This window comes from Lactuca serriola, chromosome 5, assembly GCF_051521515.1.
Source record: "Lactuca serriola cultivar US96UC23 chromosome 5, Lser_US96UC23_V15, whole genome shotgun sequence".
In the NCBI taxonomy this organism is placed as follows: Eukaryota; Viridiplantae; Streptophyta; class Magnoliopsida; order Asterales; family Asteraceae; genus Lactuca; species Lactuca serriola.
In genome coordinates this window covers 314,161,550-314,233,638 of record NC_136412.1, presented here as the reverse complement: position 1 = coordinate 314,233,638, position 72,089 = coordinate 314,161,550, and the positions used below count along the sequence as shown (strand labels likewise).

General features: G+C 36.7%; 3 protein-coding genes across 3 annotated transcripts; 1 reads left to right on the top strand and 2 right to left on the bottom strand.

Moving 5' to 3' along the window:
* Positions 1–40,323: 40,323 nt before the first annotated feature.
* Positions 40,324–42,748, bottom strand: CRB (chloroplast RNA binding protein). The gene is made up of 10 exons (XM_079003273.1): positions 42,531–42,748; positions 42,114–42,248; positions 41,870–41,956; positions 41,700–41,790; positions 41,537–41,591; positions 41,405–41,465; positions 41,091–41,312; positions 40,894–41,010; positions 40,723–40,812; positions 40,324–40,613 (listed from the first exon to the last, which is right to left on the bottom strand). Exons 1-10 carry the CDS (start codon positions 42,642–42,644, stop codon positions 40,437–40,439), a joined length of 1,149 nt encoding a protein of 382 aa, XP_078859399.1. The 5' UTR covers positions 42,645–42,748; the 3' UTR covers positions 40,324–40,436.
* A 1,405-nt stretch (positions 42,749–44,153) lies between these two features.
* Positions 44,154–47,106, top strand: LOC145054991 (pentatricopeptide repeat-containing protein At1g80270, mitochondrial-like). The gene is made up of 3 exons (XM_079003272.1): positions 44,154–44,257; positions 45,083–45,611; positions 45,721–47,106. Exons 1-3 carry the CDS (start codon positions 44,220–44,222, stop codon positions 46,972–46,974), a joined length of 1,821 nt encoding a protein of 606 aa, XP_078859398.1. The 5' UTR covers positions 44,154–44,219; the 3' UTR covers positions 46,975–47,106.
* Positions 47,107–61,301: 14,195 nt separating this feature from the next.
* On the bottom strand, positions 61,302–62,399 carry LOC145050857 (uncharacterized). The gene has a single exon (XM_078999049.1). It carries the CDS (start codon positions 62,397–62,399, stop codon positions 61,302–61,304), a length of 1,098 nt encoding a protein of 365 aa, XP_078855175.1.
* Positions 62,400–72,089: the final 9,690 nt, after the last annotated feature.

Genomic DNA, 72,089 nt, shown 5'->3' with positions numbered 1-72,089 from the left:
AATTTATGATACTCTTTTTAATTATTATTTTCACAAAAACAATAATTATTTCCTAATTAAATATAAGAGTTGATTTTATTTATTAATGATCATATTCAAAATAAATATTCAAAATGTGTCAACTTGATAAAGGTGTGACCCTATATGATCATATGTTATTAACAATATCATTCAACAATGATTGTTGAGCATATATATCCAACATAAACTGTAATATGCCAAAGTGAAAAATTAATAAAAAAGGCAAATCTTCATAAAATTTTTGTGGTTTTTTAGAATATCAAGTTTAGTCTTTAATTCTTTTGGTCGCATTCATATAATGTCTCTATGTTTTCAATTTCTATCATGGTTGGTCACTCGTTCATATAAAAAGACTTTTGTATATATTTTAGGGTTAAGTGGTTAAAAAAATTAGCAAAATCAAATAAATATCATCCTACCCCTTCCACTCATCTCCCACTCTAGTGTCAGCCACCACAACAACCGTCGTTGTCCTGACAGACGTTGCCAACGCCGAAACCACCACTACTTTAGATGCAAACTTCAACCTTAATAATGTTTTCTCCTTCCTTAATGTCTCTTCTTTTTCTAGCACCCACATACTTCAAACCTAACCTTCGTCTTTCTCCCCTATAGGTGGCGACTAGGGTTTCAACAAATGAAGTTATGGTGAGATGTTATGGGGGTTTGTTGCACACCCTTTAGTAGTTCTAGTAGTGGTGTCAGTTTTGAAATTGGGTGGCCAAAAGTAGATAACAAAGGTGACAATGATGGAGGCATAAGGGTGGTCATCTAAGGTAGCTCCGACAGTTGTTCGAGGTTAGGGTTGGTTGGGATTTTGTTTACACACCGAACGAAGTCCAATGAATGTGTTTAAGCAAAACTGATGGATGAAATGGGTGGTATGCAATTTTTGATGACCTTGGAGGTGGCATCGCATGATGGTTAACGATAGGGAAATGTGAATCAAGAGGTGTGATTTTGATCGGACCATGTAGGGGTTCGATTAGTGGTGGTTTTGTGAAAATCAGACTGCGAGTTAGGTTGTGGTTGATTGTATTTGTTTTCTTTCAGGCGAGATGGATTTAAGGGAGTTTGTGTCAAAGTAGAGAGGACGAGATGGAGGGTAAAAATGGGGGAAGAATGGGAATGAGGGAGGTGGGGGGTATTATTGTGATTTTTTTTCAATACTTTTAATTAAAGAAACATGTAAAAGAAATAAAAAGATATAAAAAACTTTTTAGGGACCAACTATTATAGAAATTAATATAATAGACTTTTTATATGAGACTAAAGAAAATTAAAGGACTAAACTTACATTATAATCAGGGTCGGCCCAAGGTAACACACAATTGAGGGGCAGGAATTTCAGTTTAAGTGCATGTATAATCTTATCGGTCCAAGCCCATTCTCCATATTCATTCCAAATCAACACGATGCAGACAGTAACCTATGGCGGTAATGGTAAATCGGAAATCAAATAACAACAGATAAAGGCTAGTACTAGGTTACTAGCGTAGGAGACGAGGAGGCAATTGATTTTATCGATAATCATGCCTCAACTGTGTTGGAAGATTCAGATCTCCAAGATGATTTCAATTGGATTTTGGTTCACTTTGTTGCTTGATCTATATTTATGTTAAGTTTTTTTTTGTGTATTCACACAATCTTTTAATATGGATCGTTTTCTTTCAGATTTCAGATCGTAGATATCTTGGATGGAGAAATTTGTACAAAAGAGAAATTAAATAATGGAACCACTTCCCATGGATTCTCCAAGAATCGCTAGTCTAGGGCGGCTTTGGGGTTCTATCATCAAAATAGTATACTTCACGATCAAATGTATGTAATTTAAATATTGTTGTTCTTCACTGTTTTCCCTTTGTTAGCCAACCAGAAAGGTATTCACTTTACTCTTTATATATTAAAAAAACTGTAATGTCCCAAAAATACGAGCCAAAAATTTCGTTTTTTTTTTTAAACATGTACTTAGCAAAACATTTAGAAATTCAACAACCATTTCATTTCACAAAGATGTTGCATGTCAGAAAACATTGTCATAATCACAAAATGTCAGAGTACAATCTCCCAGGTAGATGTCATAATGCGGAATATAAGCAGGTGTGTGTGTGTGATGTACCGCTACCGCGCCAGCTCCTTCCCCTTCGACGAAGAGGTACCTGAAACCAAAACTGAAAACTGTAAGCACGAAGCTTAGTGAGTTCCCCCATAATACCTCATACCATGAAAGCATACAACATACAGCTAGGAGATACGGGCCTTGCCCACACTCATGAAGATACGGGACTTGCCCACACTCCGCTAGCCGAGAGATACGGGCCTCGCCCACACTCCACTATTTGGGAGGTACGGGCCTCGCCCACACTCCACTCTCGGAGAGATACGGGCCTTGCCCACACTCATCCGCTAACCCATAATATACAAGTATCACACATACAACAAGTATAGACCACTCTATCATACTGGCACATATCATAATCAACTCAACCAAGAGATACGGGCTCGACCCACACTCTAGTACTAACATCTTGTCGATACGGGCCGGCCTTGGTGCCTTAGACCCGTTCCTATTGAAAGGAAACTCACCTCAAAGTAACTGTCGATCTGCGTGGGAACTGACTGCCTGCTGCTACTGCCGCTCCGGAGATCTTCTGGCTATAATTCCCATAAAACCCTTAGTCAAATACCGCTAACCGATTTCAGGGTAAATTAACCATTTACCCTTTCAAATCAAGAGTCAATTCACAGTCAACTGTCAGTTGACCAGACTCGCCGAGTTGACTAGCCAACTCGCCGAGTCCCTTTCCCTTAGCCTGACCATAAGTCCGTCTCTACTCGTCGAGTTAAGCGTAGACTCGACGAGTTTTCCTTCTATACCCAAGGCCAATAGTCCTTCATCCTACTTGCCGAGTTGTATGAGCAACTCTCTGAGTTCATCTTCATCCGAAGAACACTCTAAGATGTGACTCGCCGAATTGTTTTTGAGACAAGAAGATTGCCATGAACTCGCCGAGTCATGGCATTGACTCGCCGAGTGACTTCATGAGTGAGTCTGGCTTCCGACCCACTGAGTCATACCCTATGACTCACTTGTAACGACCCAAAAATCACGACTAAAAATTTCTTTTAAAACATTACTAAAACTAGATTTATAAAAACGTATCATAAGTCAAACATAACTTTCGAGTATTAAATTCAAAACATAATATCGTTATCAGAGTCAAACATTCCCAGGCTAACTGACTATGGTGTGTGCTCTGCAATCTTCCCAAGCTCCTCCTTTGAAAACCGAGTACCTGAAACCAAAACTGAAAACCGTAAGCACGAAGCTTAGTGAGCTCCCCCAATCTACCACATACCACACAATAACATATAAAGCACATACTGGGCCTTGCCCACTGCATCGGACCGAAGTCCGGACTAACTGGGGCCTTGCCCCTACATCGGACCGAAGTCCGAAGCTGACTGGGACCTTGTCCCCTACATCGAACCGAAGTCCGAAGCTGACTGGGACCTTGTCCCCTACATCGAACCGAAGTTCGAAGCTGACATCGGACCGAAGTCTGAAGCTGACTGGGACCTTGTCCCCTACATCGAACCGAAGTCCGAAGCTGACATCGGACCGAAATCCGAAGCTTACTGGGACCTTGTCCCCTACATCGGACCGAAGTCCGAAGCTGACTGAACATAGCATAAACATATCAACTAGCATAAACACGTAAACCCTGTCTGAGCCACGAAGGCATCAAACATACTAACTACTACATCGGACCGAAGTCCGAAGCTGACTGGGACTTTCGTCCCCTACATCGGACCGAAGTCCGAAAACTACTGCTAGCTAAACGGGCCGACATTGTGGCCTTAGACCCGTTCCTACTGAAGGGAAACTCACCTGAACTGCTGAGCTCTGCTGAAAAACCTCTGGCTGCTACTCGACAATCCCCTGAACCGCTGCTCCTCTAGCTCTCCGAGCTATCAATATACATATAACACTTACTCTGACAGTCAACTAAGTCAACTCTGGTCAAAGTCAAAATCCTGGTCAAAGTCAACCTTCCAGGTCAACCCTACTCGCCGAGTCCTCCTAATGACTCGCCGAGTTCATAAGCTCAGGGTCTTTCTATTCGCGACTCGACTCGCCGAGTCATTCTATGACTCGCCGAATCCAACTAGTTCCAAGTCCTGTCATGTCCAACTCGCTGAGTCACCACCCGACTCACTGATTCGAGTCTCAACTCGAAGGGTTTGAGGTTCGCGACCTGACTCGCCGAGTCCACTAATAGACTCGTCGAGTCCATGGCAATCTTCAACCAACTCGTCGAGTTGTTCTTCCAACTCGCTGATTTCATGCTTAACTTCATCCGACTCGACGAGCTGTTCATCTCACTCGTCGAGTTCCTCCTCATCTTCAAGCTACTCGCCGAGTCCACTCGAAGGACTCGCCGAGTCTATTCAGATCTTCATACATGCAGAGGACTTTTGAGTCATGCATGGACTCCATACTGCAGATCTACCCTTCCCAAGCCTATTCCCCACGTAAAGTTGCAAACTTTACGTGTAGAGAAGGAGATCTAGGCACCATACACCATAAACTTAGGGTTTGAGACAAAGGGACTCAACAATCAACCCATAGACTGATGCTTTATGATTCTCTAGGCCAAGATACATATAGATCTGAAGTAGCAACTTCAGATCTGGGCTTCTAACTCGAAATGGCTCAAGAACTTGCCCTAAAAGCCCCAAATCCTATGATAAAGGTTGATCTATATGCAAAAGAGGGAAGGTAACGACTCATTACCTTCAAATGCTCTGGAAGACCTCACAAACTTTGGATCTACTGCCAATTCTTGAATCCCCAATGTGTGCCTTCTTCCTTCTTCCTTCAAATCACCCAAAATGGCAAGAAAGCTTGAATGAGCAACAATGGAGGCTTAGGGTTTCTAGTTCTGGACTATAGAGTCGCAACCGAGCCCTAGGAAAGAGAGTGAGATGCTTAAATAGGGTACCAAGCCCCAAAATTAGGGTTTCCAAACCCAGACCTGACTCGCCGAGTCCACTTGCCGACTCGCCGAGTCGGTCAATTGCTTTACATCCGGATCCCGCTCCGACTCGCCGAGTTTCTCCCTGGACTCGTCGAGTCAACCCTCTTCAACTTAGGGTTTTTCCTTTCCTTTCTTGACCTTTCTGATTTCGGGTGTTACATCACCACTCCAACTCGCAACACAAAAAGGGGGAACAACCCGGGGACTCGCGACCCGACTCGCCGAGTCTGCCTCATGCAAAAACTATACACACAATTTTGCTTGAATCCAGTCCATGCCATTCATAGATCTGGGTTCCTAGGGCCTGTTTTACACGTAAAGTTTCCAACTTTACGTGTAGATAATCACCAATGAAGGTTTTAGGGCTCAAAGTGCACCAAAAGGGGTAGATCTAGGACTTTCATGCAATAAGACTCCATAAAGGCAGTAGATCCAAGCTCCAGGGACTAAATCATGCCTAGATCTAAAGGCTAACAACTTATTACAACCCACCAAGCACAAACAAGCTTGAAGTATGGCTCAAAAAGGACTTTCATGAAGCTATTAGGGACTACAAGCTTGAAAACAGAGGGGAAAACGAACTATACCTCAAGGAAAACGTTGAGATGACACAAAAATGCTTGGCCTCCTTCTCCTCTTCTTGATCTACTCTTCTTTCTCCTCAAAAAACTTCAAGAACACACAAAAACACTTTAATCTCACAAGCAATAAGGGTAGCACGAGGTTGGGAGCTCTGAGGGTGAATGGGGGCGAGGTTGGGGCGGAAATGAGTGTTTAAATAGGGTGCAAACCCTTGAATTTTAGGGTTTCAACAGACAGCGGTGACTCGCTGAGTCCAGAATATGAACTCGCCGAGTCGCCAACTTAAACGTACCCCCGGACCGCGTCCCTACTCGGCGAGTCGGACCTACAACTCGCCGAGTGCAAGGCCAAAATGACAAATACTTAGATGAATTTTACGTACCAGGAACCAGATGCTACAAAAACAATCATTAATATTAGGTAGATTCCTCATCCCCCTTCTCCCCTCCCTATTTTGCATGTCTTTTTTTGATCTCTGACTCACTGTCTTATCTGATATTAGTTCATTTGGCAAGGTAAAAAAAAAAATTAGATATTAAACTGAAGTATTACAAAAATGTAGTTTTTTTTATGTCTATTTTATCACCGCAGGTTAATGGAGGAGCCTGCATTCTATGGTAAATTAGGGCTGGCCAATCTTTTGGAGTTGATGGAAGAATGCTTTAGAGAATGTCATTTTCAATGTGTGCTTTTGATTCATATAAACTAAAACATTAAAAACTTTACATTTTTTTTATGTATTTATCCAAAATATTTTGTCCCACTATTGTTTGGAAATCTCACTGAAGATCCATAGTCTGCTTTCGACTCATATATTGTTGATGTTGTCAATTTAAGATTAATCATGGAAGATCCAAAGTTGATGTTTGGTTGTGTTGTCTGGTTGTCGTGTGTAACCAGGATATGTTGTTTGTTGCTATTTCTTGAAGATTTAGGTTTAATTATTATGGTTATTTATCTCATTTTATCATCCTATATCTTTGTATTATTTGATCTGCTTATATATCTATTGTACTTAGGTTCTCATTTAGGCTGTGTTTGGCGCGCCATAGCTAGCTGATAAGCTAGCTTATTTTTCGATCTTTTTTATGTTGTCGTGTTTGGTAAACCAAAAAGTAGCTTATAAGCTAGCTTTTTGAAAAGCTACTTAGACTAGCTTTTTAGGAGCTTTTTTATAATTTTCCAAATACACCCCTTAATTAATTATAGAAACACATACTCTTACATGTCCTTTTATATAATTTTATATATTTCAGCTAGTTTTACCAAACGTTATTTTTTATCAGCTAGCTTTTCAGCTATCAACTAGCTTTTTATTTAACAGCTAACTTTTCAGCTATCAGCTAGCTTTTCAGCTAGTACGCCAAACATAGCTTTAGTGGTTTTTATTTAATAAAATTTTATTTTCTTTCAAAAGAATTTTGAATATGCTTATCCTAGTAATATACTCATATGTCTATTGCTAAAACTTCTTAATAGTTGCTGTTAACAAATTGCTAAAACTTCTTAATAGTTGCTGTTAACAAGCATAAAGCTCTAGTCAATTGGGCACATTTTTTACAATCTGGTTATATTTTTGAATTGAAGTGCTTAACTTTTTGACATTGCTATAAACATAGGGGCATATTTAAATCTCTTTGTCCGGCGCAAAAAAAATCATTGGACCGGCCCTGATTATAATAAACCGCACAACTGATTATGAAGATTTGTCTGATAGAGGTTGACTTTAATTTTATTTATAGTTAAGATTTAATTTTGATTTATTTTTAAAAACGCATGTAAGAATAAGTCCATGAATATTAAAATTGGAAAGATTTCAACAGTGTTAAATCTCTCTATTTGACAGCAAATTATGTTAGTGAATATAATTTTGAATTCAATAAATGATTGATTGGAGACTGTACAAATAGCATTTGTCATGGGTCGTTATAGAAATAAATATCTTGTCGTTTAAAAAAATCGGTCACCCATAAGACATTTAATGCATCTTATGTAGGAGTGTCAGTTAATGCGCGAGCAAATGCGGTGCCGGCCCTAAGTAGATGTGGGTGAAGAACATATAGGCCCATGATCATGAATGGGATCCGGAAAAAAAAATTATACATAAAGGTTTTTTTTTTTTTTTTTTTTTACATATTAACTTATATTTAATAAATTTATATAATACAATATTTAAATTTATAAATTGTTGTATGTAGATAAAAACTATTGTGTACGAATCAAATATAAAACTTTGTTTACAAACTACAAACACATGAGTTAGTTACGGAAATCAATGGAAATTTGTCGCTAAAGGCCGCTTTATTAATTATCCGTTAACCTTTTGGAAATAGTTTAATTAATTTGGGACTTTTATAATGACTTTGTAAGGGTTGAAACAAATTAGAAACACCCTCATTAATCCCTTGAAAAGTTTTAGTTTCAACCAAGTCAAAACACAACCATTTAATCGGGTGCGACCAAAAGTCTCGTTTAACGTCAGTATCGGGTAGATTTCCACCGAGCCACAGACTCAAACCCTATATAAGGGTGAATAGAGTTCATTTGATACTTTTCACTCTCTCTCTACAACTTGCTTTCGATCCAAAAACGCTCATTTCGAGCCCCAAACTAGTAAGTAATCTATCCTAACCTGTTGTATAGCTTAGTTAACATGATAATTCGTGTTTAAGACATCAAATAGGGGGCAATTCATGTGTTAACGGCCCAAGAACACTCTTGGACCGTGAACACCCATAAGTGGGGTTTTGAAGCCCCAAAACCCCTCTAAATCACTCCTAGGGCTTAGATATGACTTGTGGACTTACACATACGAGCTTAGGACACCAAAACCTTGCATTTTGGAGAGTAAACATGAGTTTACGGCCCAAGAACACTCTTGGACCGTAAACCCCTCTTCAAGGGCCGTGAACACCTTATAAGGTGTTAGAATTGCCCTAAAACACCTCCTAAGGCTTGGGTAAATGTCTAGAATCAACCACAATTGAAGTAGGGGCTTTAAACATTAAAGAAACTATGGACATAGGAGTTTAAGGCCGTAAACCCCCCTAGGATTGGTCCATGGGCCGTAAACTCCATAGAATGGCCAAATGATGCCCTAAACTCCCCTATATGGCTTGGAAAAATGCATAGAACTTAATACCCATCCATTTAAGACCTTAATACACATAAGGAATGGGAATGTAAGAGTTTACGGCCGTAAACTCCTAGTTTACCGTCGTAAACTCCTCAAATGGTCCTTATGTTGTTCCAATGTCATTCCAATGCCTTAAAACTAAGTCTAGAATCACTTCTCAAGAGTTTAAGACCATTAATTAAGCATCCTAGAACACCCCCACCATGAGTTTACAGCCGTAAACTCATGGGGAGTTGGTCATTTGGGCCGTAAACTCTATAAAGAGTTTACTCTTGTAAACTCCCTAACTAGGCCATACACTCCCTTAGATGTTACCCGGGGCACTCCTAGCACTTGACTAAAGTATTTTCTGCTCATTAGGATGCGTTTACGTGTTTAATTAGTATTATAATTACTAATTGTATGTAAACATATGCCATCATATGTTAATAGGTCACTAAGTGTGTTCAAGTCTTTAATTGACACCGAGCACCCAACCGGCACCTCCATCCGATCCACTTACAGCAGGTGAGTTCATACCCCTAAATTAACCTTTTAAATGTTTTTACATGCTTTTATGGGGGGGGGGGGGAATACAAGTTAAAACATGCTAGTTATCATATCAATCATATGTGATTAATAACCCGCATGAACAAGGATTATCACACTTTCAACTATTTTACCAAGTATGATACTATAGATGGTTTTCCAAAACGTCTTTACTTGTTTAAGTCTTTTCTCAAATTGTCTCTCGCGCTGTATGTTTTACTTCTAAACCAATTACAGCAAAGTTTTAAACAAAGATTTTCTTTACTCATTTTGGGTTATCAAATTATATTCAAAACGTGTTTATGAACGGTTTTCAAAACTTGTTTTACATAAAGATATCAAGTCGTAAATTCTTATTCTTAAAGGTTTCCAAAGGTTTTACCAAAGTTTCTTCTATACTTTTATGCTTCCACTTCGTTAAATGCATGCCTGTACTTGTATAGTTATATAAATAATGTTTAAAAGACTTAGGAAGGCTAGTTCGCCCTATTTCCTTTTCCTCGTTGGGATGTGGTCTGGTGGGTATCGGATATCCGTCCGAAGTTCGTTTAAACATTAGTTATATATCATGTATACACGTATAGACATAAAGGTTTACATTGACCAGTTCATTTCCCTTGGGTAGCAAGGGCATCCGTCCATTCATCACTCATAGATCAGAGACACTAGTAACTATTATAGTAATAGTTAGGAGGTTCTATTCACTCTTTCTAGTACGAGAATTCCAAAGGAGTCAGTTCATTCGCGAGTCTATATCATTTCTCCAGCGCCTCTAATAAAATTCAGAATACGAGATGCATCTTTAGGACATGGATCTCCCCGTCGTCAAGTTGGTAACCAGAGTCTCCTGGAGGGAGAGTGGGCATTATGTGTATAGATCTATACGGGACTGACACTCCCGCACCCTGATTGCTAGCTACAGTCCACGGCCTACCAAGCCAAGGGGTGACAAATGTCACATTTATTCCAACGCTTGTAGGGTGTCAAGTACTCTAGTGTCAATCAGTATGGTTACGAGTATCTCCATGTTTACCTTATAATTCATGGCCTTAAGGTAACGAGAATTTAACACTGTATTCTTGAAACAACACTCTTAGGATTACCCTTTGTTTGAGACCTTGCTAGCTGTATCATTCATTTGATACTGTCTGGGGTCTGTGTTTCTCTGTTTTAGACCCTGCTAGCTGTATCGTTCATTTGATACTGTCTGGGGTCTGTGTCTCTCTGTTTTAGACCTTGCTAGCTGTATCGGTCATTTGATACAGTCTGGGGTCTGTGTTTCTTTGTTTTAGACCTTGCTAGCCGTATCGTACATTTGATATCATCTGGGGTCTGTGTTTCCTTTTGTTAGACTGAGCCAGGCGTATCATTCATTCGATACTCTCATGGAGTCTATGATTTCTTTTGCCTTAGTCAACAGTATTTTCTGCTGAGGCATATGTTATTTTCCCCTAGTATTTACTAGTGATATTCTCCTACTTTCTTTAAAGTCAAATACCGTATTTTGGTAATGATAGCATTTCAGGGAAAATTTCACATTAAAACATAACACTGTCGAGTCTTGGTAGAAGACTGCTCTTAATTAGAAAATATAGAATTTTCTGGAAAAGGACTCTCATACACTGTAGATTCTAAACTACTATTTTTTATAAAGTTATTTTGAATAAAATGCTTACTTACACAAATGACACTAAATACTTATGAACCCACCAGCATTTATAAAAATCTGATACTCGCTTTCAAAATAACTTGTATTCTCAGGTCAGCAATAGACAGGTACACCCGGAAACTTTTGTGAAGCTAGTCTAGCACCGAGCTGCATCTATACTAGTTTCTGTATTACTTTGATGTCTCTATAAAATGTAACTTATGTAAAACTATTACTATTAATGCAATGGTTGTTGTACTTTGATTACTATACTGCATATGTTGTGATACTTGACATGACATCATCCACCCCAGAACGTTTCCGTCGTTCCGGTTTTGGGGTGTGACAGAGAGAGATAGAGAGAGAGAGGTAGGTTTAAATGTAGATGAACAAATATTGTGTGGATGTAGGGATTTATATGGGCCAAGTATTATTTAATTTTAATAATAATTAATTAAATCATATACCCTTTAATTTAGGCAAATTACATTATTTAAAACCCTATTGCCTCATCAATCGACACCCACAAAATCGTATCCTCCTGCTTGCATCGACCTTTGGCCCCATCAGACGACCTTGATTCATCATCGCCTTCAACCATTAGAATTAGGGTATAAAATCACCGCCATTATCATCTTTATCGTCGTGTTCGTAACACCAAGGAAGAACCGGTGAGCAATAGTGGTTGCTAGGTTTGCTTTCTGGCGAGTTGTACCAACCATCAAATCAGAGGTTTCTCCACGAAGTCCATCTTCGTCATCGCTTCACCTTCAATCCGTCTTCGGTCGCCGTAAGCCCTTGAGTCCGTCGTCGATCCTCACTACAGTGTTCATCGTCGACTCTTTAGTCGTCGACCCTTTCTACCCCTTCACCTATTCATCAGCAACACAAGGATTCCGTGTAGAGTTGGGAAAACCCAAAATTTGCTTCATCTCCTTCCGTGTTGGAATCAAGAACCCCGCCCCTTTCCCAAAATTTGCTTCATCTCCTTTCGTGTTGGAATCAACACTCTTCGTTTATGCTCAAAATGTTGACTTTCAAGTGTTTCAAGGCTCAAACCAAGTCCAACTAAGAGATAGAGGGCCAAAACTCTCACTTTGGAGGGTTTTTGAGGTATGTACGGCCACCTTATGATGGTGTGCGACCGTACACCTTCAATTGATGAAGAACACGAAAAACATGAAGAGTTTTGGGCTTAGATCTAGGTGTTTTACCTGTATAACAAGCTAAATGATGGGATCTTCACATTTTTGAGGCCCTTAGAGTGTCCTTGGATGAAGTTTTTAGAGAGAGAAAGTAGAGAGAGAAAGTAGAGTGCAGCCAAATGAAAGGAATAAGTGAAGGGGTCACCCTATATAAATAGGGATGAGTGTGCGGCTGGAGGATGGGTGTGCGGCCACACACTCATGTGTGCGGCCATACACTCGGGTGTGCGGCCACACACTCATGTGTGCAGCCATACACTCGGGTGTGCGGCCATACACTCATGTGTGCAGCCATACACTTGGGTGTGCAGCACACCCACACACTCATGTGTGCAGCCATACACTCGGGTGTGCAGCGACACACTCATGTGTGCAGCCATACACTCGGGTGTGCGCTCACACACTCATGTGTGTAGCCATACACTCGGGTGTGCGACCACACACTCATGTGTGCAGCCATACACTCGGGTGTGCGGCCACACACTCCTTTTGATGGAGTGTTTGGCCTATTTGCAACCCTAAATCTTAAACCAACCCATCGCTAATTCAAACTTTAGTTGTACTCAAGGATTTAAATGCTTAAATGAGCCCTTAATCAATGCTAGGAGTTAACAGAAATGAGTTTAACTCAGACTAACTGACTAGATGTACGGGTAGAATTTTTCGGGTTGTCACATCATCCCCCCGTTGGAGGGAATTTCGTCCCGAAATTCAAGAATAAGACTATAACTCATGGCCTTGGAAAAGATGGAGGTACTTAAGGTTCATGGGAATTGCAAATGTCTCATCGTACCGACACTTCTTTAGATTCGATACGTGGGAGGTGGAATGAAATTTGCTATGTTCTCGAGGTAACTGGAGTTCGTACGTTTACTGGACCGACCCTAGCTAGGATCTCGGATGGTCCAGCGTATCTTGGATTTAGCTTTCTATGCTATTCGCAGCGTATCTGGCCTTTCCAGGGTGAGATCTTCAAGGGACACGTCCACCAATTTCAGGGCTCGTGAGGGTGCTGTTGGGGACTTAACTCTTGACTAGATACGTGTCGCCCACCTTAGCCCATCACAGAGGGGAGCTGTACTTACGACCATAGAGGGGTTCGAACGGTGCAACCTCGATACTGGAAAGGTCGTCGTTGCTGCAAGAAAGTTCGATTAAGGGTAGATGTGTGTCCCATGACACATCTTCAATTATCCGGATGGTTCTCTTACTTTGTCCTTCTCTTTGTGGATGATACTCTTCGTATGACTACTTTCAGATTTTAAAGAGAGATGAATTCTTTGAAGTTCGCATATGGTTGTCGTCACGAGCAACGGGAGTTTCGCGATCGAACGATTTAAGATGAAAGGGTTTGGTATAACATAGACTCAGTCGAGCTAGACAGAATGGTGTCATAGAATCGCACATCCAGTTAGTCCGGGAGGATCGTTTTGTTAGAACATTGATGTTCCTAGATGAACGTCTCTGGTGTTTTCTGTGTTTCCTTTGAGCTTGGTGGGTACTACTAATGCGAGGGTCCTGTTGTTTTGAAACTATGAACTCTTTATGGAATGGTTCTCACTAGATTTTCCTATGATTGCTTGGCGTATACAAGTCATGAATAAACACAACTGACTCTAATGTAACACTAGGCTACCATAATTTACCCATTAGGGCATCAACTTTTAAAAGTACGTCGTGATTAAATTTGGACGGGAAAGAAATCAAGATTATGAATATTTATTGAGGTTTTTGGAACATACCAATACAAAATAGCTTTCTTCGATGCTTCCTCATTCCTTGAGGCTAGACTCCTCCTGTTTCCTCATTGTTCATCTCTGTTGGGCAGTCTTTTTTGAAATGTCCTAAACTTCCACAGAGGTAACAGGTTGGACTTGTCCCAACATTGGTAGTCGGAGTGATGAACTTGACTAGGGTTCTACAACTACGGGAGGTGTGTCCCTTCATGTTGCATCTGGTGCAATGCAGCACTCGACAGACCCCATGATGATGGTAGTTGCATTTGCTGCAATGCGGGAGATTTCCACAGTAGGGTATGGCTGGTGTGGGAATAGCAGGGAAGACTAGGGTACTGACTGTCCCAAATTGTTACCTCTCAGTAGGTCTTTGGGTTGAACAACTTCCTTTGAACTTTCGTTTTAGAAGGTTAGGTGTGTCCTTTCTAGTAGGCACTTGTTGTTGAGATTGGTTAACACCAAGATTCGGATTACCACTAACACTTCCACCCACATTTGCGTTGTTAGCGTTAAGAAAAGCTAGGGTGGCTGCTACAGCTGCTGTGATAGTAGCTTGGAACGTAACTGAGTCCATCTGGAGGATTGGTGTCTTACTGGTAGGTTGGTTACGTTTCTTCGGAGGCATGATCTTCTACATGTCAAGAAAAGAAGATTGTGAGCAACAATGGTTACCTCTGGATGTACCCTAAATGTTTATCTATGCATTGGGATTTCCCGTTTTGCTATTTGACTCTCAGTGATTCGACCCACATCCCCATGATGTGGTCTTAGCAAGGATAGAAAAGATTTGAGCACACGAAGTTCACATATAATAAGTTTACGAACTCCTGGTTGCTCAGCTCATCAGGCTGGCTAGTAATTCTCAAATTTTCGTCAGCTCATGACGATATGGAGAATTGGCTATAAGGGTAGTTCCGAGGATCAAGTCGATATGGGATTCAACTTGGCACTCGTAAGAAATCCCTGGAATGTCTTTGGGGAAGACATCGGGAAAGTTGTAGACTTAGAAGATGCTCTCGAGGTCTTTAACTTCTTGCATCTCATTGTCAACATGAGCTAGGAATGCATAGCATTCCTTCCACAGATGCTCCTAGGCTTGAATCAGGAAATGATATGAAGGTTCGAAAAATCTTATCACTGAGACCAGTGAGGATTTCGTTGAAGGGAAGTTTGAGACGAATCGCTTCCTTGAAGCAAAGGATATCAACACGATTTGGGCTCAACCATCTCATACCGATTATGACGTTGAAGCTTGTTATGGAGACTGATATAAAATTGGTGGGGAAAAGGAATGATCGTCTTAAGGTAAGAGTACTTCCTATGACACATGCTTCTAAGACAAAACGGTAACGTGACTTTGATAAAGTCGCTTAATTTGCATGCTATCGATCTAAGGTATACTTTTGACAAAGATCATCTTTAACTGAAATATGGTTGTTGCCATCATAACTGAAACGGAGATTACCCATATTTCGGAACCCTTGACCTAAAAATAGGTCTAAGTTATTCTAACAGGGAAAGAATCTTGGCAACATGAAGGACAAGGATGTTTACAGAAAAGAGCTACTTACAACATAGATATGAAGGTTATTCCTTGGACCAAAAGGAAGGATGAGTGGAGTATTCTCCTATCGGCGACGGGAACTCCTCGGACGGATCCTTAAGTTAGCCAGCTGGCGCTCCATGTCACGCAGGCGACTCTCTTATACTGTCTGGCGTGCTCGGAGCTCTATGAGCCCAGCTCGAGTGGTATCTAACTCTCGCTGTAGGTCTTCATTGTTCCTTGCAGCTCTCGCATGAGCAATCTCGAAGCAACGGATGCGGTCCATGCTGGTGTTCGAATCAGCTTCGAGCTCCATAGTTCGTTGAAGGGTTACCATACATAGCTCCACATTACAAGCCACTCAGCATATCAGGATTGGAAGGGCCCTGTCCGCGGGGCCTCCTTCGTTTAGATTGTAGAAGTTGCGGTTTCCGTCATATGGGAGGGGTTGGTCTTGCTCATAGCTGCACCTATTCAAACTCCCGTCCCACATAGGCGTTGGACCTTGGAGTTCAACTCAAGGGTTAGGATTTGGTATTGGAGTCACTTGAGGTATGTTTTCGAATTCGGGTTCTGAGTCAGTCTCTTTTGGAAATGGTTCAGCAAGGTCATTTTCCAAAGGGATTTCATGGTTTCCTTCTGGCTCTGGTTCGATCCATCCATCATCTCCTTGGTTGAGAAAGTACGGGTTGCCAGGGAGGTGAAATCTAGCCATGCTATCTACACAAGGTGATGGTAAAGGGATAGGCATCGAATCTAATAATACTTCCAATGATGGATTCTTGGGTAAGTTTCTGGCTTGGTCGTTATAGCATCCTAAAATACTCCTATAGTATTTTAACCCTTGTGTTTGGTTCTAGAACTCTTCTGGTACCTAGGTAAGTTTTAGACTTGTTGCGACACCACAGTCACTCCCAAGCACATGTTGGTCATGTCTCAAATGAATATAGTGGATCCGACCATATTGGCCCTATACATGATTACATAAATGCCCAGGTTTAACTGCGATGTCCAACATCCAAATACTTTTGTTTTGTTCTACTTACGACACAGATTCTGATACTCGGGTATGCTTATATACTTTTATAAAAATACTTGTATTTTTTAAAGTATACTTTTAGTTTAGATCACTTAGGCCCCTTAATATTTATAGTTGTATACCATGTAAGGTTCAATATACTTAGTTCACTATAAACAATGACTCTGATACTAATCTGTCACACCCCCAAACCGGAACGGCGGAAACGTTCGGGGGCGGAGGATGTCATGCGTAGTATCACAACAATTGTATCATAGCAAGCATAGTTAACACAACCAAACATTGAATACATATATGAACAAGGTTTACATTGTCTTAGTACATACTTTTATTCATATCCAAAGTAAAATAGAAAGGCGTGACTCTAACGCTCCGACTTCTCCAATCTCCTGAAAGTACCTGTCTACTAATCCCCTGAGAATACAAGCAGTTTTCAAAAATATCAGCATAAAGTTGGTGAGTTCATAAGCTTTTAGTTTTGGTGGAAAATGTTTCTTTGATCCTTTTGAAAAGTGTTCTTCAAGAAAATCCTGTATTTTCGTATGAAAAGCATGTTTGAAACCCATTCCTTCCATGACTTCCCGATTCATACAAAGTATGTACAGTCCAAGGAGTCATGGAATGAATATGAATGTTTGTTAGTTACATGTAAAACAAATAAATATGTTTATGAAAAGTCGAGTTATCCCGGGAGAATCCTATATTTTCCCTAAAAACAGGTTATTCGTCCTAGAGGTAGAGATGCAAGTTTAGAATTCCCTGATTACCATCAGTGTATTTATGAAAGTAGTTTTATTACTCAAAATAAAACAATGGAGTGTAGAGTTTATTATCCTTCCTAGAGGTAAAGATGCAAGATTAGAAATCCTTGGTTACTATCAGTGTATGTATAAAAGTAGTTTTATTACTCAAAATAAATCAATGAAGAGTAGAGTCCAAAAACCAAAGCTAGTTTATACTTATTTTGTGAGTCGTATAACCATACTTGATATGACCGAAAGACATTTATAACGTTCTTCAGGGGTTAAGCTAAATGACATTTGTTCACCCCAGGCATGCCTGCCTAACTGTAGCTAGTAGTTCAGGTGTGAGATTGTCAGTCTCGAATAGATCTATTCACAAATCTCACGCTCTCCCTCTAGGAGACTCTAGTTATACTAAAAGGATTTATCAGTATACACCTAAGGGTACAACATTGAAGTAGCGCCTCAATTTCTATATAATCTAGTTTACTAGCGAGAAATCAATATAAAACAGTAATTATCCTTGAATAAATGTACTTTATACTCCTGAGAAAACATATAACATAAACTAAATCTGCCATAGTTTATATATATATATATATATATATATATATATATATATATATATATTCATTTATTAAATCTGATTAAGTAGAGACTGCCTAGAGGGTTATCCAAAACTATACCCATTATAGTTTATTAGAGTTGATATGGAAAATGCTTTGTAAAAACTTTTCTGAAAACTATGAAGTTAGATTTCCAAAATAGAAGTTTCCCTTATGCTCAACATATTACAAAAGAGATAAAATATCTGAATATGTTATTAAATGTGGAAATTGTTGGGTTGCATTAATAAGCTTAAAACTTAATAAAATACTTTGAGTTTGGCTTCTATTCCCCCTGAAAACATTAAAAAAATGGAAAATGTAGGGGTATGAACTCACTGTTTGACGGATGATTCGAGCGGATGATCGGTTACGAGTGTCGAGTGTCAATTGAGGTTTCGCACTCAAGTGGATCCTAGTAACACATAATAGCACATATATGTATTAGATTTAGGTATTCCATGACAAAACATGATGGGAAACCACCCTGAAGACTTGGAAATGCTTGTCGGGACCTTATGTGATCAAACAAAGGAGGTGCATGGTCATTAGGGTGTGTGTGCGGCCAGGCTGTGTGTGCGGTTGCACACAGGAGTGTGCGGCCGTACAGAGGGTGTGTGCGGCCAGGGTGTGTGTGCGGTTGCATACGGGAGTGTGCAGTCGTACACTCTTCGTTTATGCTCCAAACGTCAATTTTCAAGTGTTTCAAGGCTCAAACCAAGTCCAACTAAGAGATAGAGGGAAAAAACTCTCACTTTGGAGGGTTTTTGAGGTGTGTACGGCCACCTTATGAAGGTGTGCGGTCGTACACCTTCAAGTGATGAAGAACACGAAGAACATGAAGAGTTTCAGGCTTAGATCTAGGTGTTTTACCTATATAACAAGCTAAATGATGGAATTCTTCACGATTTTTAGGCCCTTCGAGTGTTCTTGGATGAAGTTTTTAAAGAGAGAAAGTAGAGTACAACCAAATGAAAGGAATGAGTGAAGGGGTCACCCTATATAAATAGGGATGAGTGTGCGGCTGGAGGATGGGTGTGTGGCCACACACTCATGTGTGCAGACATACACTCGGGTGTGCAGCCACACACTCATGTGTGCAGCCATACACTCGGGTGTGTGGCCACACACTCATGTGTGCAGCCATACACTCGGGTGTGCGGCCACACACTCATGTGTGCAGCCACACACTCGGGTGTGTGGCCACACACTCATGTGTGCAGCCATACACTCAGGTGTGCGGCCACACACTCTTTTTGATGGAGTGTTTGGCCTATTTGCAACCCTAAATCTTAAACCAACCCATCCCTAATTCAAATTGTGGTTGTACTCAAGGCTTTAAATGCTTAAATTAGCCCTTAATCAGTGCTGGGAGTTAACAGAAATGATTTTAACTTAGACTAACAGACTAGATGTACCGGGTAGAATTTTTCGGGTTGTCACAATTAGTTTTAGTAATTAGGTATTAAATTATTAATACCTTTAATATAGGCAAATTAATGGAATTCGTTTAAATATCTTATTATCACTTAAACCCTAAACTATTTGTACGCTTTCTTCATGTCTTTCTCTAAAATTGTCAGCCGACGATCACCCACCAATTCCTTTGAGCAGACCCCACCACCCAAGACGTCACAGTTAACCTCCACCACAACCATGACCTCCTCTACATGTATGTGTGTTTCTGCTTTGGTCTTTCCATTGATTCTAATTTTTATGCATGTATTGAGGAGTAATCTTTTTGTCGAGAAATTCTATAAAAGCGTTCATCATTCGTTAGTGGATTACTTCTCTCCGGGATGTGAATCGAAGTTCATGGTGGCCATATGTTTCACATGTATCTTCTTTATTTTAATTCTAATATCCCGACTTCAAATTTTGTTTCTCCATTTGGACTGTCTTGATTCTTAACTTTCAGTTACTTTAACTTATGTGACATCCCCAATTTCACGGACAGAAAAGACCAATTTGTTTACGCTTTGTTTTTAAATTCAAAGTAATCTTTTAAAGAAAACAGTTGCGGAATTTGTTCCCAAAACAAAATATGATAACAATTTATCAAAGCATTTATTTAAAGAAACGTATTTTCATTAAATAACAGAATCTCAGGATGTCATGTTCAATACATACCAAAAGCATAAACAAAACAATTTGACCTTACAATAGTTATTTACAACTACTGGTCTATTATCCAAAATCTCTCGTCAAGCCCACCAACTTGTACTCATGTGCCATTACCTGTAATACAAAGAAAACTGAGTGGGTCAGGCTTGGGAGCCTGGTGAGCTTATAGGGTTTTCAACCCACAATGTTATATCATATATATATATATATATATATATATATATATATATATATATATATATATATATATATATATATTAGAACTCACAAACATATACAATTTCACTATATACTAGCAACTCTTATCCCACCCCATCAATCCTCACAATGACACGATATAAACTCTCGTATCTAAAATTTTCCTCTTTACCCGATCCCTACTCACGGATCTAAAACTATCCTCTTCACCCGATCCATACTCACGGATCTAAAACTAACCTTTTCACCTGATCCATACTCACGGATCTAATACTAACCTTTTCACCTGATCCATACTCACGGAACTAAAACTAACTTTTTCCCCTGATCCATATTCACGGATCTAAAACTACCTGATCCATACTCACGGATCTAAAACTAACCTCCTGATCTGATCCATACTCCCGGATCAATAATTGTACCCAATCCATACTCCCGGAATAAGGACAATTAACTATACCTTAATCCTGATCTGATTCATACTCTCGGATCAATAACTGTGCCCAATCCATACTCCCGGACTAAGGACAATTAACTTAGTCTTAATCCATACTCCTGGACTAATAACAAGTTTTATCTCTTTACCTGATCCATAATCCCGGATCTAAAACTAACTTCTTGATCTGATCCATACTCACGGATCAAAAACTACCCATGTTCTACCCAACATATTTGTAGTTACAAAATACATATACAGTTTAACTCATTAAAACCTATATAGTTCATCCATTCCGCCAACATCTCAAATAAACCACAATATATAAACACATAGCACGTATTTCATAGCAAATACTTCATACTTATGCGTTAGAAGAAAGTGACTATACACTCACTTGATCAGAAGATGATCGGGCAGCGCTACAGCTCTTGAAATAATATTTTGCCACGAAACCGGGATGTTTTCCTCCAAAACCGGGCTTCACGCGGGCACAGCTTCCGCTCGGGAATCTTTCTTCTCGGGATCATCGGGGCTTCGGGACTTACTTCGGGTCTCGGGAATGATATCGGGGCTTCGGGGTATTTCTTGCATGAAAATCGAGGCAAAATCGAGAGAGAAGGAAAGAAAAATTGCAAAGAACTCGGCTGCCCTCGCACCCTTTATATAGGGGCTGGAACCTTTGACTATGTTGGGTGTAATCCTAGGTCTGCTGGGCGTAACCCGGATAAGTCCGGTGACTCCCCCCCTTCGGATAATATCGAACATTTATATTTAATTTAATATTTTAATTATTTAATAAACTTCAAAAATTCATATCTTCCTCATACGAATTTCGTTTTTGACGTTCTTTATATCCACGCGTAGGTGAGACTACGATCTACAAATTTCGTTTAGACTCCGTCAGCTAATTATGAATTTAATTTTATTATTTATTTTTAGTAGGCCGGGACAGGAAAACTCCGTTATAAATTCATAACTTCTTCATCTGACGTTCGTTTTCGTCTGTCTTTTTACCGTTGGACTACTATCGACGAGATCTTCGATTCTCGTTTAGATTGTTTTGGCTAGAAATCTCTTGATCTCAAATCGAGTATTCGGGCTGCATACCGCTAAGCTGAAACTTCGGAAAATCATAACTTCTTCATGCGAAGTCAGATTTGGGAGTTCTTTTTATGCACGCTCTTGGTTTAATGAACAATACGAATTTCTTTTAGATTACTAAGTCTAAAAATCGCTCTAACGTAAATTCACTTTTTACGTCAGTCAGTGTCGTGCCGGTTCTGTCACGAAACTTCAACAGGTCATAACTTCTTCGTTATAACTCGGATTTCAGCGTTCTTTATATGTACGGAATCCTTGTAACATATACTACAACTAGTTAATATTATTCATCCTAAATAATCTTCTATCAAAAAAGTCATTTTTGACACTTATCGTTTGTAAATTGACTAGCTCCGATCTACAGGCGTTACATTTATCTCCCCCTTAGGATGATTACGTCCCGGAATCATCAACGAAAATAGGGATTGGATAATGATTCCACATGTTACCTCTTCATCCTAAGTAATAATTGTAACTTCCATGTTTCCTCGAATGAGTATTTAACTCTAGGGCTTCTTGACTAAAGACGATGCTTAATCTTGCATCTGCTTTTCGTACTATGTTGTACTTCCGAGTTACCAAATAAGTCCTTATTGTGGACTCCTTCTTATTCTTAGGATAAGTACTTTCCTTTATCTATTGTAACAGACAGATGGGTCGTGCTCTAGTGACCTCTCATCGCATGATGCGACGCTTAGACTCGGTGTAACGACCAAAAATTTCAACCAAATTAAAACATTTTATTTCATTCAAAAACCATTACCTCCACATACATAACTCAAACCTATAACCATACTCGGAACCAAGGATCTTGTCCTTGCGTCGCCCTTGAACCCTTCGGTTCGCCACAATTGAGAGTAACCCACTCATACCTCCCTATCACGATCTCTAGGTCCTTGACCTCCTACTGTAATATCTTTACACAATCCTCATCACCGGTCCAGACTGCTCCCGAGTCTGTTAACCTGCTATCTCTCCTTCCTCTATCCAAACCTCCAATCTGGTGCCACTATTTCTCTTCCTCTTCCAAGGAGACTGAAAGCATGCCTACGCATCATCCAACATTGCCACAGCGACAGATCCTCTCTATACATCACCCCTTAGCGATGCTCACCGCTATCTCATAACATGCATACATACTCAGAGACTGATCACATAACCAGCAACCCGTACATAGCCTGCCGTATTTCCTCGACATTTCCACCATCCGGGGACAACCCCCCACTAGCCGTTATCTCAAAACACCATTCTCGCTACTGGTTCAAAGATCCACGACACATGCAAAGCCCTTACTTTAACTGAATCGCCTCATCGTACCACCCCAATAACCGACATTCAAACCGCGCCAGGCAACCTTCTACAACCAGCGGCTCATTCGAGAATTTCCAATTCTCCCCCACTTAGGGCACTAACCGCCATCCACTGGCGACGAAGCTAACACGTTGCTCAATCAAACCCACTAATACACCGAACTTCAAGGAACCTAAGTTCTTGCTGAAAGTTCCCGAATTCTCGAACCATAACCTTCCTTTCTCATGAATCCCACACTGGATATCAACCCTCTAAAAACCCTCAATACTAACTCTTCTCTAACACATACAACACTTTAATATCTCATGCAAGAAACAACATCTCATAATCACAACATAAACAAGATAAGACAGAAAACATACCGAATGACACCTCTGGCTCAAATCTGATCTCCTCGGTCACAAGCTGATAAGCACGCCCTGGAGCCTTCGGAGGCTCTGCTCAACCCTGACCTCTGTCAGCAAGTCTCAAAGTGGCTGGCACTGAGGCCCACACTGAACTGGCAGCCAGTAGAGGACATTGGGCCTTCATATGCCCCACCTGATCACAATAATAACAAACTCGGACTCCGGCAGCTGGAGCCTGCTGCCTGCAGTCCCTGACTATGTGGCCCTCCTTTCCACACTCGTGGCACCCCGAAGAAGAATGACAACTACTCTCGTGCACCTTTCCGCACTTCCCACAAGTGCGACTCCTCTGACCTCCCTTTCGATAGTTAGCGGGCCTCATCCGCTTTGGTGCAGGTTGCGACTGCACCGGGGCCTACCTCTGCTCTCTCAACTGAAGCTCAATCTCTAACTCACACCGCCTGGTGGCCTCCTGTAACTCCAACAAGGTACTACACCTCTGCGTGGATACAAACTGCCTGATGTCCCTCTTGAGCATACTCAGATATCGAGACATCTGAGCTTTCTCCGAAGCAAACTCCGGGAAAGACATCGCCCTCTCAGTGAATATCCTGGTGATCTCCGTCACCAACTCTGAACCCTGCTTCAGTTCCAGGAACTCCTGAGCCAACCTTTCTCTCTCAACCTGCGGAACATAATGAGTACTAAACATTTCCCAGAACTGATTCCATGAAACCGCAGCCCGCTGCATATTAGAATAAGATCCCATGGTCAACCTCCAGCAATCCTTCGCCCCGAGCCTCAAAAGCTTCAGAGCACACCTCACCCTCTGATCCAAAGGGCATGAACACGTGAAGAAGCAACCCTCCACTTCTGACAACCATCTCATAGCAACGATCGGATCCTAAACTCCATCAAAAGTAAGGGGCTTCATATTGTCAAAATCCCGATACTGAAAGCCACGACTGGCTCCTCCCCCTGCCGCTGCCACAGCCGCTGCGGCTGCCGCGGTCGCTGTCTCTGCAAGAGCTGCATAGCGCTCATCAAAATACTCAACCATGGAGGTTTTGATCGACCCAAACAGTTCCGTCAACTCAGCCCGAAACATAGCAGCAACCTCATCATGTAGGATGTCATGAATCCTAGTATCCAACTCATCCGTTCTCATCTGACCAATAACCTCGGGTGGTGCTGATCCATCTTGACCACCCTCTCCTGATCCCGATCCCGAACCGGGTCCTGACTCGAAACGTCTCGCATCCTCCATACTGAAATGAACCATAAGAACCTCAGATACCTTGCATAACTACCAAGAACTAACCTCTAACCAACAACCTAGGGGTTGAGACTTCCTTGACATGGGTATGGGTCCTGTGCTTTTAGTAGTACGGGCCCATACTACCTTCCACACCTACCCACATTTGTCTCAAGTATCACCACAACACCCTAAGCACAAACATACATAACAAGCACTCAATCCTCACCCCAAGAGGAATACTGAATACCTCATAACAAGAAAACCCTAGGCTGGCAGGCATCACAAATCAGGCAATTCTATCATGCCATTCTTGAAGATCCCTAACCTAGTACTAGCTTGTTGTTCTAACATATCTCAAAAACAAATAACTTGTATGTTATTTTGGGGTAACTTACTTCCGGATGATCGTACCCTTTGCATCCTCCTCTACTTATTTTGAAAACCTTTTGAAAACCATTTTTGAAAACCTCTCCTTGATTTGAGACTGGATTCACACGAATGTTCCTCCAATTCACTCAAACCAAGGCTCTAATACCAACATGTAACGACCAAAAATTTCAACCAAATTAAAACATTTTATTTCATTCAAAAACCATTACGTTCATACATCTTGTTTCCAAAATAGTTTAAACATCAGAGTATCCCCCAAAACCATATCACATAAATCATAAAACATGAAGAGCGGTACGATCATGCCTTCGCCTTGCTACGATCTCCTGAAGCACCTAAAACAATAAACCACAACTGTAAGCCTGAAAGCTTAGTGAGTTCCCCCAAAGTACCCATACACACATAAACATACGCATACAGCAAAGAACAACATAGTACGGGTCCAATCAACCTTTCGGTTGGAATACCCCTGGCTCTCAACCATCGAGTTGGAATGCCTACAATACGCGAAGCCCAATCATCCTACCGGGATGGAATACTCTCGGCCCACAACCATCAGGTTGGAATGCCCAAAAACCTATACGTACAACAATAACTACTATGGGTCCAGTCATCTCATAAGATGGAATACCCCAGGCCCCTCAACCATCGGGTTGGAATGCCAACCTACTATGAGCCTAATCATCCTACCGGGATGGAATACTCCTGGCCCACAACCATCGGGTTGGAATGCCCCATGCCCTATACATACAATAACTACTACTACTATGGGTTCAATCATCTTGCAAGATGGAATACCCTAGGCCCACAACCATCGGGTTGGAATGCCCTACACTAGCAAACATGCACACATAACAGGCAACCACAGAATACTCTACAAAACCAACATACTAGGGCCCTATCATCTTACCGGGATGGAATACCTTCTGCTACTGCTCAACATACATAACCTGCAGGTAACCTCCTATCGGCGTACAAAAGGCAAGACCAACTACAGGTCTATACTCATAATTGCTACCCAACTACCAGGGTACTAATCCAACGGAACTAGCCATCTCTTAACTATGCATTCCTCTAGGATACTAAGCTGACAAGGCATATCCTCATGTCATTATCCTATATACTAGGATACTACCAAACATATCATCACTCAACATAATAAGATCTAAACAACAATTCAAAGGGTCGGCCTTGGTGTCTTAGACCCTTGAGTACAATGAGGAAAACTCACCTTGCAACTGCCGAAATCCTGCAAATCTCTGACTGCTGACTCACCGGAAAACCCAACTATCACATGCAAATCATCACATTAGAATCCATCATGACTTTCTAGGCCAGGTGCCCACAATACTCATTAAGTCCATTATCCTCTTATTGGGCCGAGACCCAAAACCAAGTCCTCATGCAAGGCCCAATATTGGCCCAATTTACTAAATTGGACCCACCGTACCAAACGCGCCTAGATCCAAGGTCCATAATAATTATTGGGTCCAATTTTCTCCATACATATTGTTCAGTCACGGCCCAAGCCCAGCTAGCCCATAAACAACCCAATTACTCAAGGCCCAAAATTGAAAACCCAACAGAGGGCGTACGCTGGGCGTACTCCTCTGGTATGCGGGGCGTACGCTCGTCTGTACCAAAAATCCTTCCAAGTGCTTAATGGCTTAAGCACTTAAGCCCATATGCTAGATCCAGTGACCAAAAAGGCCTAGGACTCATAAAGTCTCAATCTTTATCCTTTTGGACATCCATAAAGCTCTTAACTCAAGGTCTTAACCCATTAAGACCTTCCTACTTCTTACATGGGACAACCAAAGCCATTGGGACCTCATTTTTCTTACTCAAGACCTATCCAATGGTCTGAAAGGACAGCTCATCTTAACCAAAACACATCATGCATCAAAATGGGGGGTTTTGGGACGAGAATGGTGTCAAAACTTCACCATGCATAGATCTACACAAAATAGATGTCAAGCAAGAAGCTTTATACCTTTAGGAGCTCTTGAACCACCAGAAAACTTCAGATCTACATGTTGGCCTTCTTCCTCTACTCACTAGATGCAACACCCTCTTCTCAAAACACTCCGAAATTACTTCAAAAGCTCACACACTCAAGAAGTTGTCTAGGGTTTGTGGAAGACAACTCTAAACAGTGGAGGATAGGGTTTGGGAGGGTTATGAGCTCTTAAAGTTGCTTAAATAGCCCCCACACCCGAAATATTAGGGTTTCTAGATGATAGACGTACACTGGGCGTACATCCAGTACGTTGGGCGTACGTCGAGGGACTCTGCGTTCATTTACTCCATTACGCTGGGCATAACCCAGCCTACGTTGGGCGTAACAACGTGTGTCCCCAAGTATGCATGGCCTTTCTTTGACAACTTTTTCCATTAAGTGCCATAAGTGTCAATATATTCAAAGTGTCATAACTCCTTTATTCTAAGTATGTTTCCAATGAACTTTATATCCACGAAAAGGTGGCGAGAAGCCCTACGCTTCTAGCAACACAGCCCGACCCGAAGCCTTCTTGAATAAAACCCATTGCCCATAAAAGACAGAAACGCCCTCACTCTTGATCTCGGGATCCATAAATAACTACTTTTAGAACGGGGCGTTACACTCGGTCTTTTTAAAGTTAAATTCCAGAATGGAATATACCTTCCTTCATATTCTAATGTGATATAATCACATTTCAGCATGTAGCATTTCTAGCTACAAACTTTATTAACAACGAGCGCGATACCAATGATCGCATTGACTTCAATCTTCTGACTTACGTCAGATGTTACTTCGAACTTGGTTCTCCGAGCCACGTAACAAACTCATCGTAGTCGGACTCAATTCGATATGACCACTAGGGTCAAAATAACAACCATCTTACTAGTCATTACCGAAACAATGGTAATGACATACTTGAATAAAATTGAATCAATCACTAGCTTCTTGGTAACCTTGTGACTTTCCCTGATCCAAGTGCGAGTCCCGTGCTTCTGGTAGTATATGCATCTACTACCTTTCACACCTACTCGTACTCGTCCCAAGTATTGTCCCGCAGTCGACCAAGTCACCATACAAGAAAATCATACAATCATTCAACACACCAGATAACAAAACTAGGGTTTATATTATTTCCTTGAAGCTATTACACAAAATTTCAAGTTCACCCTATACTATGCCTCTAATAGGCTACACCATAAGTTACTATTTACACTGCTACTTCATAACTTGATCTTTGGATATAAAATCCTCATCCTTGATTCCTCGCGTTATCATCTGCTTCATCAAGGATCATTTGAAATGCTCTTGCCTTTGGCTTTGGCAGCACATTTGGCTTTGTAATCTCTTCCCTTCCTGGGTAGTTTTGTTTGAAGTATCCTTCTTCACCACACTTAAAGCAGACTTCTCTTTTGTTTGTGAATTCGCTGGCATAATGACTAGTCTTCCCGCATTTGAAGCAGGTCATTTCTTTAGTGCATCTCCCAATGTGCTTCCTCTTGCACTTATCACACCATTGTGCTTCTTCTTCGAACTTTTTCGAACCAGACTTCGAAAATTTTCTCTTCTCATCGGACCTTGAGGATCCTTCAAACTTTCTTTTCTCGCCAACTTCAACCTTGTTGGCGGTTCTTCCCTTAATCATATCTTCAAAAGACTTGGCAGCCTAGATAGCTGCCTCCAGAGTAAGTGCCTGACGCACTAGCACCGCATACTCCCATGGGAGTCCCTTTGCGTACCGATCAACTTTAGTCAGCTCGTCTGGGATGATGCGCAAGGCAAACTCCATCTTGTTTGTGAAGGCGTTAGTGTATTCATCAACTGACATGCTGCCTTTTGTTAATGTCAGAAACTTGTTCTCCAACTATAGCATATTTTGGGCCGAGCAGAACGTGCGCTTGAATTGCACCAAGAACTCTGCCCAAGTCAGTTGCAATGGCTCATTAGGGCTTAGGTTCTTCCCCAGAAAAGACCGATTTGTTTATGCTTTGTTTTTAAAATCAGAGTAATCTTTTAAAGAAAACCGTTGCGGAATTTGTTCCCAAAACAAAATATGATAAGAATTTATCAAATCATTTCTTTAAAGAAACATATTTTCATTAAATAACAAAATCCCGGGATGTCATGTTCAATACAGACCAAAAGCATAAACAGAACAATTTGACCTTACAGCAGTTATTTACAACTACTGGTCTATTATCCAAAATCTCTCGTCAATTCCACCAACTTATACTCTTGTGCCAATACCTGTAATACAAAGAAAACTGAGTGAGTCGGGCTTGGGAGCCTGGTGAGCATATAGGGTTTTCAACCCACAATGTTATATATATATATATATATATATATATATATATATATATATATATATATATATATATATAGAACTCACAAACATATACAATTTCACTATATACAAGCAACTCTTATCCCACCCCATCGATCCTCACAACGACACGATCTAAACTCTCGTATTTAAAATTTTCCTCTTTACCTGATCCCTACTCACGGATCTAAAACTATCCTCCTTACCTGATCCATACTCACGGATCTAAAACTAACCTTTTCACCTGATCCATACTCACGGATCTAAAACTAACCTTTTCACTTGATCCATACTTACGGATCTAAAACTAACCTCCTGATCTGATCCATACTCCCGTTTTCATCTGTCTTTTTACCGTTGGACTACTATCGACGAGATCTTCGATTCTCGTTTAGATTGTTTCGGCTAGAATTCTATCGATCTAAAATCGAGTATTCGGGCTGCATACCACTAAGCTGAAACTTCGGAAAATCATAACTTCTTCATGCGAAGTCAGATTTGGGAGTTGTTTTTATGCACGCTTTCGGTTTAACGAAAACTAAGACTTTCATTTAGATTACTAAGGCTAAAAATTGCTCTAACATAAATTCACTTTTTATGTCAGTCAGTGTCGTGCTGGTTTCGTCGCGAAACTTCGACATGTTATAACTTCTTCGTTATAACTCGGATTTTAGCGTTTTTTATATGTACGGAATCCTTGTAACATATAATACAACTTAGTTAAGATTATTCGTCCTAAATAATCTTGTATCAAAAAGTCATATTTGACGCTTATCGTCTCTAAATTCACTACCCTCGATCTACGGGCGTTACAACTTAGGAATCAAATTTTATCTACTTAATTCATCTATATCATAGTTAGATCAACTTGAATTGTTACAGGCTCAAATATTTCCTTCCAAAATTTTCTTCTTCTACGAGGTAGAAAAATAAGTGGAGGAGAAACTTTTATAACTCTAAGTCATGTCATATACAAGAAGATGAAACAAAAAACTGCAAAATTCGTTCAAGAAATGGAACAAAAAAGTGTTGATTTACAAACGATTCCTAGGTGAAAAGTCTGATCTATCATCACCATTTGGCAAGGTCATCTTCTTCATGATAATAGTGACTCCTTTGACTGGGTTTCAATTCTGCCAGAATTGAATCATGAATTCAAATTCTGTCAGAATCTAATCTTAAATTCCAATTCAGCTCAAAAGGGTAACTTACTTTTATAAAAAAAATCAAGTCTTTTTATGAGTTTTTAGACACTAATGATTCAAAGTAAATAATGTAAGTTACTTATCTTTTAGGAAGTAAGAGGTCCAGCCCCACCTCATTAGTTGAAGATCCAAAGTCAAAGGAAATAAATTCCCTTCTAGGAAGCAAAAAGTTCAGGTAACAAATAGCAATGTCATTAGAACTTTTAGATTCTGCCATAATTGCATCTCAAATTTCAATTATGTCAGAATGGAATCTCAAATTCTGATTCTGTCGGGAATCTCGATATTTCCTCTATGATTTGTGCATTTTCTATAATTCTTGGCTCTGAGTTTTGGTGCAATTCACAAGTGTGCAGATTTGTACAAAGGACTTTAGTTTTTTCTTTTTCATTTGGTAATGAATTGTTCTTTCAGAATGGATTGAAGAAGGAATCAATGATTGATCATACAAGAGAAAGACTTGGAATTGATTTCAATAAAAGTTACATTGAAGAAGATGAAGTGTAAACAAGTCGATTATTTGGACCATCAAAGAAGATTAAGTGTATTTGTAACACCTCAGTATTCAGGTACTTTCAAATTCATCCTTATAGTTTTAATTTATGTCATTTTGGTCCCCGAATAGAAGGAAGTAGTCATGAGAATCCCTAATGGCAAAATTGTAATTTGGAAGGAATGGGAGTACGCCATGCGTACGTGTGTATCATTAGTGTACTCGGGTGCGCTCTAGTACATGGGGCGTATTCAATAGACATTGAAAACCCTAATTGTAACGTCCCAACAATAAGACCATAAAATTTCATTTTTGATTTATTAAGACAATGTTCCAAAAACAACATCCATAAAATTTTAATGAAATAAGTGTATTAGCATCATTTCAAATCAGAGTAAATTATAAAATGCAGAAATATGTGGTGTGTGCTCTGAAATCATCCAGTGCTCCCTTGTTTAAAAACCGAAGTACCTGAAACACAAACTAAAAACCGTACGCACAAAGCTTAGTGAGTTCCCCCAACATACCACATACATAGCAAATTTATTGTCGAGCATATCTGGGTGCTAGACCTACCCTGTCGGGCACATCTGGGTGCCTGAACTACCCTACCGAGTATATATGGGTGCTTGACCTACCCTGCCAGACATATATGGGTGCCCGACCTACCCTTCGGTTTATTTCAACCGGATACCGGGTCTATTTCACCCCTACCACTACCACATAATATCATAAGCAAATGATCACAAAAACCTCAACAAATACTGGCATACCAGACAATTATCACAAATACAGTCATCTTTACTAAAAACATTAACTAGTGTGCCGACATTGGTACCTTCGACCCACGGATACAGGAAAGGTAACTCACCATAAAAGAAATACGAACCCTACAACTACTTCTGCTGTGAACCGACTCCAAACACTGAACCAAAACCCCAAAACTAAACTCCATCAATACACATGTCTAAACCCAAGCACTAGGACCACTAATGGCCCAAATAACCAAGCCTACAATTGGCCCAAGCCCATTGGGCCCAATCAAGGCCCAACTTCATTGGGCCCACTAAGGCTCATTAGGGCAAGCCCAACAAGGCAAGCCAAAACAAAAGTCCATTACTCTAAAATTCGTAGTCCATTATGAGCCCAAACCAAATGATAAGTCCAAGACCAAGGTAGCCAACAATCAAAGAGCCCAATACTTGCACAGGAGGTGCTCACATTGTGGGCACTTATGCTCACGTCGTGAGGTCGTGCCTTTTGCCCATAAACTTCCTCGAACATGCTCTAACGTCGTGAGGTCTTATTCCTTATGTCGTGAGTCAATATCTGACCAAAAATGAGCATTAAGCTCCTAATCCCTTAAGCCTTAACATGGGACAGTCTAGAGGGTCTTCCTTGACCCCAAGGGCCATAAAAATCGAAGCTTTTCAGTCATATATGTCCAATACATGACTCAAACACCAATTTAGTTCACAATGGAGGAAAAAGGACCAAGACTCAAGCTTGGAGTCCAAAACCATGACCAAAATCAAGATCTAAGACTTATGAGACTTAAGATACCACCATGATCCATAAAGTTGCCAACTGTATGGATCCCATGCATGCTAACCAGCAATATAAGCCATAAAATGCACAAAAACTTAGATCTAGAAAGCAAGGAAAGGAAAAGCATGAGCTTGAGGACTTATAGAGGTCTAAAAGCTCCACAACTAGCTGATGATGAAGCCAAGATGCTAACAAATGCACCACAATGATCTTCTTCTCCCAAAAGCTCTTGAATAACACCAAGAACTTCAATGGGGGGCTGAGATTAGGGTTTCCAGAGGTCTTGGAAGTGAAGGAGGCTGAGGAGGAGCAACCCTAATCATCTCATACCTTTAAATACCCGAAAATAAGGGTTTTGGGGCATCAGGTGCCTCTCACGTCGTGATCTCTTCATGCTCACGCCGTGAGCCTTAAATGAGCTTGGTCAACAAGTCAAGAATCATTCACCCGGACCACTCCAACTTTAAACGGCCATAACTTCTTCATTTCAACTCCGTTTTCGATGTTCTTTATATCCATGGAAAGGTCTCGGAGAGCTCTACCTTTCTATCAACTTCCCATTGCCATAAAACTTTCCGAAAAATGCCCTAATTGCCACTTTGCTGATATACACTTGGTCTCCAAAAACACACACCGAACTCTTAGATTATCCAAGCTACATTACCCACACTCAAAGGGGTCTAAAACTTTCTTCCCTAAGATCTGAAGCCTCCTGGTAACATATATTCAGGTCACGGTCCTGAATATGAATCAACCTAAAACAGGATGTTACACCAATTTTTAGGGTTGTGTCTTATATAATCCCCTTTATAACCTCATTTCCCATACCCTTTCAGCTTCCACCCTTTTTGAGTCGATCTTGCAAGCCCTAGCCCTTGTGTGTGTTGAGCTTGAGTGTGTGTGTGTGTTCTTAGTATTGAAGAAGGAAGAAAGGATTCTTTGAGAAGCTTTGGAATCGGATTCAAGCTTGTAGATATGAGATCTTCATCTCTTTGGGAAGCTCCAGAAGGTATAAAGTCTTGAAATTTACTTGTATTTCTTAGAGATCTAGCTATATGGAGTTTTATGAGTTTTATCCCCTTTTCATGGATTAATGAGTAAATGCTACTCTAAGACCAAAGGAGCTACCTTTTCAGAAGATTTGAGTTGTGCTAAGTCATAAAAAATGCTTTCTTGACTCACTTAGTGCTTGTATGCATAATGTAGAGGTCTTTAGAGGTTAAGACCATCTAAGAAGTTGGTTTTGGGTCTTAATGACGCATGCATAACCATAAAGTTGGAAACTTTATGGTTAAGAACACCTTTTTGGACTTGGATCTGGTTATTAGATGTTGGACTGAATGAATTAAGCCCTTTTTCAAAGATTTGCAATGCCACCGCGTACGCTAGGCGTAGGTGGTCAACGATGTGTTTCTTGGTTAAGGCAGAGTACGCTGAGCGTACATCAGGGTACGCCCCGTGTACTCAGTCTGTTGGGTTTAGCAATTTTGGGTTTCAAGTTTGGGCCACCTTTTGGGCTTAGATGCTTGGGCCCTTACTGTGCCATTTAAGTATTGGTGTTTTGGGCTAAGTGAAGGGATGGACTCTAGGGTAAGGCCCAAGTAGGAGTTTGGGCCCAATTTTCAAATATGGGCCTTGAGTGATTACTTAGTTTTGGGCCTTTTTGGATCAAGATTTGGGATTAGGTCTTAGCCCAGCTAGGAAAAGGGTAAAGTGGCCTTTTACCCTAATTATGGGCAAATAGTTATGGTTTGTAATCCAATTATTAAATGGATGATTATTTTGCTGTGATAGCGTAAGGATTTGAGTGAGCCAGCGGTCTGAGACTTTCAGTGTGATTCAGCTATGTGAGGTGAGTTGTCCTCACTGTACTTACGGGTCGAAGGCACCAATGCCGACCCTTTAGATTATTATCCTGGTTTATTGTATGATTGAGTAATGTAGTGATCTGTTAAATCTGTATCCTGGTAGATAGGATGATGCTATGCTTAGTGATCTGTAAGATTTATCTGTTTGTTATTAAATGGTTATTTGAATGATTGTCTGTTATGTATTTATGTTTCGACACGATGTAAGTGTGGTTGGGTTGAAGTGGTCCTGCTTTGTGCTAAAGGCCAACAGATGCAGGCTAGCCCGGATACACTAAAGGCCCGTGAGGTGGATCAGTCAGGTCGAAGGCCTGGAGAACGGTCCAGATAGGCTGAAGGCCTTGTGAGGCGGTCCAGTCATGTTGAAGGTTCTGTATGCATGTTGTTTGTTGTTATTATTATAATTATGAGTTGTGTTCGTACTTTGAGGAGACTCACTAAGCTTTGAGCTAACAGTTTTGGATTATGTTTCAGGTACTTCAGAGGATCGCAAAAAGGCGAAGACATGATCATGCACCTCCCTGTGTTTGGTTTTGTGGTTTTGTTCAAACTCTTATATTACACATGTTTTGAAAACTATTTTGTAAACAATGATGATTTTTAGGTTGTTTAAAAAGTTTAAAATTTTTCATGAATTTTATGGATGTTATAGTATTTGTTCAAAAATTGTATATTTGAGAATGCTATTATTAAGAATTTTATTCATATTGATGTCATTCTGTTAGAATATATACAATTATACTAAAATGTATTAGTCTGTAAGAAAATTTATGAAATTATATTTAAATTTGGATGTGTATAAGTATATTAGAATGTTGTTATTATTCAATTTCAGGTTCAAAAATTTTATTATTCTTCATTTACATTATAATAGAATAACATTCTAACCAAACAATATCATAGAACATCATTTTAAGAGAATAACATTCTGAAATAATTAAAATTGAACTAATTAAAAAAATCAAAATTTAAAAATTAAGATAATAAAAAATCCCTTAAAATCCAAAAATTTCATTTTTAAATTTGTGTTTCCTAATTTGAAAGTAATGGAAATGTACATTTTTACATTTCTTTTAATTAAATGGTATTATACTATTTTTTTAATATAACAATATGGATAAATATTTTTCTTAAAATAACTAAAATGATTGGTTCACAATCATTCCTACTTCTATAAATAATTAGTTGTAATACAACCTAAGTCTCTCTCTCTCTCTCTCTCTCTCTCTATATATATATATATATATATATATATATATATATATATATATATATATATATATATATATATATATATAAACACATGGTTATGATCATTTGAAAACTCCAATGTTCATGAAAAGTTGAGAACTTTTCTATTTATTTTTTACAAAGACTTTCAGACATCTAATTTTTATTTTATTTTATCGGCCATTAATTCGATTATTAAGGACTTGATTTGCTGGAAAAAGAAAACGAACTTTTATTTCTATATAAATGCATAATTTTTTTTGTTTCTTTATATTTTTTTCCAACGAATTAAGTTCGTAATGAGAGACTTAATGGCCTATAGAGTAAAAAAAATTAGATGTCTAAAAATTTTTTTGGTATATTTTTAAAAAGTTACTGGATTCTCACAAATGTTTGAGTGCTCAACGGATATATATATATATATATATATATATATATATATATATATATATATATATATATATATATATATATATATATATATATTCAATAAAGAACCATTATTATTCAAGGAACAAAGGAGCCAATCAAAAACGTCGAAATTTAAATCGATCAACGGCAAAAGGAAGAGTTGTAGACTTTTACAATGGACGTACATGCACCAGATTATAACAAATCCACTTCTTTTTTTTGGTTTAATTTTTTTAGCTCATGTTTTTTTATTGAAAAAAAAAACTAAATATATACCATTGTTCATGATTTTTCGTCCTCTTTACATAGAGATCCATATTGATATAAAAAAATGAATTTTTTTTTCAAAAAACCCACTTCATTTTCTTTGTTTGTTGAAAAGTTAAGGTCTATTTTTTTGTAGAAAAAAGTTACTAAATATATCAAAATTCATATTTTTTTGGTACTCTTTAAACATAGATTCATATTGATGTTTAAAAAAAATCGAAATTTCAGTTCAAATTCACATTGTGAACCTATTCATATTCACATTGTGAACTTTTTTAGATTTACATTGTGAACGTGCTCAGATTCACAGTATGAATAATAGTATCCCAGATTCACAATGTGAATAAGTTTATTTGTTGATTTTACAAAACTAATTTAAGAGTAATGAAAACGTTAAAATATTATAAAACTACATGGAATATATTTCAATTCATATGTAAATTTAACTAAGTTAATTTGTGAATGATCAAAGAGTTCAAATAGTATGTCAAATTCACATTGTGAATGCTACAAATTGAAATATTTACAGTTTAGATTTACAATGTGAATCTGAACTGATCAAGTTTTTTTTTAATCAGTGTTGATGTTTATTAATAGAGTACAAAAAATTAATATTTTTGGTATAATTAGTTTTTTTTATGATAAAAATAAACTTAAATATTGAAAAAAATAACAAAATAAAGTGGTTTTTTTTTTCGAAAAAAAAGTTTGTTTTTTCTAATGTATCAACATGAATCTCTATGGAAAAATGTCAAAAAATCATGAACAATGGTATATTTGTTTTTTTTTTCGATAAAAAATGTGGCCTAAAAAAATTTAAATGAAAAAAAGAGGTGAGTATTTTGGTAAGGAGGTGGATTTTTTGATATAATCTTGTGTGTGTACGTCCAATATACAAGTGCACATCTATTTCCTTGGCCGTTGATCATTATGATTTCCGACGCTCACGATTGGTTTCTTGGTTCCTTGTTAATTATAGTTCTCTATTAAACTTCACCATATATATATATATATATATATATATATATATATATATATATATATATATATATAGTTAGGTTCATGTGAGACCACTATATTTTGTGAGACGGAGAGATGCAATCCTAACAACTCATTTTGTTTATTAAAAAACATTTTTAAATGCAAAATAATTGAAATTTTTCGAATTCTTTTAAATATTATTTTCGTCACTTTTTTTTATCCAAAAAACAAATAAAAATAAATAAAATAAAAAAATTATCATTTTTTTGAAATATCTGAGAAATATTCTAGTAGAATATTAGAATATTTTACATATCTGACAAATTTAGTAGAATACTAAAATATTCTAACATTCTAAAAATCTCATTGAAATATTTATAATGTAATATTCTAAAAATTGTTAGAAATTAGGGATTCACACGGGCTAATTTTGATTAAACAAGATAAAAGTCCCAATTCGAGATGGGTTACGTCTCCATTACATAATAAGTGATTACATAGAAACCATAATGAATGAAAAACAAAGAACATAGCTTGATCTAACAAGGTAAAATTAGTAACTGCTGTAAACTGCTTTCCACCACTCCGTATTCTCACGATCTGTTTGACCCAGTGGGTTGACCCAATAACAAAAATGATTATTAACTTGTTCTTCATCGTCTGATAAAGAGTCACGTTTCTTTTTCCGGGTATAGACCCTTATTGGATTCATATGATTACTTCCCGCATGGTAAAATGACTTGTCCTTAAGGCGGTAATTTTTTTATTGTTTTTTTAGGTAAAGAAAATGAAGAAAATAATAATTGAAAAATGAATTTTCAGAAAATTTCTTTTATTTTGCATTTTATAATTATTTTTAGTTTGCGTCTCATCGTCTTACAAAATTAACATGGTCTCAAATGAACGTAAACCTATATATATATATATATATATATATATATATATATATATATATATATACCCTAATAAATGAAAATGTTATTGTCACTTGTCATTCTCTCATTTAATTGGCCACATGTCATTTTTTCATAATTTTGAAATATATTTATTTTCCACTTGTCAATTACTTCATTATTCATACTAATTTATAACCCGTGGAACCACGGTTACAAAATTAATTAAAATTTCATTGTAAAAGTTCAAAATTGTTAATCAATTATTTTAAATAAATTATTAATTAAGAGATATTTTTATTAGTTATGTAAAATTATATTCGTTGATTCAAATAAATATGTGGAATTAATTTTTAATTTATGTCGGATAACTTTTATTTGTGAATTAATGTAAACAATAATATAAAATTTAAAATGGAAAATGGAAAATAAATAGATTGACAAGTAACATCATATTAATTAGGAGGTCTAATAAATTTGAAATGGAGAATTAATTGATTGACAAGTGACATCATATTAATTATGATGTCTAATATGGTGACACATGGCAAAACAACTACTCTTTTATTAGTGTAAGGATTCATTTTCATTATATCATTAATTTAGTTTACATAAATTAAACCTACTATAATAACTATTAATTTCAAATTTGAAATTTAAAATTTCAATTTCAATTTCAATTTCAAATAAATTTACACTTTAAACCTTTGTATTTAACATTTTATTATAAAAACTCGTTTAGTACACGGGTCTAACAATTAAACATATAATTTTAATTAATTTATTTTTTGTATGTTTTTTTTTCATAATTTTCACTTATTTCATATTTCAAATTCAATTAAAATTTTCATTTAATCGCTCCTATTTAACATTATGTTTTAATTAACCCGTATAATATACGGGTTTCACAACTAGTATATATATATATATATATATATATATATATATATATATATATATATATATATATATATATATATATATATATATATATATATATAACAAAAATTTTGTGAAAAATATGAGATGAATTATTTGAATGTTTTTTTTGGCAAAACAAGTAAAATGAGCCACTCGTTCCATGAATTCTGCAAAAATGCTAGTAAACAAATCATTTAATGATAAAAAAATAACATGAAATACACAAAATTAACCGAAAAAACACCGCGATGATTTATTTTTGTAATGACTCTAGCGATAACTTTTTTTTTGGACAATTTTAGTGAATAATCTAAAAGAAATGAATATTTGAACCATTTTTTCAGGTGATTTTTTATGAATCGTCTTATGTTATATCATCTAATGTTAAGGGAGAGACAAGAGGTGTGTTTGTCACATAACGTTTGGGAGCGTTTGAGAGCTTCTAGCTTCTAGCGTTTGACAAAACGCTCCGTTTTGAACTGAAAGTCTCGTTTGACACCACAAGTTTTTAGCGTTTAGTTTAAACAAAACGCTTAAAATCCAAATGCTACTTCATTTAACGTTTAATAAAACGCTACAAGCTACATGCTACCCGCTACAAGTTACCCGCTAGCAGGTAGTTTTGCCGAACACGCCCAAAATTTTAAAATAAGGAGGACTTTTAAAAAGTATTCCTAACTTTTGCAAAAGTCAATACGTGGGAGTGTAGTATGACATTTATTTTTGTATCATATCACTTTTGCAAAAATGGTTGGTACTATTTTTGCTCATTATTTACCTTATGATTTAAAAAAATCAGATTACCAATAATGATAATATTATTAATTATAAATTACTGGAAAAACTAAATATAATAAAAATTAAAAATTACCTGATTAATTACTGTAGCAGTAGCAAGCAAGAAACCGAGCTTCAAAGTTCGAACTCGTCATTTAATTAAAAAAGGTGTATGTCATATGTGTCTTTGTGGCTAGGTTTAATATTGAATTCCAAACTATAAAGTCGGTTACCAATCAAATTAAAATCATAAAGGGGCCGCCTGATGTAGACAATTTATAATATTGCATGTATTTGGTTAATCAAAAAAATATATATTTATTTAATTTTGTTTTCCACGGGATCCAAAGCGTTTGTTTTGATGAAATGTACCAACACCCGACTATCAATAGCCACAACAACAATTTCCCATTTCTTAGACAATAGACATCTCTCATATAAATCAGCAAACTGGACTTTGTTATACAAATAGTGTATTGAATGCTCCATAATCTTGAATGAATTGGGAGAAAATGATATTATATTTAGCTTAAAACAAGGCTCTTTCCAAGAATAATGTCATCTGTTTCAAAATCAGCTGCTTTCCTAAACGTTCCTCGACCAAAATCCAAATCATACGAGTCTTTCAAGCCTTCCACCAATCCATATTCAGGTACAACTCCAAGCTCCACCTTTGCCTTCTCCACAGACGCAAAGAAATGCTGCATCAACAAATTGTCACTACTTAATACACAAAGAACACGACTTAACAAAGAAAATGAAATATCATTTTCCTCATTTTTACAAATTTCACTTCTCAAATGTATTTACCTGATCACGGAAGGGAAATGCTTTCTTTTTTCCAAAATCAAACTCCTTGGGATTGTAGTGAACGAGTTCAGGCTCGGGGAATCCACCAGCCTACAAGGAGTGAATTGTAATTTTATGTTGTAAATTTCAGATTACAAATAATTTCGGTATTTATAGGGAAATTTAATTTACCTTAGCACATGCTCTTGCGAGTCCATCAAAAGTAACATATCTATCTCCTGATATGTTGAACACTTGCTTGCTTGCTTTTGGGTTCCCCAACACCTTTATAAAAGCTGTAGCAAGATCCTACATTTACTCAAAAGTTGACACGTTTCATAAGTAAATTTGATTAAAAAAGTGATAAAGTATTTTGATAAGTTACTAACCTTGACATGACCAAGTTGGGTTACTTGCAAACCCGAGTTAGGGATTGGGATTGGTCTTCCTGCTTTCAACCTATGGAAAAACCATTCTTCCACAGGGTTGTAATTCAATGGGCCATAGATGTAAACGGGTCTTATTGAAGTGTAATTAACACCCTTTGACTCCAATAACGCCTCTGTCTCAAGTTTGCCCTTGTGTCGACTTTTAGGGTCAACAGCATCCGTCTATTGCAAAAAAAAGAACAGAAATTTAATATATAATTATAAAGAAGAGGTATCTTTTAGATTGTATTATAGAAAAATGTTGATAAACTAACCTCGCAATGTGGTAAAAGATCAGATTTAAGGTAAACACCGGCTGAAGAGCAGTAAATGTACCTGCGATATAGTAAAATAGTAAAAAATACAAACAAAAAAAGATTAATTTTATGCCTATGTTGATAACTTACTGTTCTAGATTCGGTAATGCATCTAATATAGGCTCCACCTCGACTGCCTCACGCCCTGAGAAAATAAAAAGTTTTTTTTTTTTTTTTTTTTTTGCTTACTATATTAAATCCTTCGTTTATAGCGCTATAGATGGAAAATTAAGAATTTTATGATTCTACGCACCATTTATATCATAGACAACATCGAAGCCTTCAGCAGCAAGACTAGTCTTCACAAAGTCAAAGTCCTTCCTATCACCTTTCAAGTGTAATATCTACATCATGAAAAATACCACTATTACTTGAGAACATAAGTATAAACATGAGAAAAAGTATAAGTAAGTCTAAACAAACCTTGGATTTGAAAGCATTGTATGCCTCATCTGCTTCACCAGGCAAGGGTTGTGTGATGGGTGCTTTTCCTCTAGTGAACAGAGTTACCTGTATAAATTGATTATCCAAATTTCATAAAAGAAGCAGTTATGAACATTTATGTACATTGTAATATGGAGATGATGGAGAAATTGTAAGATTATTCATGTAAAAATGAATCAAACAAACATAGGAGATAACGAAGGGTAAATGAGGAAAAGTGAACCTGATGGCCTTCTTCAACAAGTAGCCTGGAAAGAAAGATCCCGATGAAACGTGTACCCCCCATTACAAGAATTTTTTTTGCACCAGATGCTGTTACGTTCAAAGCGCCTTTTGGTTGACATACTTTCCTCTTATACTGTAAACATACATCACAAAGGGGATTCATAAAGATGCAAAACTAAACAAAGAATCAAAAATACAGAAACCCTATGTGCTGTGTTTGTTTCTTTTCTTTCCTTATAGTATAAAAGGGAAATTCAATTTGACATCTAATTTCAAAGTAATTGCTTTCCTAATTCGAGATTGATCATGATTATACTATAAATTTTACACCAAAACTCTGGTAATCAGTAGAAATCGTTTCAGAAGTGTTTTGCTTTTCAAGATTAAGCAATGCATGACAAGGGTAAAAGGGTACCTGAACGGAGGTGTTGAATTTGGTGCCACAGAAGGAAGATTGAGAAGAGGGGAGGAGTGAGACAGAAGGCTGCATCTTGAGGTTATGCTGCACCGTTGCAACACCACCCGCCATGGAGAAGCCGATGAAGATGAAGATGGGGATGAAGATGAGAGACGGGGGTTGTGCCTAATGAAGAGGAAGAAGAAGAGTAGTCTGGTTTCCGACTCATATCCTGTGTCGTTGTTTGTGAGTCTCATTTTTTCGGGAAGAAGATAAGACGAAATGACCCCACAGTCGTTCCTTCGGTTATATCCATGAACTACACTCTCACCCATATCTTCCTTCTTTTCCCCTTGGCCCCATAACCCCATTTGTCTAAATTAATAATTGATATAAAAATATTAACAACATTATTTACAAATTTCATATTTATACTTTTCTAAATATATCAAATTATCTTTGTTCAATATCAATACAATGGACGATGGTCAATTCGAATATAAATTTCACAAGCAAATATAGGTAATCTATAACATGAACTTTGAAACGTATACAAAATTAAGATTAAAAAAAAAAACTTACCAAACGTAAAAAGCGATATCAACTAATTTGATAATGTGTATGATATATAAATATATTACACTGAAATATAATGAAGACTTACAATAAAAACGACAACTTTTTATAATTCATAATATTATTAAGAATAAGAAAATGCATATATAGCTCCTTTCAAAAATACAATCTGAAGGGCAGAATCATCATACATTTGATGAATTCTGATTTTAGATTATATGTGATTTTTTTATACTATACTGTCTGGATGACCCATATCAAGCCCTCACATAACTTATCACATGGAGTTGAACCCTATACACTCCTATACACCGTAGAATTTTGCACTTCAAACAATAAACTCCTATCACGAGTATTACAATAAAAAATATGAATGTGTGTGTGTTTTTAAAGTATTATATCATTTTTTTTTTCATTTTGATTTATGTATTATATCACAATGTGATGGTTATACAAGTGGTACTAACTTTAACTTTGCAAAAATAGGTGGAAATTCATGCTAATATGAAAAACCCATTGTATGTTGCTATAGTACATAAAAAGGTACAATGTTGAGAATGAAAATTACACCTAAAATATGTGACTAATATTTATTTATGTGCATTTAGCTTTATTTTATAGGGTCCATAGTGCTCTAATTTCTTGACTAGGCTATAGCTTATATGATGTTAGTAATTTTACTTTAAGGATTCTTAACAATAAGAATGTGAGATTCCAGAGAGTAAGGTCTAGTTTCAAGTTTAAATGTCATATTTTTATGTTAAAAACATTACAATTTACCTCTCCTATATAACAAAAAAATCGATCGATTAATTGAGCGAGCTGACTTTCACCTCTCCCATTATTGCTCATACGAGAAGTAATAAAGAATGGCACAAGCTCGAGCCATACGTAGCATGAAAAACAAAGGGAATAGAGGTAAAAGAATAGAGTCCTAACCTAGGAAAAACTTTAGGGACTACTTATGATATTATGCTAAAACGTAGGGACAAGTTTTGACCACATATACAAGTTTATGGATTGTTTATGTCTCTTTCCATATGTTTTTAGGGTTTAACAGCAAAAGGGGGTTTAAGCGGGTTCTTTTCTTCACCTCTGATCTCTCTGGTTTTCATTTCTCGAGACGCCATTATGTGGGCGCTTCGACGAACCTCCTCGATTGCTCTCAGGTAATGTTTACGCATATTTCTTGTTATCGTGTCATGACTCTCAAATTTGCGTAGATTATAGAAGAAATAACCTGGCTATTGCCTTACCATGATTGATCTTCCGAAAGTAATAGTTCGATTCCACTGTCTTTTAGCGGTTGTAAGTCGGTTGCATCCTTGTAAACAGCACGTCTCTATGTTGCTTTAGCAATCCCGAAACATTTTAATTAATCGGGAAAAGGGGATGACATGGCTAGCAATAAGAAGCTTGGTATGCTGTCATAGCAACGATAGATGCAGCCATGTTCTCGATATTTGTAAATTTTACATAAATCTTCTTCTATAGGTTAACGTGGTTAGCAAAATGCTCTTGAACAGTTGATAATCTATAGATTAACGAGGTTAGCCAAATCTTCTTCTATCACTGACTTTTATCCTTAATATACCTTATGTTTCCCATGTCCCTTGTCCCCTGCGTTACCCTGGTAAGTGTGTTTTGGCTACCTCTCTCATTTTGCACAGCCCACACTATTCCATAACTGCTACAGATTCATCATCCACCTTACTATTTCTTGGTGACTCAATAAGACATAGGAGAAATGGCTACCTACCTTTAATTTTGTCTTTATATTCTTCATTTCAACTTTAATTGGAACAATCTGATTGAATGCATTGAGTTGCAATGGAGATTAAGTCAATCAGATCTGTTTGGACTTTGGACATAGAGCCTAGTGCACAAATTAGATATTGAAATTGTATTGTATATGAATTGGATCACATGTTTCTTTCATTCACATTCACGCAGCTTATTTATCTTTTCTGTTACTTATTCAAATTATCATCCAGGTCACAAACGTTTTCAGCAGTCACCTTTCGTGCATCATATCCTGAACACAAAACACCATTTTCTACCTACGTGGACAAAACCAGATTCACCAACCCTTCAAGAAACACATGTGGATCCCAGATATTAATCAAATATTCTTCCAATACACATTCCAATGCCACTTCAAACCATTCCTATTCTTCAATGGCTAGCACAAAAAGCAGTGGAGAAGAAGATGATGATGAATTGGAGGATGGATTTTCTGAGCTTGAAGGAAACAATGATGAAGATGAAAGCGATAATGAATCAACCTCTGAACCCGAACTTTCTGAAAATGACATGGAAGTATCAGTTCCTGAAATTACAGAAACCCATCAACAAAAAAGAGCTTCTTCAGTGATTTTCAAGGCTCTCATGGATTCCCCAATGCAACCTGCTCAAAAGACCCTTGATAAATGGCTTGAAAAAGGAGACACTATAAGCAGATCGGATGTATCTATAGCCATGCTTGAACTCCGGAGGCGTAGGATGTATGCCAAAGCTTTACAGGTTTTTTAAACCATTTTCTCTAGTCATTAAATCATTACACTTTTTATTTTGATATGTTTTTGCTTATCAAATATTAACAGAAGTACATTCCTATTTCTTACTCCTGCAGCTGTCTGAATGGTTACAGACCCGAAAACAGTTAGAATTCAACGAAAAAGATTATTCTTCTCATATTGACTTAATCAGCAAAGTCAACGGTCTCCAAGCTGCAGAAAACCACATTTCAAGAATCCCAAAGTCCTTTCAAGGCGAACTTCTCTACCGAACTCTCATAGCAAACTGTGTTCGATCCACCAACATGTCAAAATCCGAACAAATCTTCAACAAAATGAAGGAGTTAAAACTCCCGATAACGCCCTTCGTCTGCAACCAACTCCTCCTCCTATACAAAAGAACCAACAAGAAAAAAATCCCCGATGTCTTAAAACTAATGGAGGACGAAAACGTAAAACCATCACTTTTCACTTACCGAATGTTACTTGACATCAAAGGTCAAAGCAACGACATATCCGGAATCGAGCAAATCCTCGAGGTAATGAAAGCCGAAGACATCAACATCGACGAGGATCCCAAAATACGCGCGATTTTAGCGCGCCATTATATAAACTTTGGATTAAAAGAAAAAGCAAAAATCATATTAAAAGAACTAGAAGGATCCGATTTGAAAGAAAACCGATCGGCTTGCGCGTATTTACTTCCGCTTTACGCCTCCCTCAGAAGCCTGGAGGAAGTCAACCGAATCTGGTCAATCTGCGAGTCAAACCCAATGCTCAACGAATGCTTATACGCGATCACCGCATACGGAACCCTAAACAAAGTTGACCAAGCGGAAACCGTGTTTGACCAAATGTCGAAGCGATACAAACGAATTTCCGCGAGACATTACGCGGTGATGTTAAAAGTTTATGCGAATAACAAAATGTTATCGAAAGGGAAGGATCTTGTGAAACGGATGGCTGAGATCGGTTGCCAGATCGGGCCGTTGACTTGGGACGCATTGGTCAAACTTTATGTTGAAGCGGGTGAGATTGAAAAAGCTGACTTGATTTTGCGTAGGGCTTCGGAGCAGAATCGGGTGAAGCCGTTTTTTAATAGTTATATGGTGGTTATGGATGAGTATGCGAAGAAAGGAGATGTGCATAATGCTGAGAAGATGTTTCATAGAATGAGACAAGATGGGTATGTGGCGAGGTTGAGGCAGTATCATTCGCTTTTGAAAACTTATATAAATGCAAAGATGCCTGCGTATGGGTTTAGGGAACGGATGAAAGCGGATAATATTTTCCCGACTAAATCGTTGGCGGGACAGCTGGCGCAAGTGGACGCGTTTAAACGGACTGCGGTGTCTAATCTTTTGGATTAAGTAAAAAAAACGAGTTACAATATGAATAACGATTTGTTTGGAACTTGGTTTTGCTTTACATTTATGATGGAAAATAGAGGTAATTTGTTTTGCTATGTTCAAACTTCAAATTCAAACTAGTGAGGTTTCGCATTGTGAGAGTCTATGCATCAAAATTGGTTTAGATACTTTTTCGAGATAAAATGATATTTTCTGTTAAGTTACTTACCTTTAGAAAATGTGAAGTTTAAGTGTTTAATTGAAAATAAAGATATAGGTGGCGACCAATCAACCATTTTGCATAAAACAAAGTAGTTGCAGCCTATTAATTATGTAGTACCGCTCTAACTTTAACTCAATTGGGCGAAGTGGGAAAATGGATGCATTTCCTTTTTATATATTAGTATGGTAAAATAAGTTTGGGATTTTGTGTTTTCGTAGCTTTTGTCTATGTTTTCTTAATGTTCTAAATACTTTGTTTATGAAACACATAGTATTAAATCTTTTTGTATTTTTTCAAACCACTTTTTGATTAACGAATAACCTGCTATAGGAATATTGATATTGGTTGACAAGGGATATAAGTTAGGATATACCATGGAATATCAAGCTTTTAGATCTAAATGTTGAATTACACATGCTTTTGGGAGAGGTTGTGATAATTAAATGAACGAATACTTATGTAGAGTTCGTAATAATTGTTGTGTCAATTTGTAACGTGTGTGTCCGCATGTTCTGTTATGTCAATTTCTTTACTCTGTGTAATTTGTTTATGTTGCGATTTCGTATATTTTTGTTACGTTAAGTTCGCAATTTATCTATTGACTTGAGATGCGTTTATGATGTTCTTGTGATGCCTATATAAAAAGGAACATTGGTTAGAGGATTGAGTCAGAGTTTTGGGGATAAAATAGTTCTTTGCTTCTGGATCGAATTGTTCTGACTCATTAATCAAAGTGAAATCTTATTACCTTGTGTGTACTTGTGAACCTCATTATCGTTTGAATCGTGAATCTAATCGTTCCTTCACTTGGTATCGATTTTGTCATTGTTCATCGTGTTCATCTTGTTTTCCAGATTTGTTCATCGAATTCTAGATCTATTCCGCATTTTGCAAATTGATCTTTAATTCCTTGTTTGAATCTTTCGATTTGATTCTAAAACTCTTTTTTCAAGTTCATTGATTTGATTATCGTTTCATTTCTTTAAAATGTCAAAAGAGGATTCATACTCAATCACGTTCAACCTTCCAAGCAGTATCGGTTCTACATCGAGAATTGCTATTCTATTTCTTGAAGACTATGAAGTTTGGGTTCTTCACTTTTGTAACATCCCAAAATACGAAGGGAAAAAATTCATTTTTAAAACAACCAAAACACTCATTTATCATTTATTCAGACTCTTAATACATTTTATATTAAAAGCAGTTATCAGTGTACTATCCCAAAATCTCAAGTTTGCAGAAAAATATGGGTGTATGCGTTGCGATCAAGCTAGACCCTTCCCATTTGAATCGGGAGTACCTGAAACCATAAACAAAAAACTATAAGCACAAAGCTTAGTGAGTTCTCTAAAACACCACATACCATACATAACATATGAGTAATACATATCAACATGCAATAGGAGGTGCTATGTGCCAACCATAGTCTTGCCATTATGCCACGAGCCATATCATGGTCTCTTCTTGCCAGGCCGGGGGCCAAAACCCTGGGTCTTACAGACAAGTGCCAGGAGCCACCTCTTGGTTTTCCATGCAAGCATCACAAAGACAACTAGCATACAGTCTACAACTACTTATCTACTTATCTTCCAGAGTCTAAACTCTGGTCTTGAATACAAATTTGCCTGGAGCCACCTCCTAGTCTTTCATACAAATGCCAAGGGCTACCCCAAGTCTTCCTATAATACATAAACCAATAGGCCGACATTGGTGCCTTCGACCCAATAGTACAGTGAGGAGACTCACCTCAGACAACTGAGACCTATGGATAAAACTCTGACTGCACACCCGCTAAAATTCCCATGATATCAAATACCAAAATGACAACCCCTTAATAACTAGATCCTAACTCACATGAAGAGTCCAAATTAGGGTAAAAGACCTTTTTACCCTTCCTCTAACATGACCTAAAGCCAAGGCCCAATCCAATGTCCAAAAGCCCAAAAATCTAAAATAACACCCAAGGCCCAACTACGGCCCAATTTTACCAATTGGGCCCAATCCTTCTCATGGCCTTCACCCAATGGAGTCCACTAAAATCTATATAGCCCAACCATAACATTATGATGGCCCAAACATGTCCCAAAACAATCAAGCCCAAACTTAGACCAACATTGAATCCCAAAACAAAGAAACCCAAGTATGCGGGACGTACCCAGCTTGTACGCTCAACGTACTACATGAGAGGCTTGTATGCACAACGTACAAACTTGTACGCCCAACATACTCACCAATCATGGCCAAATTTTCCAATTCAACACTTAACCCATTAAGACTTTGATGTAAAGACTTCCATAAGGTGGTTAATCACATAAAGTTGCCAACTTTATGTGCATGCATGGCTAAATGGGACTCTAGAGCTCAAAGGAGCTTAATAATTGACTTAATACATGCATGGGGCCAAAACCACCAATGCATGGGGCCAAAACCACCATAAAGTTTGCACCTTTATGCCCAAAGAACCCATAATATACCCAGATCTATAAAATTAAGCTCCAAAAACGACACTAACTCCCAATCACCAACCAAAAGGACCAAAATGACCAAAAATGTGCCAAGAAGTAGATCTATGAAATGGAATGGCAAGGTTTGAACTTTATACCTTCCAATCCACCAAAAGAAGATTTTAATGTTGTATCTCAAAGCTACTTCCAAAGAATGAGTCTTCAAGCTTCACCTTCGTCCTCTAGATGCACAAGTTCATCCACAAGAGCTCAAAATACCAAACATAGGCTAAGGAATGAATTAGGGTTTTTAGGGTATGGAGGCTAGCTAAGAAATGATCAAAAGAGGCAAACATGTGGCTTATAAAGGGTACACTTGAAAAAAATAAGGTTTTCTTACTGAAGGGAGTACGCTCCGCGTACCCTTTGTACGCCCAGCGTACTCATGAACCATGCATGATGCCTTAACCCATTACGCACAATGTACATGGTGAGTATGCCCCGCGTACTCACCCATGCTCCAAAAACCCATGATCTTCAATTGGCCATAACTCCTTGGTCGTAAGTCCGTTTCCAACAAACTTTATATCCACGAAAAGGTGACGAGAAGCCCTACACTTCTATCAAATCACCTTCGCCTTAGAACTTCCTGGACAAATACTCAAAATTCATAAAGGCCCAAACTATCAAAATTACGATTATACCCTTGAGCTCCAAAACACGAACGGACACTCGGATCACTCAAACTACATTATCCCCATCCAAAGTGGCCTAAATCTCTTTTTCCCCAAGGCCCCAAAGCCTTATGATGACCGATAATTGGGTCACGGCCCCGAATAATGAAACGATTCAAAACTAAGTGTTACAACTTTGAAGATTATGTTTTAGGGATAGAAACTCATGGATCATGCATCTGGCATGCAATCACAAAAGAAATATACAAGTATTCCAAGATGAAGACTGAAGTCAGAACTTAAGAAGCTTTTGACACCATTGTTGCTGATGACACTGAAATTGATTCTATGGAGAAAGACAAATTGAAGTGCAATCTAAAAGCATTGAGAATCATAAGGTTTGCTCTTCCTCCTGACACTTTTCGTTTGGTCATTTCTTATCAAAATGCAAAAGAGATATTTGACAAATTGAAAGAATTATATTTTGGAGATGCTGATCTCACTCATTCTCTACAAACGTCACTTCTGTCTAAATTCAAATCTTTTGAGCAAAAGTCTGATGAAACTATTGAAGAAACTGTTAATCGATTTAATCATATTTTAAGTCGTATGCTAATACACAATTTGAAGAGAGAAATCAAAGAAAAAAAAGGTCAGATTCATGAATAGTTTGAGGTCATAATGGAAGTCAATTATTTCTACTGTTAAAGCTCACGAATAATTCAAGAATTACTCTCTTCTACAAACTGTTGGTATACTGAAGTCTCATGAAGATGAAGGAAGCAAAGATGGTTACAAGTGTAGGTTCATTGGCCTTGGTGACAAAAAGTGAAATTTCAAAGCAAAAGAAGACAAAATTATGGTGGAAGATTCTGAATCTGATATCTCAGAGGAGGAACTTACAAAAGAAGACAAAGTCCTAATGTTAACTAATCCAAATAAATTCTTCAAAAGAACTTCTCTCGTTTAAAAAACAACAACAAAAATGAATCTACTAGAAACAATTACAAGCAAGGAAGTTAAAACTCTGAAAAATACTAGAGTGAAAGTTTCAAAAACTTTCAAAGAAATGATGAAAAGGAGAAGAAGTTGGTGACTCAGGCTTTGAATGCAACTATTTTCATGGAAAGAATCATTTTGCAATGGAATGCATGTTATGAAAACATAACGAGAAGAAGGAACAAGACAAAGATGAAGCCTATTACGTGAAGAAAATCGAAGAACTTCGCAAGAATTCTAGCAAAGCAGTTCTAGTGGTAACTGAAGACAACAATGATTATGGAAACGTGGAAGTGTGGTCAACTGACTCAGAAGACGGTGAAGTTTGCAGACCGACTCATGGTGATTGTTTGATGGTAAAGGATGAGAAGAAGAATAACGAACACATGTGTTTCATGGTTACAAGTGCCATATCAGAAAATCAAGGCTACTTCACAGATGAAGTAACAGTTTCAGATGCTTATTTTTCTGCGAAGACGGTGAAGGAGCATGTCATTGAGTGCGAAACGGTAATTGATAAGGTACATTTTATTCTTAAATCTCTCGATATTCCTGGTTCTCATTTTGATATTGAGTTAACTAATTTGCATGATGTTGTTTCTGATTTAAGTGATATTTTAAAGAGAACTCACATAACAAATCCTAATCTTGATGACACTCTTAGTAGGATTACATCTAAGAATGAAGAAAGACGTATGCGAATAGAGGCTTTGGAATTAGATCTTGTTAGGTCTAAAGATCATGTAATAAAACTTAAGAAGACAATAGGATTATGCTAAAACAGAGAAATATTTGTTTCTTATTGTGAAATGTCTTTAGACCAACATTACACAATTACATCTTGATTGTGAGATAGGAAAAGGTTTGCATAAAATTATTTTACCTTTCTTAGAGTTAAAAGAAGATGAAATTGATGCTGAATGTTATAGATGCGAATCAATGGTATCATCAAATGAATCTGTTGGTGATTCTTACAAGGTTCGACTTGAGAAAATTGAAGAATACATTAAGTCCCAAGAAAACAAAAAGATGTTGAAAGAAGTTTTAATTGAAAATGATAAACAACAAATAAAAATCATTATAACTTGTTGTGCAAGTAATTAAGTTAAAAAAAACCTCAATTATGAGAATATGTCTGAATTTGATGAAAGTGAAATGAGTGAAATATCAGTTAAAGATGAAGTTGACTGTTCATTTTTTTGTGAATAATAATGAACAACCAAAAAGAAATTTGATCTTTGAAGATTCAGTTGAGTTTGGACAGTTTATTCAAAATGATGTAATGAAACATTTAAAAGTTCACGCAACAATTTTTCCAAAAATTAAGGAAACTCCAAATCATGTTTTTGTGAATAGACAAAAATCGAACTTCAAAATTAACGTCCATGGTCAATATTGATAATGCGAAAGGTTGTGAAGAATCCTTTTGGTCCGCATCGATTGACAACGTTGCTGAAATGAAAGGTTTTGTCTGAATTGACTTCGTGAAAAGCCAAAGGGAAATATGCTTCAGAACCATTGAACAATGTGAAATCTTCACAAAATGAAGCTAGACCAAGTGGAACAAAAGATGTTCCAATTCATATTCAAAAAGAAAATTTGGTGAAAAACAATTCTAAAAGCAAAAAGATGAGCAATGAATGCAAGATAAAAATGAATTTGATTAAAAGAAAACAGTTGTGGAAGAAAAGTGAAATTGATAATAATGTTTCTCGTTTTAATAACAAAAATCAAAAGTTTGTTGGTACGAAAAGATCTTCTAATCAAAATACTAATTCATTCATTCTTTCGAAAGGTAAATCCAACTCATCAAAAAAAACAAAGTATATTCCAAAGAAAGAGTTGAAAGAACATGATGCTAATATTGTAGCATATAAGGCAAAAGTAAAAGAGGAAGAAGAATTTTTTTTATGAAAAGATGGCAAAAAATAAAGCGAACTCTAATCAGAAAACTTATTTTATTGAAATAGATCTTTGTGATGCAAAAACTCAAGTTTTCAAAATTCAATAGGGGGTGAATAATACTTTGATCAAAAAATCATTTTGGATTGATAAAACAATGCTTTTTCCTGTTTCATCTTCTAAATCAAAGTTCTCACCAGGACCCAAGATGGTTTGGGTTCCTAAATCTGCTTAATTTTTTTAGGTGATTCGTGACGAGCAGTTCGATTCGGAATGATACATTGATAGTGGTTGTACTCGTCATATGACTGGAAGAAAATCGTAACTATGAGAATTTCGTACTTTAAAATATGGTGGAAGAGTGAAATATGGGAACAATGCAACTAGAGAAATCAAAGGATATGGAATGATAACAAATTGCGAATTCACAATTCATAAGGTAACTTATGTAGAGGGATTACAACACAATCGAATTAGTGTTTCTCAACTTCTTGTAGTTACTGGTCTTAAAGTTTCTTTTGACGAAGAAGGTTCAAAAATTACACACAAAGAGCCCGCTAAAACTATATTGAAGTAAAAAAGAAAAGGCGAAATGTACCCTCACAGCCTGAATCATATTCACGGAAAACCTTCTGTGTGTCTACTTGTAAAAGAATCATTAGATGATAGTTGGTTGTGGCATACGAGACTTTCGCATCTCAACTTCAAAGACATTAACAAAGTTGTCCTTGGAGATCTGGTTAGAGGTCTTCCAATTCTCACATATGATAAAGAGCATTTGTGTGCTGATTGCAAACTGGGAAAGCAAAGCAGAAAAAGTCATTCTTCAATCATGAATACCAAGACAATCGAACCAATGGAATTAATACATATTGATAGTTATGGCCCATCATCAATTGATAACATTGGTGGTAATAAATACATATTGTTTATTGTTGATGATTTTTCTTGTTTCACTTGGCTATTCTTTCTTAAACATAAATCCGAAACAACTATGAAGATGATTGGCTTTATCAAGAAAATTGAACTTTAATTGCGAAAACCTGTTTGGAAGATACGAAGTGATAATGGAACGGACTTTAAGAATCATGCTTTTGATGAGTTCTTAACTAACAAAGGAATCAATAATAACTTTTCTTCTCCGCATACTCCACAACAGAATGGTGTTGTTGAAAGACCAAATCGTTCTTTGTGTGAAGCTATGAGAACCATGTTACCATTTGCAAAATTGCCATTATACTTTTAGGCTAATGAAATCACAATTGCTTGTTTTACACAAAATCATTCTTATATTAATAAACAATTTTTTATTACACCTTATGAACTTTTGAATAATCGTAACCTAACGTAAAATTCTTTCAAATTTTTGGTTCCAAGTGTTTCATTTTTAACTCTAAAGAACATTGCAACAAGTTCGACATGAAAGCTAATGAAGCAATAGTTTTAGGATATTCTCTGAACTCCAAAGCATATCGTGTTTTGAACAAGAAGTCAAAGAAAATAGAAGAAACATACTATGTCAACTTTGATGACAAGTATGTGAAGTCAATTCTGAAGGATGTTGTCTCAATAGGAGAAATTTTTCCTAAATCTTGCAAGCAAACAAATCCTCTCACAAACCTTTATGAGGAATTTTTAGATATTTTTGATGAACCTAAAAAGGAAATATCTTCTTAAACCAAAGCAACCGACAATCATGGTGATGAATTATTAAAATTAGTTGATGAAGCATTACAAAATGTTCAAACTTAAGAAGAAAATGTTGTTTATACTACTCATCCTGTTGGAGGGGGGGGGGAGTATAAAAAACTTTGATTCTCTAATAATTGAAAATATTGCGGAATCAACTGAAAAGAAATATTGATGATTATGTGCAGGGGGAGAGTTCAAATCCAAATTTCCAGGGGGAAAGTTCAATTTCAAATTATCAAGAAGAAGAAAGTTCAGAAATTGAATTTGATGCTTAATCAAAAGTTGAAAACTCAATGCTGGGTTAAACCCTGACTATGATCTAAACTATCCACCTTTGACGAAATGGTCTAGAGATCATCCTCGAAATCAAGTCACTGGAGATACTTTTTTTGGGGGTTTTGACTCGTTCGCAAAAAGACGAAACAAGCATCTTTGAATACTAATCAAGAATTTTGCATGTTTAATTTTTTCATATCTAAAATTGAACCTAAAATTGTTAAAATGGATCTTGATCATGCATATTGGGTAAAGGCTATGCAAGAAGAATTGAATGAATTTGAGCGAAACAAGGTTTGGAGATTAATTCCAACTCCAGAGAATGCATCAGTTGTTGGTTTAAAGTGGTATTTTGAAATAAAATGGACAAAGAAGGAAATGTAATTCGGAATAAAGCACAAATTGTTGTCAAAGGATATTTTCAAGAGGAAAGAATAGATTACGAAGAAACATATGCTCCTGTAGCAAGACTAGAGTCAGTTTTCATTTTTTTGGCTTATGTTGCTCATAAAATTTTTTGAAGTGCTTCAAATGGATGTGAAGTGTGCATTTCTCAACGGAGAACTAGAAGAAACGGTTTATTTTTAACAACCTCTAGGTTTTGTAAATGAGAAATTTCCTACTCATTATTATGTGTTAGATAAATCAGTATATGGTCTTAAGCAAGCTCATCGTGGATGGTATGCAACTCTCACTAAATTCTTAAAACAATCAAATTTTTTTATAAGGTTCAGTTGATCCTACCTTCTTTCATAAGAAATCAAGTAATCATTTGATGATTGTTCAAATTTATGTTGATGACATCATTTTTGGTTCAATAGATCCTAATTTAACTGCTAAATTTTGTAAATTGATGGAAACTACATTTGAAATGAGTTATATGGGTCCAATTAACTTTTTCCTTGGCATAAATATTAGACAGAGTACACAGGGCGTATTCATCATTCAAGAAGCTTTTATGAAGTTTTTACTTGCTAAGTTTGGCATAAATGGTGATTCAAAGGTTAAAGTTTCGATGACATTTGGGACGAAGCTCACTCCTTCTCTTGATAAACCTGCAACTGATCTTAAATTTTACAGGCAAATGAGTGGTTCTTTATTGTATATAACATCTAGTCGTCCTGATATTATGTTTGCAGTTTTCTCTTATGCGAGATTTCAAGCTAATCCATGAGAACCACATATGATGTCCTTGTAGAATATTTTTAGATATCTTCGTAAGACTACTTCACTTAGATTGTGGTATCCATCTAACTCTGGGTTCTTTGTTCAGGAATACTCTGATGCTAATATTGGAGGTTGTGGTCTTGATCGCAAAAGTACATCAGGTCGATGTCATTTTTTAGATGGAAAACCTGTTAGCTGGCAATCAAAGAAACATACTTGCGTTTCGTTATCAACTATTGAAGCTGAATACATTGTTTTGGCTTCATGTACTTCACAAATAATTTGGATTCAAAGTCAGATTAGAGACTATGGCATTAGCATGAAAAAGATTCTATTGTATTGTGATTCAGAAAGTGCCATATGCATTTTCCATAATCATGTTCAACATTCAAATAACAAACACATTGCTTTAAGATACCAGTTTATAAAAGAACATGTTGAAGATGGAAATGTTGAAGTCCATTTTGTACGATCAACGAATCAATTAGCTAACATATTCATGAATGCTTGACCAGAAATTACATTTACCAGAATTTTACAAGGGCTTGGATGAAAGATCTAGTATGCTCAAGAATCATATTAAAATGATATTGCTAATTAACATATGATACTAAAGGGTCACACTAACAACAACTTGATATAATTGATTATATATTAGAAATTAATTTTAATAAATATTCAATAAACTATTATAATTAAATTATTTCTAGGAAATAATAATTTCCATTAGCAAGTAACATTATATATAATTTATATGGTATGAATGAATAAGTCATGAACAACATTTTGGATTAGATAAATTCTTTTGTCTTTTACCACAAAGTTAAAGTTTATATTTTATAAACTTGGTTTATAAAATATAAAAGGCTTTTGTCTTCTTTTCCCTTCATATTTTAGAAATATGGCTAGATAAAAGAGAGTATGGGTTTTTCATTTATTTAATGAAAAGAACACTCCTCTAAAAGGAAAACTATGGACAATATGATTAAAATAAGGAGTCATGGTCTTTTGATTAATTTATTCAAAAGAAAGGCATGGTTTGAAGCATGGGGAACACATAGGATTTAGGGCCATGGGTTCTTAAAGTGTTAAGAACTTATAGACCAAAGATTTTCTACATAAAGTGAGGCTTTCATATCTCTTTCACCACCCATACAAACACCATAACAATGTATGTATGTGTGTTTCTCTCTAGTTTTAGTTGAAGACTTGAAGATCACACTCTTGCCTATAATCTCTTTATGTTCTTGTTTTTATAAGAACATAAAGCTTAAGAGTCTTAAGAGTTTTATACAAAAGAACTAGCATTCTACATCAAGTTAAGTCATTATTGGTGTCTCTTAAGTTCATCAACTTCCAATCCTCCCAAGAGTATCCAAAGTACTACCAAGGTTGTAATTTTCTCCATCTTCTTCTTTGGTTGGTATTTAATCTCTCTACAACTTGCAAGATGATCCTTGGTGAGTTTAACTTGTTTATGTTATTCAAAAATTATCAAGTCTTTAGTTGTAAAATTTCTTGTTTTGGAAACTAGTTTTTGAATAAAAACTCAACAATTGGTATCAGAGACACCTAGCAAGTTTGGTTAGATTTTTTGATTTTTGGAAATCTTGGTTTTTGGAGAATATGGATAACTTGGTTTTGTATAAAAACAAGTTCATACATATTTTCTATGACAACTTTATAATTGTTATTTTATGTGATAAAAGTTTTCATGCATCTTTTGTCATTTAAAGTTGTCTGAGAAAAACAAAGGTTGTTTAATGTGTATGTTGATATGTATGATGTACACAGTATTGCAAAACTCAGCCTACTCGGCCGAAGACTCGGCCGATTACTCGGAATCGGCCCTCCACCGAGGCGAGTAATGTGAACTCGGCAAAAAAACTCGGATTAAGTCAAACTCGGTCAAAATCGGTCAAAAATCGGTCAACATCTCTCTAACTCGGGCCTACTCGGTCAAACTCGGCCAACTCAGTCAAACTCTGTCAAAGAGTCAAAATTGTCATAAAAAGAGAAAAAAAATCAAGAATTTCAAGATTAATATGTATACTACACTTAATGATTTATTATTTAACACACACATGTGATTATTACTACATATATATCTTAAATTTTTAGTAATTATTTATGAAGTGAGACATTTGTGTGTATTTCAGTTTTTATGGATTCACATGTATCTAATTTTGTTATATATTTCAATCAAATTATGATTTTAACTTATGATTTTGACATATATAATTTTCCTAAAAATATTTCTACATGAATTACCGAATCCGAGTACTCCCCGAGTACTCTCGAGTACTCCCAGTACTCGCTACTCCCCAGTCGGCCGAGCAGGTACCGAGAAGCGAGTTCTACAACCTTGGATGTACATAAAATAGCCAACGACCACTGTGTTTGTTGTGTTGGTTGTTTTTATTATTGTAATATTTATTTATTCATATGATATGTAATAAATTAATTTTTTTTTGTTTATTTCGTAAAGTAATAGATTAGTTTTTAGAAATAATTTATTTGTATAAAAATGTAACAAGAAATGAAGAAGGATCCATTTTTTTGAAGACCAAAAGGTAATTTTCGGCCTTAATAAGTGTACAACATTGTTAGTGACAATTTTCTGAAAAGTGACACTAAAACTGTCACTAAAGGCTGTTGCAAAAGGGCTGTTGGTCCTGGTGCAACACTTTCTGCAACCTTTTCTGAAAAGTATTGCATGTTGCTGGATTATTTACCTTTCAAGAAGCTTTTCTAACTTTGCAAGCAATGAATGTTTCATCAAGTGGGAGCTTCAACAAAAACATTACAAGAAGATTTTTGGTCCCTTAAAATGCCCCTTTAGGAATGGACTTGACATTTTTGTGTTGTCTCGCAAAAATGTCATTAGTTGGTTATGTTTATGCACATATATTTTTATGCATGTTTGTGTTGTTTATTTTGTGAAATTATTATGTGTGGTTGATAAATTAGTTGTTCACATGCTAAAATAATTTTGGACAAAATAAACATCACATGGAGTTTCGTTTTCAAAATTTATAATGTGGACATAAGATGTAACAAGTTATTGTTTTAAAATAAAATCTGGTTCTATAAAAACGTTAATAACATCAAATTTTGAAATACTCAAATATAAGTTTTAAAATGGTGATTTTTTATAACTTATACACACTCCATATAAGCAATAAAAAAGAAGTTTTATTAAAGATATAAAAGGTTCAAATGCACTCAAACTTAATACCGGTTATTAAAATTGAATCGCGTCAAATCATATAAAAAATAGCTTTTTATATTGAACCTTTAAAAGTGATTTTCTTTTGAAAATTGGTACCATGGTTTATTATATGCATGTAATAACCATGATATCATATGATTTTTAAAACTGGAATTATAAAACATATAAAAGATCCTTTTACAAACCTCAAATCTATGCAATCTTTTTTGAAGAACACTCGCACATCTGTTATATTGAACCTTTAAAAGTGATTTTCTTTTGATGGTCGGGGTGTCTTCAAGATTTCTATAACCAAGTTATAGGCTGATTACACATGCTTTTCAAATTGGACGATTTGATCGAAAATCTTTTGTGATAACAATAACTAAGCAAGAGAGTTCTGAGGTATAGATGGGATCACACATATCTAATTAAATTTATTATTAGCGATCCCATAAATCTAGGAATTATATAGTATGATATAATTGATAATCGATATCTACCAAGGTGAAGTCAAATGGATGAGATAAAGGATAACTAACCATTTATTTGTTTTGCGATTTGTATCTTAGATTTTGATAATTAATGTTTTTAGAAACTAAAAAGGTATTAATTATTAAAGAGTTTAAATATTGAAAATCCTAAATGATATTTGTTAAAATTTTGTAGTTAAATAATCAATTATCATTACCATGAATTGTCATTTTCTTTAATGACTTAATGAAACAATAACATTCAATAGATACAACTTCAATAAATGGGTTCATGTCTTAAGAGACAATCTCGTGAGAGATATGAAACTGTATACACTAAAAGGTCCAAGCCCTAAACTATTTGTGTTGAGCAATAAGCCTGAACATGATACCTAGCTAGTAAAGGCATTACTGTGATGCTAAAGATGTTTCTAACGTCAAACTAGGAATAGTTCAACACCCAAAAGAGTCACCTTTTTTTATTTATGCGGACCATGTTTTATGTACTAATCACCTTTAAGCCCAATAAATCCTATAAGGCCCACATAGATGGATCTTGTTTCTTTAATGGAGAAAATGGACATTGGAAGAGGACCTTCTCCTCTTATCTTGAAAGAAATGTTGGAAAAAGTAGGGTTTGTAGTGGAGATCTGGATACCACTTGGATCGTGAGAACACTTTCCGAACCGATATTTCTACCCTATGCCTGGTTTGCAAGAAATTCAACCTAGGATAATCCAAGAGGACACTTACGATTCTAGGCACAGAAGTTGTAAGCCAAATTACTAGAAGGATTCTATGTTTGTTTGATGAAAACGAGAGCTTAAGAATTTCGTGTATCTCCTCTCAAAGAGAAGAGTCGTTTATATAATAAACGAGATTAGGGTTTCTATTTGGGTTGGCCATCATGGGTTGCTTCAGAAGTAAGCCAAGGAAATCCGGATTTTAATGAGGATTTAGGTTTTCCAAAACTGACGAATTTCGTCAGTTCTACCATAATCATCCTCAAGAATTCGTTAGCGGGACCATAGTTACCTAATTCGCGGATCGCTCCGGTACGGGAACAAGGTACAGGTACGTGACTCACTAGATTGGACGTATCCGATTCGGAGGGGGTAGGCTCATTTCGGTACGAACCGGTACGGTGTACCATGAAGTCCGGTACAGTGCACCCAAATTGTAAACCATTTTTAGAAACATATTAATGTAAATGTATAATAAAACAGGAACATATTATATCAAGATTACCAAAATACCAAACACATAAATTATCAAACCTTTCAAGTCTTAACTCTTGAAGTACCAAAAGATGTAACAAATTACATGACGAAAGATGAAAACAGAATCTGTGACAATAACAGGATTACAGGAACAAAACAACACAAAATTACCAAACATAAAACATCTAAATTCTAATCTAAGCGCTGCCTTTTTTCCTTTCCCATTCTCCATGCTTTCTTCATCAAGATTCTCCCAAGTCATTTCCTCCAATCGGGTACTTGAACCTTCTATATAATTGCTTTCCGGATTCATGTCCCATTTTTTTAGGGGTCCGGATTTATAAGATTCTGAAAAACAGGATAGAAGCCTAATGTTTGAGTGAATAAAAACTAGTTTATCCGCTCTCTTGCAATTTAAACGATTTCGCTTCACATTATGAATATAGGAGTATGTACTCCAATTTCTCTCCACCAAGGAGCTACTAATCGGTTGAGAGAGTACTCTTTTTGCCACATTCGCCAATTCTGGAGTCTCCGATCCATAAGTTGCCCACCAATCAATTCCGTCCATGGTTACGACATCGATTTGAGATGAGGTCATAGAGTAAATTCCTTTCTTCATATGAAATTTCACGAATTGTTCTCGTAAAATTTTTGCTTCTTCTTCACTCTCCGCGATTCTATTAAACGCCTCCATAACACCAAGTACAATTTCTTTGTCTTGGTTGGGAGCTTTTCGTGTCATGCCACCGGGTGCCAATTTTTCTAGGTAGTGTTTATCATAGAATTTTGGATTTAAGGCAAATCCCAAACAATGAAGAGGGATTGTCATCTTCTCCCACCTATCCAAAAGAATTTTTTCAACTTGAGGGTAATAACTTGCATATTTATTTTCTCTCATGACATCCTTGATTTCACCGAGCATGTTGTCCATCCTTTCATAAATCTCTCCCATTTTGGGACCTTCACCATCACAAAATTTTAATAGCAAAAATATTGGTTTTGTAATAGCCAATATATTTTCAATATGGTCCCAAAACTCATCATCTTTAATTCTATCGGCGATTTTTGCCCCTTCAATTCGAGTGGGTTCGTCCGCATTTTTGACCCATTCTCGCCACGAATTAAGAACAATGGTTGTAGAAAGAGCCTCCCTACACTCCATTAATCTTTTCAAAACTATATAGTGTGAGGCAAAACGCGTTTTTGCAACTTTCAATAACTCTAGTGTTGAGTTTTCCCTAAAAAATGATAATGCATGTGTGTGGTTAATAAAATACTTGACAATACCTTTGCCTCTCTTATATGTCTCCGATAGCCAATAAAACTCCTTCGCCAAGTCTTTAAAAATGAGATTTAAGGTGTGCACGCAACAAGGTGACCAAAAAATATGCTTGTGTATCCTTTCGATCTCCCGCCCGGCAGCCTTGCAATTAGCCGCGTTATCGGTTACAACTTGTAATACATTACTTGGTCCAATATTATCGATGGCTCCAAGTAGAAACTTTGAGATTTCTACCCCCGATTTTTCAACCCTTGAAAAGTCTTCCGCGTACATGAACGTTGCACCACGGGAATTAACCGCAAGGACATTGATAAGTGGTTTATGTTTCACAATAGACCATCATCCGAGACTATTGAGACTCCTTGTGTGATCCACGTGTCCTTAATCGGTGTAAGATCCTTCTCAACATCCCTAGCACATTCATCAAGTAATACGGTTCTCGCTTTTTCACATGATGGGGGTTTGTATCCATCCGGTGCATTCTTGATAGCGCTAATCATTTCAATGAATTGCGGGATGCGTAAAACATTGAAATGGATTCCGTTGGCACATAATCCTCGAACTATCTTCAAGTCCACCGCGTTTCTCTCTAATATGCCAAATGATTCTTCAATGCGTTTCCTTGAAGATGCATTTTTAGATAGAACAGAATTCTTCAAACACTTTGCAACTCCATTGTTTTCTGCTTCTGTTACCTTCTTCCTAAGACTTTCTCGCTTCTGTTGATCTCTAACCATGACTGGACATCTTCTAATGTCGGCGGTTTTCCCTACAGCAGGTCCAAAAAAATGGACATGGATTCGGGTGTACGAGCTAGTAAATTTTCCTTTACAGTGGTTACAAACCCACTGTTTAGAACCTCCAGCATTCTTAATGTTTCCTGCACCACTGAATGTAACTTCTTCTAAAAGTGGCCTGCTTGCATCCTTTCCTTCAGGGGCTGTTGATCTTTGTTGTGTTTGTTGTACTTCATCATCAACATCAATAATATGATCTGCTTGTGTTTCACTGATGTAGGTATCTTCTTGTGTTTCACTATCTGCTGGAGTATTGGCATTTCTCCCGAACGCCATTTTTCTCAATCACAGAGTCAAAGTGTCAAAGTCAAACAGAAGAGAAATTGGAGAAGAAGAGAAATTGGAACGGATTTGAATGAGATGATAGAAATCGAGAATCACAATATATTTATATCAATAATATTGATAACTTGGTACAGAGAAATTAAATAGAAATCGAGGAGACGTACACTTTTTCTAAGCGTCGTATTTATTCCCGCCAAGTGAGTTGGCACAAACATGGCGTCCCAATCGCGATTCCCACTGAAGGGGTACACAAAAATCGATCGACCCACACGCAAATTGAAAATCGATTGGCCCATTGCCAATCATCGATTTGGTACGCTGTAATTCCGATCCGACTATCGTTCCCATACCGACTTGGTACGACCTCGTACCCCGATTCGGTACACATCGATCTGGTACGAAGTACGCGGTCTCTTGGACGAATTAGGTAACTATGAGCGGGACCCCAGCTAGGGGCTCTGCCCGTTGGACTGCGCTAGAGGCGCTTCCCCTAGACCCCACCAAAGGGGTGCCACCCCTTTGGAAACCCCGGACCCATGGGCACTTCCCTCGGACCCCCGACTTGTCGTTGAACCGACTTCTAATTCGATCTTATACATGTGTGCACTCTACACAATCCCGTACAAATATTGTAGTACAAATTATGAAGCCCCTTAGCTCACATGTTATTTCCAGTTACATAAAATAACATGGTGACACTAAAATCACCAACAATCCTCCCCAGTTTTAGTGTAACCCTTAAATAAACATAACCTTATCCAAAAAAACCAAACTAGTACATAATGAAAATATCAAAACGATTAAATTTCCACTTAGTATCATACACTTGCAAATACTCGAGAATCAGGGTGTTTTAAGAATTTAACATATCAACCCATTTGAATACCAGAAAGTAAAATACATACTAGTTTATTGAATTTCTAGAAAAATACAACTTGACACTATTATAAAGTCGTGTGCCCTAATCCTCTCATGATCGTATCAAGGTCAAGTCCAAAACCTCTTGAAATGCTGCTACACTTCACAATCACGTAGGTAACTCCTTTCCATGTATCTGCAAATACATCTATCAATGTAATTATTAAGAAGTTAAACTTTAATCTGGCTAACTCGCAGAACCGAACACATACCTGGGATGAATACTTAATGTGTTACAATCTATAAGTATGATCTTTCCAAATTGAATTCAACTCCTAATATTATATTAGGAGGGAATTGGGTGTCTCATCATTATAGAATTAAATGGACTTTAATCCCATCCCGATTACAGACGTGTGCACTAAGTCTCTTTTTAGACCTTTAGTCAAGTGATCTGCCAAATTTTGTTGCGATTTCACAAACTCAACCAAAATCACACCATTCATGATTAGTTCTCGAATCATACTATGTCTAACACCTAGGTGTCTAGACTTGCCATTATAAACCTGGCTATATGACTTTGCCAAAGCGGTTGCACTATCACAAAGAATAGAAATAGGTGCTATCGGTTTAAAACACAAAGGAATCTCATAGACTAAATTCCTTATCCACTCTGCTTCTTTATCAACAGCTGCTAATGCAACAAACTTAGATTCCATTGTTGAGTTTGTAATGCAAGATTTCTTCTTGGAAGCCCAAGAAATGACACCTCCCCCAAGCAAGAATACCCAAACAAAAGTTGAGGAATAGTCTTCCATGTTGATTATCCAAATTGCATCTGAATGACCTTCTAAAAATGAAGGATTCCGCAAGTAACTCAAACCATAATCCATGGTTCCTTTGAGATACTTAAACACTCTATTCACTGCTTGCCAATGTTGAGCACTAGGATTACTATTGTACCTACTCAATTTACCCACATCAAAAGCAATATCATGTATGGTACTTGTCATGGCATACATCATGCTACCAATAGCCTTAGTGTATTCCAACTATGAAATGGGAACACCATTATTTGGCATTAATTTCTTATTTAGATCCAAAGGAGTACTCACAGAAGAATAATCGGTAAATTAAACCGCTTGAGAATTTTCTCAATATAAGACTTCGAGTCATCAACAAACCTTTGTTCATCCTTTTAATTCTTATTCCAAGAATTACATTAGCCTCTCCTAAATCTTTCATGGAAAACTTAGATGATAACAATTTCTTTGTTTCATCTACTTGATTTTGGTTGGTATCAAAGACTAATATGTCATCTACATATAAGCAAATGATCACTCCAGCTCTAGTAGCATAATCAAATCTACTATAAACACATTTGTCACATTGGTTTGTCTTGAAACCAGAAGACAAAATAACCTCATCAAAATTTTTATGCCATTGTTTAGGCGCTTGTTTCAGCCCATACAAAGATTTGACAACTTTACACACCATATGCTCTTTAACGGGCATAATGAAATCTTCTAGTTGTTTTATCTAAACTTCCTCGTCAAGATCACCATTTAAAAAGGCTATTTTCACATCCACTTGGTGTATAACCAGATTGTGGATACTTGCTAAGGCAATCAACAATCTAATAGTAGAAATATGTGCAACCGTAGCATACGTATCAAAATAGTCAACACTGGGTTTTTGTCTAAAACCTTGAATGACTAACCAGGATTTGAACTTATCAATATCCCATTAACATTCATTTTCTTTTTTAAAATCCATTTGCAACCAAGTGATTTAGAACCCGGAGGCAAATCAGATAACACCCATGTGTTGTTCTCAAGAATTGATGACATTTCATCATCAATTGCTTCCTTCCAAAAGGCACTATCGCGAGAATCCATGGCCTCTTATTATGTCTTATGATCATCTTCATTACTATAAAAATAAGAGTATTTAAGATTAATTTCATTCCTTGAACCTTCCACCAAATACAGTTGGCAGTCGGATTCGAAATTTTTCGCAATTTGGCCTTTTTTGCTTCTACGAAGCTCATGTGGTTCTTGTACATTACCACCATCTTGAATTTCTGAAATTTGCACTTTATTAGTAACAAGAATCAGATCCTTAGGCCTTTGAATTGATGAAAAATGCATCTCATCAAAAATTGCATCCCGTGATTCCATAACAGTGTTAATCGAAACCGAATCATTAGGTTCTATTACATAAAACCTATATGCCTTGGAATGTTCAACATATCCAATGAATATACAATCAATTCCACGTTCTCCCAAAATTTTCTTTTTGGGCTCAGTGAGTTTTACAAGTGCCTGGCATCCCCAAACCCGAAAATAACTTAGATTCGGCTTTTTCTTGAACCAAATTTTATATGGTACCGTTTTGTTCCTTTTATTTGGAACCCTATTTAATAAACAATAGGCCATTAACATGGTCTCTCCCGAGAATCCTTCACTCAATCCTGAGTATGATAACATCGGGTTTACTATTTCCTTTAAAACTCGATTTTTGTGTTCATCAATACTATTCTGTTGGGGTGTGTAAGCATTTTTCACTTTTGTAAGCATGCATGTTTTACATTTATCAGATGTCATATCAAAGGATGTCCATCTTTTGACATCTCATGCATCCTTCTAAATTTGACATGACCTAATCTTACATGCCGAAGCATAGATTTATCAACATTAGAAGCAGAAGTTACAAATGCAGAATTTTGAACATGTAATAATTTGTCAACAATATTCAAACGAAACATTCTATTATTTAAATATCCAACGCCAACAAACATTCCACCCTTAGACAAAATAACCGTATCCGACTCAATTACTTGTTAAAAACCATCAGAACTCAAACAACTAGAAATGATAAGATTCTTGCGAAACTTAGGAACAAACAAAACATCAAAAAGCCTAATTGTCTTTCCAGAAGTAAATTCAAGACATACGACACCAACACTACAAATAGGAATAAATGAATCATCTCCCATTTTCAGCCCCAACCCATCTTTAAGAGGAGTTAATGTTTCAAACATCCGTTTATCCTTGCATACATGGTTTGTTGCCCCACAGTCGATCCACCAAGAAACATCATCATCCTCTACACAGATTGATTCAGGAATGAATGAAACATAGTAAACATAATTCTGATTTGAATTATCAAAGTTAGTCAAAAACTGACCTCCTTTAACTTGGTCCGAAGACCCGTTCACCTTCCCATTGGCTCCATTGTTTCCAGCAACATTGTTGCCTAAATTCACACGACAATCACGCTTGTAATGCCCAACTTGATTGCACCTCCAAAAACCAGATCCTTTCTCTTTTTTTTTTGGAGTTGCTTGGGACATGTTCCTGCTTACGTTTCCCATGTCATTTGTGGTTCTGATTCCTTGGTTTGTTTTCAAACATATGAACCAAGAGCTGTCAAGATTCAACTTTTCCTCTGGTCTTATCCGATTTGTCACTTTCCTTCGCACGAAGAGATTATTCAATACGAATGTGACTAACAAGTTGAACCAAAGACAGTTTCTCCTTTTGATGTTTTATGTTATGTTTGAAATCTTTCCAAGATGGAGGTAGTTTGTCAATAATGGTTGACACATCAATGGATTCATCAATATTTATACGGTGCAGTTTAAACTGACCATATATTCCAAGGAGTTCATTGTATTGTTCAGTGATAGACCTTGAATCGTCCATCTTATAATTATTAAAGTCACTGACTAGAAACTTCTTACTAGAAGCATCCTCAGTAATGTATTTCAATACAAGGGTGTCCCGGAACTCCTTGGAACACAAGGCTTCACTATGGATATCAAATAAAGCATCATACATACCATTCAGAATGTGACCCCGATGTAGTCATCGTTGTCCCATTTCTATCTCCTCCTTATCTCTTCAATTTTCTCAACAACACCTTCCTCAACCTCCGCTAGTCTTGGAGTAGTCAGCACGTATGTTGCTTTCATAATAGTCAGCATGAAGTGCATCGTCTTCTTCTAGCGCCTGAAGTCGATGCCTTCGAACTTCTCTAACTTTGCAAACTTCGTGGTCATCTCGCGGATTGAGTCTCCCATCTCCAGAGACAAAGAAATATCACTTCGAATGTTAGAAAAAGTAGGGTTTGTAGTGGAGATTAGGATATCATTTGGATCGTGAGAACACTTTCCAAACTGATATTTCTACCCTATGCCTGGGTTGCAAGAAATTCAGCCTAGGATAATCCCAGAGGACACTTACGATTCTAGACACAGAAGTCATAAGTCAAATTACTAGAAGGATTCTATATTTGTTTGATGAAAACGAGAGCTTAAGAATTTTGTGTATCTCTTCTCAAAGAGAAGAGTCGTTTATATAATAAACAAGATTAGGGTTTCTATTAGGGTTGACCGTCATGGGTTGCTTCAGAAGTAAGTCAAGAAAATCTAGATTTTAATGAGGATTCAGGGTTTCCAAAACTGACAAATTTCTTTAGTTTTACCATAATCAACCTCAAGAATTCGTTAGCTGGACCCCAGCCAGAGGCTCTGCACCTTGGACCCCGCAAAAGGGGCGTCGTCCCTTTGGAAACCCCGGACCCTGACTTGTCGTCGAACCGGATTCTAATTCGATCTTATACATGTATGCACTCCGCACAAACCCGTACATATATTAGAGTACACATTATGAAGCCCCTTAGCTTACATGTTAGTTCCAGTTACATAAAATGACATGGTGACACTAAAATCTCCAATAAGAAAGTCTGGAAGAGACTAATATTTCAGGTATCTACTAGATATAACTCATACTTTTCATATAACACTTAGGTACTTGGTAGTTAAATGGTAATCTAATATTTGTAAATGGCTTGCAGATATTTATAGAAGAGTAACCAGCTGAGCACAATCAAGTTGGAACTACACTCTCGAAGTTTAGTTTATTAATTATGCTAGGAAAATAATTTACTTGTATTATGAAACAATGTTTTTTTTGGAAAAATGTATGTTTTAGTTTAGCTTGCCTAAATATATGTCTCAGTTTAATTTTTGAATGATTGATTATTTGCTTAAATCGTTTTTCATAATGATCACCATCATATTCAGAAATGATTAAAATTCTTTTTAAGAGACTAGATCTCTTAATAAGAATTATAAAGTAAATATCAATGTTTTATAAATACAAGTTCTATATGCAAAATACTTTTGGCTTAAACTTGTTTTAAATCAAACTCATATTTAACATTGTTATCTTTATTATATAAATGAGATTCACATTTTCCAACTTCAAGAAAATGATCTTTGAAGGAAAATATGTGGTTTATTTGACATATTGTAACAACATGTTATATTTCAAGTCAATAAAAGTCAAACCACTTTAAATAAAAACTCGAATTTTATTGATTGTGTTGATTTGGTTAGGAACATAAGGGTTAAATATGATTTAAATTATATAAATGATGTTTTATATAAGTATTTGGAATAAAATACACTTAAAAATCGACATTTTTCCCTTTGGAACCGAGAACCCTCGAACCGAAAACATCTTTTCGGCTGAGAAACCTCATACCGCAAACCCTTCGGACCGAATTCCCCTTTCCGGTTGAAAACCCAACAGCTATATATATTTTTCCTCGAAAAATAAGTCGTTTTCTCACTTTTTCAATTGAAAACACTCCCATTTTGCTCTCAAGTATCATACAAGAACCTTCAAACCTTCAAGAAAAATCCTTCAAATCTTCATAATTTTCACCAAGAACAATCTTCAAATCTTTAAGCCGACCGAAAACACCCGGATCAAGAACACATTTCCGACCGAAAACACCATAAGACCGATTACGTGTTTAAATATTAGAACTTGGTTCTCGACTGAGGTTTTAAGGCCGGAATCAAGGATTTCGGTGAAGGCTAGACCGAAAACCCTCATCAACACTCCAAATAATTCTCAGTAATTATTCCTTACATAAAATAAGTGTTGTCTAACACTTTAATTAATTATTTCTCTAATTTAAATACGATTACGTGTTTAAATATTATTAGGATACCGTTCTTCCCACGTACGCTAGCGCGAGGATCATCTCTACAGTTACACTATCCAGAGTCGAACACACTAGAGGTGAGTTCATACCCCTACGTTTTCACTATTTTCAATGTTTTTAAGAGGGAATACAATTTAAACACAAGGAATTTTGTGTTAACATTCAGACGATTTCAAACCATTTGCAATTGTTCCAACCCGATTTATCACTGCATTTACCAAAATATATTTTTATATATTTTTAACCCTTTTGTAGCATGTCGAGGAAAAGGGTAATTTTCATAAACCTCTTACTACAGCTTTATACACACCATTAAATTGCCAATGTTTGAGTTCATTATAGGGTACACATTTAAACTATAGTTTGTATAGTTTATGAATCGCTACACTATTTTGCTAAGTTCAATTAACAATAAATAAACATACATTTAAACTATAATAGGTATAGTTTGGAAGACACTACACTATTTTACAAGCTCAAGAACACTAAACAGGAACAAGAACATACATTTAAACTTTAATAGGTATACTTTATGGAACACTACTCTATTTCACTAATTCAAGGATACACTACTAAATAATTATTTAAGTATAACTATTTTACACTACAAAGTTATACATACAGTTTCAAGTACAAGAGAGCACTACTACACTACACATAAACTAGTTAATACAGGGTTGTGAGGCACTACTACGGGGTACCCATCAGGGTACCGGTTCATGTTTTATAAATTATAACTAGAGTTTCCTGGAGGAAGAGCGTGAATTTGTGTATAGATCTATACGGGACTGACAATCCCGCACCTGAGCTGCTTGCAAAAGCTAGGCTGACAGGCCTGGGGTGACAAATGTCATAACATTCCAACACCTGAAGAACGTCGTAGAGGCGAGTAGGTCATATCAAGCATGGTTATATGAAACTCACAATAGTATCAACTAAAACATTTTTTTACGGGATTAACACTACTTCAAATGGTTTCATTTTAAATAATGAAACTACAGTACACTATTTTACACTACAGCTGGTGGATTTCCAGGCTCTCATATAAGTGGTTTTATTTTAAATAATGAAACTACAGTACACTACTTTACACTACAGCTGGTGGATTTCCAGGCTCTCATATAAGTGGTTTTATTTTAAATAATGAAACTACAGTACACTACTTTACACTACAGCTGGTGGATATCCAGGCTCTCATATAAGTGGTTTTATTTTAAATAATGAAACTAAAATACACTATTTTACACAACAACTGGTGGGTTCCAGGAATTCATACAATGAGGTTTTCATACAAACACTACTACAGTACACTACTTTTCTAGTACGGAATACACTAGTACAACATACAATTTCAAGAAACATTCATGTCATAGTTTTATTTATTAATAAGACTAATACAGACTATAGTTTACTATTACAAAGTACAACTCACTATTTCAAATTACAGATCTCTATTTCAGAATACAATAATTAGATACATTTTAGTCTTAAGGACTAAGACTACATTTTATTCACTAAAGAAAATATTGGGTTTTCTGGAAGTACACTATAACATTTCCAAAGAACAAAGACAAGTCTTACATCTAAAAAACATACCGATGAACTCACC

Excerpts from the sequence above, each read along its gene's own strand:
- LOC145054991 (XM_079003272.1), top strand. The coding sequence starts at position 44,220 with ATGTGGGCGCTTCGACGAACCTCCTCGATTGCTCTCAG. Across the intron at positions 44,258-45,082 it reads ACCTCCTCGATTGCTCTCAG|GTCACAAACGTTTTCAGCAG; the intron begins GTAATGTTTACG and ends ATTATCATCCAG. Across the intron at positions 45,612-45,720 it reads TGTATGCCAAAGCTTTACAG|CTGTCTGAATGGTTACAGAC; the intron begins GTTTTTTAAACC and ends TTACTCCTGCAG.
- CRB (XM_079003273.1), bottom strand. The coding sequence starts at position 42,644 with ATGGCGGGTGGTGTTGCAACGGTGCAGCATAACCTCAAGATGCAGCCT. Across the intron at positions 42,249-42,530 it reads AATTCAACACCTCCGTTCAG|TATAAGAGGAAAGTATGTCA; the intron begins GTACCCTTTTAC and ends GTATGTTTACAG. Across the intron at positions 40,614-40,722 it reads CATTTCCCTTCCGTGATCAG|CATTTCTTTGCGTCTGTGGA; the intron begins GTAAATACATTT and ends TTGTTGATGCAG.
- LOC145050857 (XM_078999049.1), bottom strand. The coding sequence starts at position 62,399 with ATGGAGTGTAGGGAGGCTCTTTCTACAACCATTGTTCTTAATTCGTGG.